Here is a 61,133-nt window from a genome sequence, read left to right as displayed (position 1 = left end):
GCGCCGCTTCGGGCTGCGGATACGAACCTCTCCACGTCACTTTGCCTTCGGACCGCTGCCTCTTCTTACCGGGACCTCCGTAAGAGGGCGCCGGGCTGTTCGGTTCCGCCCGCCCGCTGCTGCCGGACCGGGGCAGCGTCTCGGCCTTACCTCCGGTTTGGGCTGGACGGGGAGAGCTGGGCCGGGCCGGGCCGGGCCCGGTCGGGTCGGGTGGAACCGGTTCCCTGCGGGGCGGAAGGGCTGCTGGGAGAAGGGGAGTGCGTGATAGGGCGATATATCGCGATACGAGTGCGCGGGGCGGTGCTCCCTGCGGCCTGAGGACGAACCGGGGGTTCCGAGGTACGGGCGAGGCGGCCGGAAGGAAGCTTAGGGAGGTTCGGTTCGGTTCGGCTCGCGGTCTGCCGCAGGCTGCGAGGATGGGTCAGGAGCTGTCCTGAGGTAAAAGAACGGCGTGAGCTCCCGGCTCTGAAATTATTACATTTGTGTTGTTCTTTGTTTGGGTCTTAAAGATTACAGAATCACGGAAGTGTTTGGGTTGGAAAGACCGAATAATGATTAATTCAGAAAAGAAACTGGGGTTTATCGTGGTGGATTTTGATTCTAAAGTTGTCCAAACCAAGAAATCCCTGATATAATCTTTTTCAGTATAACGTAAGGATTTTAACATTACTCTCTTTCTTTTCTTTTCTCTTTTTCTTTTCTCTTTTTCTTTTCTCTTTTTCTTTTCTCTTTTTCTTTTCTCTTTTTCTTTTCTCTTTTTCTTTTCTCTTTTTCTTTTCTCTTTTTCTTTTCTCTTTTTCTTTCTCTTTTTCTTTTCTCTTTTTCTTTTCTCTTTTTCTTTTCTCTTTTTCTTTTCTCTTTTTCTTTTCTCTTTTTCTTTTCTCTTTTTCTTTTCTCTTTTTCTTTTCTCTTTTCTTTTCTCTTTTCTTTTCTCTTTTTCTTTTCTCTTTTTCTTTTCTCTTTTTCTTTTCTCTTTTTCTTTTCTCTTTTTCTTTTCTCTTTTTCTTTTCTCTTTTTCTTTTCTCTTTTCTCCTTTTCCTTTTCTTTTTCGCTTTCCTTTTCCCTTTTTCCCTTTTTCTTTTTATCTTTCCTTCCCTAACACCCAACCTAAACATTCCCTGGCACAGTTTGGGGCCACTTAATAGAATCCCAGGATGTTAGTGGTCCCAGAGATGCCAAGGCAGGATGCACCAGGGAAGGCAGGACAGTGCATCCAGGTGGGGTTTGGGAATCTCGAGAGGGAGTCTCCACAACCTCTTTACGCAGTGGTCATTTGTAACTTTAAAAGCCATGTAAACTTCCAACTAAAATTCAGAAAATCAAACCAGAGCACATGCCTGAAAAACCCTCCACTAATAATCAACTGTACAGTTCTTTCCTAGACGTAAGTACCAGGCAGGATTTTTGACAATGAGGAGCATTGCCAAAAGCCTTTGGAAGCAGGGGAGAGCTGCGTGGCTGAGCAGCAGCTCTGCCTCCTCTGGGAAGCAGCATCCTGGGAAGTTGGTCCTGGGAATAGAGACAAGCTGTGATGACACCGGGGCTGCTGTGGTGGATGATGCTGGCCGTGTGCTGGGAGAAGCACTGCACTGTCAGAGGGAAATCCATTTACAGTAAGAATAAGCTTTTCTCGGGGTTTTCACCTTAATAATGAGGTTTTTAGTTACTGGTGGTGCCATCTGTATAAAAGCCTTCTTGACAGAAAACTCATCAAGGAGCAGGTGAATGTAGAGAGCTGTCTCTTGGGCAACACCACCTTCTGCTGGAGATACTGCTTAGGGGTGAGGAAATAAAAAATGCTGTGTGTTTAGCAAGTTTCCTCCAGTATTTTCATTAAAAATGAGGCAGATTACTTACCTAGCTCGAGTTAAAGATTAAATCATTACTACTGTGAAAATCACCAAATGTCTCGGGTTTTTTTAGAGGCAAGTTAAGCAAATGGAGGCACTGTTTGCTAAGTACATGAACTGGCAAGTGGATTGAGGCATTGTGAATATTAAGTAACAGGCACTGTTTTGGAGCAGTGTTCAGATAGATGTAAGAGATAAATGTGTCCCAAAAAAGGGTCAGTTAAATGCTTTCCTGACCTCCCAGTCATATGCTCCTATGGTGTATAGATGTCTATGTGAGAATGTCCTCCTTAGTACAACCAGGGTTGTTAAAAATGACCAAGACTCAATATTCTGTTAATGGTTTAGCTTATTAATAAAACTGTAATTGATTAATCAGGTTAAAATTGCAGTGAGCAAAGCAGCGCTGCGTGCATGGGGAGTTTCTGCTCTGCTCACACACACCCCCTAAAACTCTAAAATTACCTTTTATTGATTACAATTCTATGAATATTCAAAAGGAGGTGGGGTTACACACACATTCATAGGGATTACATCATGTTATTATAATATCCATGATAGGTGGAGTCTGGGTGGAGTCCTCTTTTGGGGAGATATCCGGGGATTGTCAGGGGGTCTTTGGATGAAGTAAGAAGTCTTCCTCAAGCTTGATTTTGCTGACTTCACTATATTGTTACAGGGCAATATCAGACCCTAGCCATAACTTTCCCCTGATCTGTTGGCTGTGACATCTTTATGTTCTCCTTTTGCAGATGTTCACATTCCTTTGGTGCCTCGTTGGCCTTGGCAGTGCCTTCTTTTAAGAACAAGACTTACACTCCTAATCATCTTCGAGACAGAACTTAGTCTTGTTAGGGCCTTGTTTTGTTCACACTGAAACAGTGGAAAATTCCATGTCTTAACTGCTTTGTCTAGCCCTGTATTCACTTCTTTCTCAGTTTAATTCTGAATTTCACTGGTTAGGAGTACAAATTCATTAACATATATTACAACCAGTTATTACAAGGATGAATATAACAAGGCAGAGAGGTGTTTTGTTTTTTTTTATTCCTTTCTGGTTTTATTCCTTTTCTGTCTTTTTATTCCTTTCTGTCTGTTGTTTTTACTAGAGCAGGTGGAATAATTCCCCTGGTGGCACAGCAGCTTCACAGGGAAAACATCGAGCAAGTCGTGAAAGAGGCACTGAGAGTCAGTGGGGTTTCTGTCCATCAACTTGCAGCTGTTGCAACAACAGTGAAACCAGGACTTGCCCTGAGCCTCGAGGTGGGGCTGCAGTACAGCTCCAGCTTGGTGAGCAGGTACCAGAAGGCCTTCATCCCCATCCATCACATGGAGGCTCATGCACTGACCATCAGGCTGACACAGCCCGTGGACTTCCCCTTCCTGGTCCTTTTACTCTCTGGAGGCCACTGCATCTTGGCAGTAGCTCGAGGAGTTTCAGATTTCCTTCTGCTTGGACAGTCCATAGATATAGCCCCAGGTGACATGCTGGATAAGGTAATACTTTTTTCCATAAGTGAAGCTCTAATGTAGGGTTTTTTTTCTTTTTATTGCAGTTATATTACATAGTGGTAGTCTTATCAGCCCACAAACAGTAGTAATTTGAGCTTTGTTTAACTTTTAAAAATAATTCTTATATTTAATAATATTTTTATATGCCTAATTTATATATATATATATTTATATATTTATTTACATATATTTAAAATATTTAAGACACAAAGGTGTTATAAATCTGCACACACCATCTGTTTAAACATATGTAAATTAATTGTATTTTTAGCAAGTAGACAACATAACCAGAACTGGGGTTGGAAATTTCATTGACAACCATTATGCTACCTGGCTGTATGAATTTGAGAAGGTTGATGGAGATATTTTAAAAGATGGTGTCAGTTTCAAACCAATACATATTAATGAAAAAGTTTCTTAGCATTTTTCTTTGCACGTTTTGAAGCACCTCATTTGGCCTTTAGAATCTTTTCTGGGTCACTGAATTCAGCCTGTAAAACTGATCAATTCCCTAAGAGTTTTGTTCTCAAACTCAAGCAGAGTTTTTAAACAGCAGCTGTGCATATGAATTAAAGGAGTCAGAAAAGGGGATTGTTGAAAGTTGAAATCAGCTTTTTTTTTCTGGTTTTACCTGTCTGGTAATGCAGTGTGGCAGTCTGGGTGTGTTGCCTCTAGCATAATCCTGCAGATTTCATTGATCATCCTGTTTGCCCAAATTGCTCTAGAATTCCATTTCTTATTACTCCTGCAAAACCTGTAACAATGTCACAAATCCACAAGGTTCCATTTACCAGAACTCTTTTTTTTTGGAAGGTGAAGATCCTTCCTTGCACAAAGAGCATTACAAGATGACAGAGGTGTTAGACTTTGTTTCATAGTGTTTCTGGTCTCATTCTCCTGGGATTTAAACTACAAGTAATTTATCTTTTCATAAAGTAATTTATCATTACTCCCTCAAGCAACAAACAATCCAGCCAGCACAGGTCATCTTATTGTGCCCTGTCTGTCATTTCAGGTTAGATTGGGTTTTTTGATGCCTCCATGGACTCCAATGCAGTGATGCAGTTAGAGAAGGAATGAATTTAGCTCTCTTTTCCAAGTCTCTTGCTGATTGCCTCCCCAGGTAGCAAGACGCCTGTCTTTAAGAAAGCACCCAGAGTGCCATGGCATGGCTGGGGGGAAGGCAATTGAGCACTTGGCTCAGACTGGGAACCAGAACCAGCACCCCTTCAGACTCCCCCTGCAGCACTACCGGAACTGTGACTTTTCTTTTTCTGGACTTCAGAGCCTTGTCAATAAAGCTATTGAACAAAAAGAAAAAGAAGAAGGTATTTTTAAACAAAGTTGGATCTAAAGCTTGGGTTTGATGATACTGGGGGGATGACCTGTTTGATGGTACGTTTTTATAGGTATTCAAGAAGGTGAGATCCTGTCCTGTGTGGAGGATCTTGCTGCTGCTGTGCAGCACGCAGTGGCTCTTCATATTATCCAGCGGACGTACCGAGCCATCCTGTTCTGCAGAAAACATGGCATATTGCCATCAAAAAATGCAGCTTTGGTGGGTAGTTATTTATTTTCTTTTTATATTTCACTCGGTAACATCATTGCAGGATGCAGATGCTGTGTACTTGCTGCCCTAATAGAGGAGGAAGATGTCATTATGTGTGACAGCATTTCATTAATCGTGGTATATTCGTAGTCATAGATATTTACAGTTTGGTTTTGAGCTAGAGAGGTAGCTCTATTTTTAGATGATATTTTTAGATGGTATTTTCCATCTACATCTACATTTTTAGGTGGTATTTTCTTACCATCTAATGTGACCTCCCATAACAATGTAGGCTACATAATTTGACCTACTGCTCCCTAATAGGTGACAGCTGTTTTAGTTAGAAACTGCTTTACTCAGGAATATCTTTTAGCAAAATATTCTGACTTACCATATTCTTACATGTTTTAATCTTCAAATGCATTTTTATTGCTGTCTTGAGAACTTAAGCTGATAACTTTTGTAAATAGGATGTTAGTTCAGTGTGACCCATCAGTACTGTTTCAGTTAATGCCTTTTTTTTTTCTGGAAACTGCTGTCAGGTTGTATCAGGAGGAGTTGCAAGCAATCAGTATATCAGAAAAGGTCTACAGACTTTGGCAGATGTGAATGATTTTGCTTTCCTGTGTCCTCCTCCAAGACTGTGCACTGATAACGGCGTTATGATTGCATGGTAAGAGTTGGTTCTCTTTGTGTTTCTAGGGTGTCCTTTAAAGGCTGACACCAGTCACAAACTCCTGCTTTTGGTGGCTGAACCACACACACCTCTTCAGTTAGGACATGTTTCCACCTGATTGCTTTCTCATTTAGGAATGGCATTGAAAGGTTACGTGCAGGACTTGGTGTCTTACAGAGTGCTGAAGGCATCCGCTACGAACCGAAGTAAGTGACTCAGTTCAGTCCCAGTTCTCCAGGGGGTAGGGGAGGTGTAGACCAAAAATCCCAGCAGAAGCTGATGAGGAGCATCTTTGCAAGACTTTGCATCTTTGCCCCTGTGCTCAGCCCTGGTGAGGCCACAGCTTGAGTCCTGTGTCCAGTTCTGGGCCCCTCAGCCCCTCAGGAAGGAGCTTGAGGTGCTGGAGCAGGTCCAGAGAAGAGCAAGGAGGCTGTGAAGGGATCCAGCAGAATTCCTGTGAGGAAGGGCTGAGGGAGCTGGGGGTGTTGAGGCTGGAGAAGAGGAGGCTCAGGGGAGACCTCATCACTCTCTCCAACTCCCTGAAAGGAGGTTGGAGCCAGGGGGGGGTTGGGCTCTTTTCCCAGGCAACTCTCAGCAAGACAAGAGGGCAGGGTCTCAAGTTGTGCCAGGGGAGGTTTAGGTTGGAGATGAGAAAGAATTTCTTTCTGGAGAGGGTGATCAGGCATTGGAATGGGCTGCCCAGGGAAGTAGTGGATTCTCCGTGTCTGGAGATCTTTCCAAAGAGCCTGGATGTGGCACTGAGTGCCATGGGCTGGGAACTGCAGCGGGAGTGGATCAAGGGTTGGACTTGATGATCTCTGAGGTCCCTTCCAACCCAGCCCATTCTAGGATTCTAAGACACAGAAGCTTGGGAAATACAAATGCTGGTGTCTGGCACTTCTGTTTGGTTTGGATCAGAACCTTCAGTTACCAGGCATCCTGACAGCTCTGTGTTTTCTTCTTGCCAGTGTGGTGTGGGAAAGCTGGAGCAAGTTAAGCTGTAATGCACTGCCTTGAACTTCAGTCACTGGAGACATAAAATCCTCCCAGTCAAATTCTGTGTTCCTAATGAGCAATCCATGTGAAAAAAGAATTTGACAGCACCTGATACTTCTTTTTTAACTTTTTCCCCAGTGATAATACTGGGTTTTAAATTACTTTAGGTGAGACCTGTTCCATGGATTTTAGTGGATCCTAGACTTAAGGCTGAAAAAGTTCTAAGTTCATAAGTATGAGCTGGTCTTAAAATTGGAAATGTTTTTTTTTCAGATTTTTTTCCCTTTCTACTTCCAGGAAAAAGGGTTTTTTCACATGAAAAATGACAAGAATACTCCTCTTCAAAAATCACTTGCCTTATATAGCTCAGTGATTAAAATACTAAATTTTACTTGCCTTAGAATGTACATTCTTAAATATTCTTAAATATTATCCCATGTGAGTCTCCAGTATGTCTTGCCTTCATCAGTGAGATGTAAAATGAGTTAGCAGCTAAAATCAGAATCTAAGCCCCCAAAGATGGCTTAGAAATAACAGCTGTGTTTGCCTGAGCTGGGAATGGCTACAAATGCAAACATTTCCTTAGTGTAATGTTTCTAGGTACAGCTTCAGATGGACCATTTTGATGGTCATGCAGACAGACTTACAGTACAGGGAATCTGCAAGCAATACTGTGAGTCCCACACCCTGTGAAAAGACAAATAAAATAAAAATTGTGAGTCTGCAGATGTGTGTGACATGGCAATAAAATTACTTATGTTAAAAATACATAATCTTTGTTTTCTAGAGCTCCGCTTGGAATTGATATTTCAAAAAGAGTTGAAGAAGATGCCATCAAGCTGCCAAAACTGAAGAAGATAAGGTGGTTGGCATCTTAAAAAGAAACATAGTAAAGTAAATGCCACTATAACTTGTTCATTACTGTTTTATTTTATTTATTGTTACGTTTCCTGACAGTGACTGGACTGTGTTGACAAAAACTTGTCAGAAAAATAAATACTCTGTGGTATCCCAAAATGACTGCAGTTACTGTTCCACAAATGGCTGAGAGTTCTAGGTATTAATAACAAAAAAAAAGCAAAGTAAATTTATACAAATAAAAGTAAATTTATACAAATTAAAATACCTCCATTCTTAACACTTAGAATAAGGCTTCTATAGTTATAATCTGACATGTTATTTAACAGTGTAATATATGATGTTCATAATCTACATGTATAAAAAATAAATCAGAGCTTGCATGATTGAGAAGTTACAGAAAGTGAGGGTGAGAGAGGGCAGATTTTCAGTAATTTCAGGAGCACCCCAATTTCTGCTGGTGTTAAAGCCTGTCTTTACTTCTATAGAATTAATACTTTGAGGCACAGGACTAGTGCCTTTTCATTTTCTCCTTTAACACCTCAGTAAAATTAATCACCATGTAAGTGAGCTGTTAAGATCTAAGTTCCAAGGTTTGATATGAGTAAGAGATTTATCTGCCCTTGCCTTTTGTTAATCAGTGTGCTTTTACATTATTATTCAGTGCAATGGTATTTACTGGAACAAATACTTGAAATATTAAGCCTTTTAAGTATTATTTCAGTTTTCTAACTCATACTGCATTTTACAATTGCCTTTATTCAAATACCAGTAAGTGGAGGGGATTGGTGGAGCAGTTAAGACAACTGACTTGCTTGTCTTTAAAACTGTTTTAAAAGTTTGTTTTCGGGCACAATGTCACAAATTCACAAGGTTCCATGTACCAGTACTTACTTTTTTTGGAAGGTGAAGATCCTTCCTTGCACAAAGAGCATTAGAAGATGACAGAGGTGTTAGACTTTGTTTCATAGTGTTTCTGGTCTCATTTTCCTGGGATTTAAACTACAAGTAATTTATCTTTTCATAAAGTAACTTATCAAGCAATTATTGTGGAGACCTTTTGAAATATTCAAGTGGGAATATCTTGTAATAAGGAACTGGAAATGCTATCATGATGATTTGCTGGTCTAGCTCAGTGTATCAAATAAAAGAGACTGCAAAATTTAAAGATCTGTGCTGTCAGATGGCCTCATGGCCTTTGAACAGTGATTATAGAGCACAAGTGTCTTGACAGGTTTACTTCTTTGTTTCATTCTGTAGAGGATTTTTTAATTTGTGGCTGAAAATTGAAAGCACCAAGGGATGAATTCACAGCTCGTACACTTTAGAAAGCAGCTGCTAATGCTTCTGAAAAGCTGCTTAAAAGTAGCTGGTCTTGAGTATTTTTTTAAAAACCAAGCTGATGGTACACTTAAAAGCAAGCAAATACAAAACATCAGCTAGGAATAATGAGGTAGGTTTGTAGGGGGGGGAAGGATAGAACTTACATTATGGATACTTTGCAACTTGTCACTGTTTAACAACTGCTTACAAGAGACTTAGCTAAAAGCAAAAGTACAAGACAGAAAATCACCTTTATCCTGGCCCAAACCAGGACACAACTTTAGCAGAAAAAGTAGCAGAGCTAAAGGTGTAAAGGAAGAAGCAAGCCAGAGGAGCAAATGAAGGAGAATTCTGTGATGCTAGCAAGTAGGTAAACAACCAGAACAAACATTCTAAGAAAACTTCAAAGATTTATTGAATTTGCATACAGAATAAATGCAACATGTCAAGATGTAGCTTTATCATTCATCTACTGCCAGTAACTTCAATCTGTTGCATGTGTCAGATGCTTTCTCATTAGTGCTCTCTAATTTTGCAATCCGAGACCCAAACTGAACAGCTCTTTTTGGCAGAACAGCTGAGGCTGTGAGACCCAGCTCCTGGGCTGCAAGGCGCAGGATCAGTTTCTCACCGACTCCTCGCGGTAAAGTCAGGTCGGCTTTTTCTGAGATGGGCAGAGAATTGAGGAATGAAACCACCTCTTCGTCAAGAAAAGGAAACCTGAAGGAGATATACACGTGGGGAAAGACCCTTTAAAAACTTGATAGAATCATAGAACTGGCTGGGTTGGAAGGGACCTCAGAGCTCATCGAGTCCAACCCTTGATCCACTCCCCCCGTGGTTCCCAGCCCATGGCACTCAGTGCCACATCCAGGCTCTTTGGAAAGATCTCCAGACACGGAGAATCCACTACTTCCCTGGGCAGCCCATTCCAATGCCTGATCACCCTCTCCAGAAAGAAATTCTTTCTAATCTCCAACCTAAACCTCCCCTGGCACAACTTGAGACCCTTTGTGCCCTCTTGTCTTGCCCCCTGAGCTGAGAGGCCCAGAACTGGACAGAGGACTCGAGGTGTGGCCTCACCAGGGCTGAGCACAGGGGCAAAAAACCTAATCATATAAAAACAAGCATCAGAAATGTTTGGTATATACAAAACACATTATGAAGAAAGTCAGAAAATGCAATGAAAGAGCAAGGTAAATTTTAAAGTAACACTTCAATTTCTAAGTATTTAAAAATACTGTATGAAGCTACACTGTGAATTTGAAACAAAGATTTACACAACAAATTCTGATGGCATTCCCAATTCCAGGCATTCATAACTAATCGCAAGCCTGACCTCTCAAACTGCTAAACTGAAAACGTGCAAGTAAGAACAGATTTTTAAAAACACTACCTCAAAGACCACGTGAAAAGACCTTTCATGCACCTGGGGAACCTTTGCTATTGGACAACACCTGAGGATTTTGTTTTGCAAGTTGGTGGCAAGGAGGAAGTGAACGCATAAAAGGATTCCTTAGGTGTTCTGACTGAACAAGCAAGAAAATACAGTGAGTATTGATCATGCCTTTATTGTACAGACAGGAATAGGTGGCTTCTATGTTACGCTGTCATTCTCCAAAGTCACTCCCCAAAACCACAACACTTCACAGTCGTGCAGAGAACTATTCTACTTAAAATGAAAAAATCACCTGATTTTTACTCTCCTGACATCTACTGCTGCTGCTTAAAACTTCTAGATAGAAACGCAATGTTCAAATTGCTACATTTCCTTAAATAACTCTTTCACAGTACTCTGGACTACTTTTTGAAAACAAAACAAAAAATCCCACAAGACAGTAACGAAACTGCAACAGAACTCAATAAAATGCACAGAAGTGTCAAGGAACTTTCTGTTGAGAGTGTTAAAAGCAGAATCTAAGCAGAAAAATCAGCCTTGCCTCACGTTAAAATAATAATACCTGGCTTCTTTTCCGTGATCACCAATAATCCTGTCATCTCTGCCCAGGTTTCTGGAAGCAATGCGATCCAGCTCCATTTCAAGCTCCTTATTCAGACCCTCTAAGCCACATGTTTTGAAGCAAACACGGTGTCGAGAATACCCAGCAAGCTGTTCATCTGCTCCAATTCCTGTAAGCACAACCTAGGAAACCAAAAGAAATCTTTCTTAATACCTAAGCAAGCTTATATGTAGCAGACCTTATATCTTATATCTTATATATATCTTTTATCTTATATCAGAAGCCTAACTTTCACACATCTTCTAAACCTGTCACCATGGGATGTGCCTTATGTGTTTACAAAGCCTGAAACAGTTCCAAATAAAGTCACTGGAAACCTGAAGTAGGTTTACAATCAGACCTAGAAGTACAAAGATTTCTGACGCAAGGAAAAGACACTAAAATAATTTTGTGTGTTAATGTTGAAGAATGTCTTTGTTAGTTTCTCTGACAATAAAAAGCATTTGTTGGGCACCAGCCTTGATGAAAAAAAGGTTGCTATAGATTACAAGTGTTTTAATTACTCATCTGAATGTACATCTAGATGATTTTTTTTATTAATCTACCAGCTACTGGGTTAATAACTGCAGTACAAGGAATAACTATGTGCCAGATTGCTGTCTCTTCAATGATAAGCACATTAAAATATTTCAGGAGAAAACTCAGCAGCAATTCACAATACAAGTGGCAGTGTTTTTAATGTAAGTCAGAGGTGTTTTACTAATCTGACAGCAGTTGGTGCTCAACCAGTTTTTCACCTGTGCAGAGCAGTAACTGATGGTTGAATGAAACTTTGCTTAATGATTTATTAACACATGACCAATTTCAACATAATCAGAAGCCAAGGTGAATTTGTGTCATTTGCAAACCTGAGGTGCACATCCTGAAGTACATTAGTCAGCTAAACATACTGTGTTCTACAGCTGCAGTTTTTACACAAACTATTGGGTTTCTTGCAGGTTTTGCTGGTGGTGTTTTTTTGGAACATCTTTTCTGTCATTATTAATGATGATTTTCTCATGGCCTGACTAACAAGCTAATAATTTAATAGCCATTGGGATGCTAGCACAAAATAGTATTGCTTAATGCTTCATTAATCTTTATCTCTAAACTGGTTAACCTGTTCTGTTTGGATTGAACAGCAGTTACTCACTACTGGAGTTTAAACACCACAACTGATAGATGATTGCCAAAATTTTTTTCCTAGTGACACTTGCTTATTCAAGCTAATGAGAAGTCATACCGATTACAGGACAAAAGAACTGAGTGTAGTTTTAATTCCAGAATTACACAAAGTTTATCAGTGCAGAACTATACTCTACTCTGCCACTGAATTTCTGAAGCCTTGTGAATATTCCAGACCCTCCTGATTTCTGAAGCCACACAACTGTTTTTACATTCACAGGTCAAGCATCAGGCAGCAAACAACCAGTACCTTTGCAGGACTTTTATATGGTTTCAGTTCTCCTTGGTTACTAATTAAACCCTCTCCTCTGGAAGCAAACCAAATTGCACAGCCAATGCTGTCATCCAAGACTGTATCCAGTGGATAGATTAAGTGACTGATGCATTGTTGTCTCTTTTTTTTCAGTTCCTCTAGTGTAACATTAATTTCCACAAAGTTCCAGGTTCTTGAAGGATTAATGACTTCTAATTCTTTCAGTCCTGCCCTACCAGTGATTCTATCAGGAACATCAAAGCAGGACAAATGAGCACCAGTTGTAGCATCAAGATCTTTACAACTTTCCTGAGGACAAGGCAAACCAAGCTGTGCTTCCCAGGTAGTTTTTTTAGTGGTACCCTTTTGCTTAGCATGTTCTTTGACCATGAAAGCAACATTGAGAAGATCAATTGGTTCCCCTAAAGGCACATGTTTATCAGCAAGGGCTGCAATAACCATTGAATCAATGCCACCAGAAAAGAGCACGGCAATGTGTGCTTTCCTCTCAGACATGCTGGGTGTTTCTCTTCTTTTCTCATCTTCATCTCTAAAGAGAGATAAAACTCGTCTCTTCACTGCTTCACTTAAAACACCAATAAACTGATGGACCAGTTTTTTCCTGTGTTCTTCTGCAAGAAATCCTTGAAGAGTTTCTACAGAAACCATATGGATAGTGTTGGTAACATTAGTGCTTGGACATCCACCTGAAGCTTCAGAAATGGTTTTATTTAAGGGGATAACTGGTGCTGTGAGACATAGTTCTGATGCATTTATCACAAGAGGTATGTCTTTTGGTAAGTCTTTTGAAACTTGGTCCAGAACATGACTAAATATTGCTTCTGCTGCTTTCTCTGTGCAGCTGTACTTCCATGGAAACAATCTTAAAGACAAAGATTTAGTTGTTGCACAAGCTTTGAGATCAATTTTGAAAACTCCAGCTGCTGGGATTTCTTGCCACTGATGACCTGATTCAGAATGAACACTTACAGATGAGAGACAGAAAGCACTGCCAGGCTCTTTACTGAATTGCCAAAGCAAACTACGACGACCAAAATAATCTCTACCAAACCATAAACTGTGATGAGAAGCTTGATAATAAATAAAAGACCAGGGTCCCTGCAGCGATGAGAAGAGTGACAAGATGTCTGCTTCACTGCTGCATAATGCAAGATGTCGAAACATCACTTCAGTGTCATTCTCTACATCTGCTACCTGCACTCCACTGAAAATCTCTCCATTCCAAAGAAAAACATTGTTATTGGCATCTTCCAGAGGCTGAGGAGTCAGCGGTCCCCTCAAGTGAAGTACATGGCCAGAAAACAGACATTCATAAGAGAGATCAGACACGGTTTTTACCAACTGTTGGCTACTGTCAGGTCCTCTTCTCTGCAGATGGCAGAGTATGTCTTTGTTGAAGAAATCATAAATAGGATGCTGGCTGCACAAGGTAACAACACAACAAATACCACACATTGTGACTCTGAATTCAGATGACTATTTCTTGACTTTAGTCTTGTCAGAATTTTCCATCTCCTGATGGGCTTTCTTCAACTCATCTAAGGTATCTGTGCGAGATGAAAACAAATACACAAATGATCAGTTTCATACAGGTATGTGTAGACAGAAAAACAAAAGGTTTATGAGTAGGTACCTTTAAGAGAATATCTAAAAAATAGTAACTCCAGTCCCTTGTTCAATTAAAGAGATAAACACAAAATCCTATGTCATACAACTGCTACAGTACTGATGGAACACAAACATAGCCCACTCTAGGTTATTCCTCTTTAATTAAATAAAGATACAATTCTTGTTTTTCTTCCCAAAGTAAACCACTCTGCAAGTACAAGAATTAGGGGAATGGTCAGCTATTGCTTCTATAATCAGTATTACTTACACATTTATCATAAGAAAAGTAAACTGTCAAGTTAAATGTCAACACTATTTACTTAAATCAAAGGAAAGGAAACTAGAGCAGCAATTGTTCATTCCACAAAATAAATTTATACATCCCTAATGTTTGTTCAGTCAACACTATCATTCTGTCTCCTATCTTCATAATCCCATAGATACAGGCTTTCAACTCTCTAAATATTTCTAGCTTAGCCCTCAGTTTACCATGTCTTTTATTTTCTTCCTACTCATCCCATGTATGTTTTAAGACTTTTAAAATTACTAAGGGGCAAAGCACTACACAGCTTCCCAAAAGGCACTAAGAATAATGGCTCTTGTGGGGCAGTCACTCTTGCCCTTCCACCATCACGCCGTGGGCACACTTTTACATTTTTTGAACCCAAAAAAAGAAGCACGTGCCTGAAGTCAAATTTGCATTTGATGTACACTTTCCAGTTTTCATTTTAATATACCCATTGAATCACTGACAGCTACAATACAGCTTTTAAAGAGTTAACCATTTACACAGCAAACTTACTTTTGCATTGAGACAGTGTTTCTGTTCTGTCAACAAGGAAGAATATGTTGCTGTTGGGTTGCTGCCTATAAACTTTCTGTAAAACAAAACCAACAAGGCAGGAAGTCAAAACAACAAACTGGCAGTCACTCTGCAGTAGAAGCTGATACAGATCCTCAGGGATACCCCTTCACTTTTAAGCCACAAGGATGAGTTCTGCCCTGACAACACCAACATTCTGATGTCATACCATCAAAAACATTTTATGATCAGCCCATGACTGTTCTGCATTTCTCTTCTCCTCAAACATAGAGGGATCACATTCTATTTTAAAGCACATATGCATTAAAAGTAGGGATACTTCACTAAATTTTTTTATCAACTCAAACATCTTAATGAAGTAACTCAAATAAAAATAAAAAGGCAAAAAAACCCTCCAACAATGTATTGCATTATACTGCATAAGTGTGCATAAATCATTTGGAGAACAAATTATTCTGAGAACAGCAGAACACACCTGTACTAAAATCTGCATTAAAACAAATTCAAGACAGTGTGCTGCAACTTTGTTTCCCTCCTTGTCTCTATGCTTACTTCTCTGATGCTAAAATGAACTAGCCAAAAACAAATCTGTAAATACTTACCCGGTTCTTCTTTAAATTTGAAAGCTCATCGACTACAACCTTCTGTTCTTTAATCTGAAAGGGAAAAGACACACTTTGATTTAATTTTTAAAAATAAACCATTGTATTATAATCCTGGTGCTGAGCAGCCCTGCTGATATTTTAAGACAGCTGAACAGACCACTGAAGGCAAAGTGGAAGTAGAGATAAAAATGAAATACTAAATAACTACCCTAGAAATGTGTTATCTTGCATGGATTGATATTTCTCCTGCCCTCAAAAGAAAGCTCCACTGGGAAGCCAGAGTGCTTCTAGCTGTTTACAGTCAGAAATCACATTTTTCCCCTCACAAAAGAAAGAATGCAAAAACCTAATAAGACATCAAGTAACTTCAGAAAACAACATTTAGCATAATATCTACAATACACTTGATAATCAAAGGTATTCTCAAAATGAAACCAATAAAAAACCCAATGCCTCCTAAAACTGTTCTATGAGCCAGGGAAGCCTTTCTATTGCTTTTTGTTAGAAACAAACAATACTGTTTTGTCTGTTCTTCCTTTATGTCTCCTGGAAATGGTGCAACAGCAGAGAGTTCCCACAGAGGCAGGTCAACCAAACTGCATGTGGCATGCAGAAAACACAACTTTTCCAGCAGTTAGATCAGTATCTTGTATTTCCAAATCCACCAGACAAAACAAATGTCCTCTCCTCCGGACTAATGCAGCCACTTCAGTATTACAGAAATTACGACCTGCAACAGTGTTATGTCCTTGCTTTACACCTTCCTAGAATATCGAAACACCACTGGCTTTATACAACACAGCCACAGGGGAAGGAATATTTTGATGGAAAGCAGTTCCAGAGGACTTGACAGATTTCAAGCCAAGAAAGCTACTGGCACCACGGAAAAGGCAGCAGGTGAGTGCGGAGTGCCGGCCTCTGGGACTGAAACCCCGGGGAACTTCCTGAGATCCTAAGGTGAAGGAGATACTGCAGAGGAAAGGCTGCGACTCCCCCGACATTTCCAGTCAACTTGGAACCCCAAACAACAACAAATACGGATGTTATAGGACAGCTAACAGCGATGCCCACACCCACTCCACGGCAGCCGCTCTCCTCACAGCCCCGTACCCGAGGGGCCCGAATTCCTGACAGGATTCTCTCTCCGCTGCCTCACGCCGATCGCACTGAGCGTCACAGGCTCCACGGCCGCCACCTCCCCCGCGGCAGCAGGGCCTGGGTCGCGCCTCAGCCCACCCCACACACCCGAGGTATGACAGGGGCACACGCGAAGGGAAACGCGGCCTCAAGCCCCTCCCACGCTCCCAGCCGCCTAGCAGCAGGCCGCCTCCGCTCACCCTCCGGCTTAGCTCCTCCTTCTGGCGCTGCTTTGCGCTCTCCCCTTCCTCTTGCCGGGGCGGACAGCCTGACATCCCCCCTGCCGAGACCCGGGATCACACACCGGGCGGAGGCTGAGGCTGAGGGAGCGGCTGAGGCAGAGGCGGAGGCTGAAGCTGAGGCGGCGGCACCACCTGTGCGCGCGCCAGCCCCCAGCGGCCGGCGGGGCTCGGGGTGCGTGCGGACCAATCAGCTGCCGCCGCTGCGAGGCGTCACGGGTCACGCGCCGGCTGCCGTTAGGCGTCAGCGCGCGGGGTTGCCGTTGGCCGTAACGGCTGAGGGGAAGGGCGGGAATCCGCAGTGCCCCGCACGGTCCGGTCCGGTTCGTCACTGCCCTCATAACCCGGCTGATCCCTGCTGCTGGGGGCCCTGGTGGCAAAGCCAAGGTGAAAAAGCGGTGTGGAGAGAGGGCTGGAGCTGGGCTTTGTCAAGGGAGAAAACAAAAAAATGAGGGGGGTAAAAAAAAAAAAAAAAAAAGTGCTTTGCCTTGGTTCGGTGTCGTGGCGACTCTGGGTACTTTGCCCTGAAACACCTGTTCTGGAGGAGAGAGAAACTTAGGTAATATTGACGCATATTAAGATCGTATGGTGGTCCCTCCGTGCCCACCTTCCCCACCCCATCTTCTGTTCTGCTTAGTGAGAGCCCATCTGGAGTCCTGTGTCCAGGTCAGGGCTCCCCAGCTGAAAAGGGACAGAGATCCATCCCTAGAGACTCTAGAGAGAGTCCAAGAGAGGGTTACAAGGATGCTGAGGGGACTGGAACATCTGTCTTCTGAGGAGAGGCTTAGAGACTTGGGGCTTGGTTAGTATGGAGAAAACAGAGGGCATCTGACTACAGTTTATAAATCTCTGAAGGGTCAGTGTTCAGAAGGAGCCAGTGTTTTCAGTGGCACCCTGTGATAGGACACACACTGGAACACGGGAAGTTCCACCTCAACATGAAGAAAAACTGTTTTACTCTAAGGGTGAAGGAGCACTGGCACAGGGTGCCCTGAGACGTTGTAGAGTCTTCTGTGGGAACTTTGAAGACACATTTCTATGTGACCTGCCTTAAGTGATCCTGCTCTGGCAGGGGGTTGGAGTTCATAGAATCATGGAACTGGCTGGGTTGGAAGGGACCTCAGAGCTCATCAGGTCCAACCCTTGATCCACTCCCCCGTGGTTCCCAGCCCATGGCACTCAGTGCCACATCCAGGCTCTTTGGAAAGATCTCCAGACACGGAGAATCCACTACTTCCCTGGGCAGCCCATTCCAATGCCTGATCACCCTCTCCAGAAAGAAATTCTTTCTCATCTCCAACCTAAACCTCCCCTGGCACAACTTGAGACCCTGCCCTTAAGACTGTTGATGATCTCCAGGAGGTCTCTTCCAGCCCCTACCATTCTATGATGCTATGGTTTTCCTGTTTGGTAGGATGGTCTTAATATTCTTCTGTCACTTCCATTCCATTATAGATACATTACTGTGATGCATTGTCTTTGTTTTTAAATACATGAGGGGAGAAGCTAAGTGGCAGGATAATGATAGCACAGGGATAACACATGAGGATCATAAATAAGTTTAGGCTGAGAAATTGTAAAAGGAGCCAGTTAGTGTGAAAAGAAGGTTCCAAAAATATCCTAAAGTAGCACCAATCAGGTAAAAAATGATTTGAGTTTGATTTACTTGTGAAATCAGTTCCATGCTCTCATTGATGACTGAATTAATTGGTGAATAAACTGTGAATCACAGGAAATCAGAAATCTGCTGATTTTCATGGAAAACAGATTTTATTTGTTAATGAGCATTAGTGGATATCAGTGCAGAGTTTGAGACTTTTTCAAGGTACTTGATGTAGGAACATTACAGTTACTTTTTGGTCTTATGTTATCCCTTTCCATATTTTAAAATATTGTCCTTTAAATATTCTAAAGACTCAAAAGCCATTCCAAGCTTATAGACTGCTACCAATAGCTCACAGGTCCAAAACAGGCAGTCACTGATGGCAGAAAATATTTGAAATTGCCATCACATATTAGCAAAAACATACCCAAAGCAGCATCCTCAAGTAAAGAAGTTCAAGTTCTGACAGACTGGTAAATGCATGCTGGAAATGTTAGGATATCCTTCTGAAAACCACTAACAGCCTTGAAGACCATTTCCAGCTGCTGGCAGGCCATTTGTGTCAGATGATTTTATGGATGTGAGAGGTACAAGGTAGCACTGATAATGCCTTCGAGGCTTGGCAGTGCCAAGTTCCATGCCTTGCAGTGGGCTGGAGATCTGTGTGTACTCAGTTCTTCATCTAAACTGATGTCTGGTAACATGTTGGGCCACGATAACTTGATTGTGGCTTCAGACTTGAGTTATTTACTGAGTTCAGCTGTGACTGTCAGCTGAGGAAACTTCCACTTCAGAGCACTCCAGATCAGCAGCAAGGGCAATTGTAGCTCTAATGTTGGCCACAAGAGAGCAAGCCAAAACTGCTGGCTGGCTGGTGAATCCAGAGACAGTCAAAGACAGACTGGAGCCTGGGATATAAGCGAGATGAGGTCTCCAGAGGGGGAGAGCATGGTCACAGGGTATCTGCCAATTTCTGAAATTAATTGGGTGTGCTTTATGGTGATCCTTCTGATAATTTGATTGGGACATTAGGATTTGCAGGGAGTTAGTTTACACAACCAAGGATCTGGATCTGTGTACTGAGATTATGTAAAGTTGTGGCTTATTTCCTTAAGTATCTAGATTATTGATTGCAAAAGAACCCTTGCAAACTAATATTTCTGCTTTTAAAATCCTGTTACTGCAAACAAAATGTCTGAGCACTTTTATGAGCTTGAAGTACAGTCAGTTCTTTCAGTATTTACTCAAAATACAATGTTAAAGCAATCTGAAAACTCCTTTGCACAAAACCTCTGTATAGATGCATAAAATTTTCTCATTAAAAGCATGGCAGATTTTAAGGCTGTTGTGAACATAGCTGAGGATTTGTGTGGCTTCACTCAACCACTGTTTTTTACAATCTGATTGCATTCCTTAAAGCTTCTAAAAGTGATGGACCAAGTAGCTTGTCTGTAAAATACTTCTTTTTTTGTAAAGGACTTCTTTTGTCTTTTGATTTAAAGATAAGAGTGTTTCATATAGACTTTCCTGATTCACTCTGTGTTCTGCAGTGTACAAATGAAATAGCTCTAGTGAATAGGAGGTCTTCAGGTCTTGTGTTGCTGTAGCTAAGAATACAGTTTGACCTTTAATTGTCAATCTTTCCTTCCTTAGTGCAGAACATCTTGTTGTGTACTTTGCAAAGGTAGAACTAAAGATTTGATTTTGTCTCTTGTTTATGAACTCTCTCAGCAGCTCCTCACATGCTTTGAGTAATCAACACACAGGTTTACTATAGTAACTATCTAGTTTGAGCAGGGGATCAGATTTCTAGGCAGACATTTTGAGCAGTGAATATTCAAGGATCTTTAAAAATCAAGAGCTGTGTCTTATAACAAATATTTTGTTTGCAGGATGAAGCTGGAAGCATGGTGACTGGATGCCCTTGTGTTGATGCTGCTAAGGAACAGGGGGCTGAGTGGCTTTGGACTGCTTGTGACCACTGGATGGACTCATGCCTCGTTTGTATTGCCCTGGACTGGGGCACCTTGATGCAAAATCAAATCAAATCAGTGCTAACATTTCTCCTAATGAGAAAAGAAAAAAGGACTGTACCAAATACCTTGGGTGAAGAATCAGCCTGCCCACAGCAGTCTGCTTTTTGTAAGCTGAGCTAGGAAGCCTGGAGAGGACTAGAGGGATGATTACATGCTTGCTTCTGTTTCCTGTTGGGAGTGCCTCCCTGACAGTAAGTACTGTGTTTACTACTACATACAGCTGATATTTTCTTGAAGATAAAACACAGATATTAGATTGCTTTGAAGGAACAGGCAGGTCTGAGCAGGATGGGCTGAGAAGCAGCAGCATGCTTGTGCTACTTTAATATGTGTCTCCTGGAATCAAGGACTTGGTCACTTCAGCTGGGATGGGTTATGGTCCCCTATAGCATGTTCCTGTAGACACAAAATGGGCCTGCATACATTTGAGCTTGTGCAGACCAGAACATGTCTGTCTAGACTGTAGAAAGGGGTAAATGCCTGATAACTGCAAGGCTCTCTGAGGCAAGAGTGAAGGTAAGGCTGTTTGTTTGAAGACACCCACTTGGATTGGGATCTTACCTTTATTAATTTGTTAAATGTGTTGCTTTCAAGTACTTTTAGTTCCTTTGTTCTCATTTTCACAGATATTTGAACTTAGTGCTTCCTAATCCAACTACTTGGATACCAAGGAGAGAAAATACAGTTTTTCCAGCTTTTGAGAGGGTAGTTATTTGAAAGGAAACTCTTTTTTCAAATTCTAATGTGCCAGGGGCCATGCTATCACAGTTTGTTGGGCCTCACTCATTTTTATACTTGGATTTTTGTGTCTTAGGCTATGCTGAGGGCTTCCCACTTACCCATTGCCCTTCCTCCTCTTAGCCTTTCTCTGTTTGGAGCTTTGGTTCTCATCAGGCTTCATACATAGCAAAATAACCTGGGACTGAAGTAATCAACATCTTACTAGAGTTGTCAGTCTTGAGGGTTATACTTGTTCACCATCATCTAATGATGCATAGGATACTTTGTGCTCTGGCTGCTTTAAAAAGATCCTTAAAAGTCAAAAGTGCCTGACTGATATAGGTAAATACAGAGAGGAAATCTAAGCCACAGTTGTGCTAATTGGCAGCAGAAAGGACTTCTAGTTATGCAAAAGGACTATAACTACTGTAAGGTCCAAGAACCTTGTCTTTCAGATAGTATTATAGCTCCCAAAATGTTTCCTTCTATTCTCAGGCAGAACTATAAGAAGAAACCAGCAATGCAATTGTTGGTAGGCTTTGCATGTTAGTAGTATTTACTGTCTGTAAATAGTTACTTGAAATGCAGTAATGTTGACTGAGTTCTTGGTATCAGGGCTGAATTTCAAATATGACAGCTTGGAGGAGGGAAAACATGAGGGAGAAGCATTGTCAAATGATTCTTCATGTATTTTAACTGGTGGATATGTAGCAAAACATGGACTGTGGTTCAGAATTTAACACCCTACTTCAGGGAGTAGAAAACTTAAAAAAGGTCTTTCTGTCAGTGACACACATTGGCACATATGAGAGAGGTAGCCTAGATAAATGATACCATTCTGCAACATTGAACATGCAAGTAACAATTTTTAGAAATATTTCAACATTTCTGTAGTGTAAAATACCAGTATTTAGCATTTCTATAATCAAGACAGTAAGGTTGCTTTCTGAAAAAAAGGAAAAAAATAGCCCAAAACTAACATTAGCTATGCATTGGTTAAAATCTGAGCTTACACACTGTAAGTTCAGCTAATGCTGTAAGAGCAAACTTTTAAACCTTTTCAAAAGAATATGAGAGTATCAGTGAAACTGGCAGACATTCATTAGCAGTGGAAGGCAGAGATAAGACCACTGAATTTAGAATAAACAATCTTTGTCAAATGTTTCTTACAGTCTCAATAGGTTAGGGGCAGTTATGTCAGTATCAGTTTATATGGGCATAAACAAGGACCATTTGGAGTGGCCTGGCAGTAGTAGCATATGACATTAAACTATATAGTTACCATTTCTTGGTAGAATTGCAAGCAACATGAGCAAGATGTGACAACATTTGATTCTTTTCAGAACACAACAATAAAAAGAGGCATGACAATGAATTGTTATGAAGTCAGGTAAATTCCTAGAATTATTCCAATCCTGAAGAACGAAAGCTCTCAAAAGAATGGGAAGCTGGCAATGTTCTTGTACTCTCTTTGTATAATTTTAGCTTTCTCTGCTGGTTTCCATCCTCAGTGAAATGCTGAAAAATTATCATCAGGGGTATAATGAATTACAGTCCTTGATATGGAAGCTGAAAAAGGTACTTGAGGAACGTGTATTTTTCTGATGTTCACTATGTGTATGGATATGGCTCTTCCTTGTGATGCTCCAAAATAATCAATAGTATTAACTCAGTCATAAAACTCTGTCAGTGGACTTATATCAGAATTACAGGACCAAATTGGTACAATGACAATTCTGCTACTTCTGATACATGGCACTCCTTGGAAGCAGGGGGGAAAGGAGGTTAGAACATAAGATAACACACAAGTGGCTGCTTGGGGTCAGATCAAAGGTCCCTCTGACTCTATAGACTATCTCCATCTGTATTTGATAAATGAAGCCCAGGAAAAAACATGCAAAGAATAAACAAGAAAAAAAAACCCCAAAACATTAGCTTCAAACATTGATTACACTAAAAAAAGTTATCTGTGTAGCAGTTCTTTTGTTTTTTGAAATCATACTGCCTTCTTTAACAAGATGAGATGGATTTATCCCATGCTGTCTGGCAAGCAGGGAGGATAGGGTGTGTACTTTCTCAGAGAAATCAAGTGCAGTGTGTAACAAAACCTCCTGGGAACTTGTTTCTTGGTTGTTACAGCTGGACAGCTAAGCTTTGGTGTAGAATTTTTAAGGAATAAATGTTTATTTGCTTCTTTTAACTTATCACACTGGGAGAGGCAGTTTTATAGTGCAAGTGTATGGTAAAAAGTAAAAGCAAGCAAATTTTGTTTCAGTAATAATCTGCAAAGCAAGTTATATTGCAGTATGTGTGCTTATAGTATTCAGAAAGTAATAAGCAGTAATTAATCCCCAAAATGGCTGCTGAAGACTATTTTAATTTGTGCATAACTTTGGTTAAATTAGGGACTGATAAATTGATCTGCCCCATTCTCACTGTCCATGCATCAGCATTCAGCCCCTGGTTTATAGCTATGTAGAGTGCTCACTGTGCTACTTCCTCCTAAGCAAGCATTCAGGCTTCACTTTTTGTAGGCTGTGTGGTCAAAATCCTCTTGTGGAGAGTCCTTGAAGCTCTCAAGGCAATTCAAAATGTAAAGCAATCTGTAGGCATAAACAATATGGTTAAGATGTTGACAGTAGGACTGCAAGGATTCTTGAGGCATCTGTCCCCGTGGGGGAAAAAACCCACACCCAAGCCCCCAAACATACTTGTCACGGGCTGTGTCTGGCTTAATGGTGAGCTGAATTTAAGTGAATAGTGACAAAACTGTTAGAGAATTCATCCTGGATTCAGTTAAAGCAGAACAGGAAGGTTTGGCAAATATTAGCTGAAAAGCCTGTGTAGCCAGCCCTCATAAGTATCAGATTTACTCTCTTAGTTAAACAGCTACTGCAGAAATTACACCAAGATACCTGATGACCTCCTTCTAATTAATATTTTCTGTAATAATTCTTATACAAATCAGAATAGGATTACTACTTTTTTTTTTTTTAATTTTACTTTTTATCCAAAGTGTTAAAAAGAAGTTTTAAAATCAGTTAAATAAGTCAAATAGTTTTGCATGGGTTGTCTGCTAGTGAAATGGGTGAGACAGCTCCTTAACAGTAGTTACAGATTCCTTAAAAATATGTTTGGATAAGAAATGAAGACTCCAGCATGCAGTTACTGCCCATGTAACTTACACTTCCTTGTTTACTGTCTCCTTAGGCAAAGTGTTGCCAGGAGACTTTTCCACACTTATTTTCAGGCATGCACTAGACCAGACTCCTGCAGACTGTGTCCTTCCTCCTCTCTACCTTTATTTGTTTAATAAAAGCTGACATCTTGGAGAATACCTATTTGTATGACTGAGAAATTGGAAAATTTTGTTCATACATGATACTGGACAATAAAAAGCATTTCTTGTTCTGAGCAGTAATGGGAAAAGAGGTTTTAGTTTTCTATAAATAAAATTGTTAACTAATAGAAGTAATTTTCTCTTCTAAAATAAGAACTTGGAAATATGGTGTGTATCTTGTTTAAATAAAAAATAGTCCACAAAGGGCAATTCTGCTGCCTTCCTCTTGTAGGTAATTAGAATCAAATGACTGTTGATTACAAAGCAAGCTGAGCAGGACTTATCTGGTAAAGAGCTCTTTGGGTAGCAGTATAATTTCTGTAGGGAATATAAGCAACAGTCTTGAAAGTCTTGCTGCTGGAGGATTTCTGTTAACTGTAATGGAACTTCATGTCTCACTTGTATAAATGTAGTGGGTGAAGTTATGAGTACATAAATACAGTTTATATATATGCACATAATCATACTGTATTAGATAATAATAATGATAATGATAATGCTTGATATTCCAATTATTTTAGTAGCATATCCTTATATGTTAGAATTCTATGTTTCCTATATATCCATAGTGTCAAATAAGGAGTTTGCAGTTGAGCTCTACAAAAAGTAATTTTGAAGTTAGTGTCATACCTAGGAAACAGTGAAGCAGAGATAAAAATACTAGAAGTATAAATTAAAAAACAGAAATCATTAGTGGAAAATCATACAAGAATAATGTGGAAAAATTGGCAAGGTCTGAATCATCTTGAAGAAAGCAGTTCAGAAGTTGAGAAGGGTGTATTTAAAATTCTACATGAAGAAGAGATAGGAGATAAAGTAGAAGACATGGCTGCATCATGCATGTGGCTGATGAAGAAAGCTGAAGATTTGATTCTGTGACTGGGCAATTCACTTTCTTACCATTGCGAAGTTGTGAGTGTGTCTCATGTTCTGACACTGAGGACAAAGCTGGGGAATATTGATAGTCAAGGTTTAGATAGGGAAGTGAATTTGGGGAGTGGGGAAGGAGGTTTTGTAGTATTAAGCCTCTTCCTAGCAGAGCTTCTATTCACAGATTGCCCCATCTAATCTGCCTAAATCTCTGGCCCTGCATACAGCAACAATGAGGAAATACTTGCTAGATGATTGGCAAGATGATTGCTAACAGTGTTGACATTAATTATCTTTCTGATCTAACACTTCACTGGAATTATGTAGTTGACATGTGGGAGAATTTATTTACAATAGTATTAGTTAGAACTGGCAAGATGGTTGAATGAGACATCCATTGGTAGAGTTTGTTGCTGCTTTTAAATCTAATTTTGTAACAGAAAATGCATGAAGGGGCTGTGATACATTTAGAACCAAACCCACTCATGTTGCACACAGCTGGCGAGTGAAATGTAATGCCACAGAAATTCCTAGTCTAAAATGCTGATTTTTTTTTTAATTGACTAATTATATGAACACTACTGATATTTTTTGTCAAAGAGTGGAGTAGAACAAGGAGAACCAAACCTCATGCATGAGACTATAAGCAGGTGTCAGAAAGGAACTGATGTACAACTTTAATTCTCCTCCTGTGCTGTTGTGTGCAAATGCAGCACTGAATTGTGTATCTGCTGCTGAGTTGTACTGGCTGTGGGTCAGAGCAAGGCCAGAATGGCAGATACTTAAATGAATATGATAGATCTTATGCTCCAGTATCAAATGTTGCTTTTAAGAAGTAACAACAAAACGGCACAGTATCCTCCCTACACCTAACTATTGCTAGCTGTTAAGTAATCAACCAGTTTGACAAATGCCAGTATAGCCTGAGTTGTTTTCCTGTATGGGAAGATAAGGAGTTGACGATGATAGCTCATGGTTATCATCTTATATTTAGAGGGGTTTTATTACATTTGTTATCACAATTAATTAAAAATAACTGGATTCACTAAAGTTTTTGCATTTGTGTTTTAGCATAACAGTTTTTGTTTTGCTTTGGTTTTGTTTTTTCACTGTAGCATTTGCTGTGGTTTCTTCTGAGATACACAAAGGGAATTCTGCTTAGGCATTAATATGATTAACTTTCAATCACTTTCTAATAACTTCCTCTTTTAAAATAAGACTTCATAATATAGCTGTAGATAGGAAATAGGTCTCTTTGCAAGGGTTTATTATATGTCTGCCAATTTCTGAGTAGCAGAACAGATGGCAGTCATTTCCAAATAGTATTTACCTCATGCACAGAAAAATTATTTAGCAACATAACATTTCATTCTTAAAAATTTCTCTTCAAGCAGAGTCATGTGTACTTGGATCAAGTAGTTCTTACTGCCTATGGAGCAGCTTCTGTATCATCCCATAGCAGATTAAATATTATTGGTAATCTCAGCAGCTGAGGATGTTTCTGTTTCTTCCCATGTTACCGTGATTTTATGTTTGACTGTACCCTTAATGCTTCATATTTAAAGTTATCACACAGGCTTCCTGCTTGACTTGGGTGCTGTTGCTTCACGTATTTATTTACTTCATGTTTTGTTATAACTTGGCTTCTGAGAATTTTTAAAAATCCTCACCAGCTCTGCATTAGTATGAGGTAATCTCCGTTTCTCGGCCTAAATGATTGCGTAGTACCCTTATGCACAGCAGGGGAACAGCTGCAACATCCTGACTGAAAATGGTGAGTTTTGTCTGAGGAGTGTGCTGTAATTGGGCCAATGTTCAGCCCTTGAGCACAGTGTTGTCTCTGCAGATTTATCCAAAGAAGCCATCTTTAAACAGGAAAGATTATTAATTGGAGGAAATTTCCTGGAGACTCCAGCCAGATTTAGAGTGTTTTTTTGAAGGGCTCTTGATCTGCAGGAGCTTTATCTAGCAAGCTGTTTTCCTGCAAATAGAGACTTGATGAAAGACTGGAGTGCCACACCTCTGTACATGGGTGTGTACATTTATCATTGTTTTGTCTGGTTAACAAACCATCTTGCTGATTTTTGTTTCACTGAGGTGATGACCATCCTGACCCCTGTCTCAGAAGACACATATGCACACCTCAGGATGAATAAAAATCTGTATCAAGAAGTATCTTGCTGTTCTTTATTTCCCTAACTACTACTAACGCAGCTGTTGCTCTCACCAACTCCCCGCAGTTCTCAGGGTGCAAAATATACAGCCACTTTCTCCAGTTACTGTTAGTTACTGTTTTGTTGATTATTTTGGCAGGGGTGCTTGCACAGCTGCTTCTCTTTATTCATAAAACATCCTCGGGATGAAATCCTTTTACCAATAACAGTGAGAATGTTTTCAGCTTGTATTCAAGTCAGGTGGGAGCTCCTAAAATCACTGCACAGAGTCTTCTAGCCTACAGAATTTACATACAGGAACTGAGGCTGTTCATAACATGGCAGTGCTGAATGACATTAGACTGTAAACCATTAGTTTACAATCCTCTGAACAAAGGTTGGGTTTTGTTTGTTTTTTTTTTAAAGTTTGCAGCACAGAATCAGTTCCATGTTGCCAGTATCAATGAGGATGAAGCAGGAACAGATACAAGAAATATTTGGCAACTGGAAGCATTAATTAATTTCTTGGATGAGATAAAAGAAGATGCAGATGAGGATAGTGAAGCAGCGGAACAGGTTGGCTGGGGAGGTTTTGCAGTCTCCAGCCTTGGAGGTTTTAAGACTAGAGTAGATAATACTTTGAATAACCTGATCTTAGAGCTGACCTTGCTTGGAACAGGAAGTTAGACAAGAGACCTTCCAGAGGTCCTTTCCAACCTGAAAGGTCCTGTTATGCAAATCTTTGAGATCAAGAAGAGCTTGAATGTGTCTATCATCTCACAAGGCCCCTAAAACCTGCCCCAGGATGGCCTGATACTTACCTACAACATCTTCCTTTGACTGCTTTTCTTTCCAGTGAGGCTGCTTACATCTTCTGCTTGTGTCAGGTGTCCTTTATCTGCATGGAATCCTACCTAAAATCCATTTCCCATACCCACTGCTCAGCCCCAGTCTCCAGTACAAAGATTGCACTAACCAGTTGTCCCTAAGGTTGCAACAGAATTTCTGTTTAACTTCCCTAAGTTACACTGAAGTGTGAAGTGACAAGGGCAGTGTTTACCATATTCATTTTCAGAAAGCCTTTTGTTACTTTCTTTTGTGTATTCAACTACTCAATTTCCTGGCCACTTTCCCACTGATAATAGTACCATATGTGATCAGTTAACCTGTTTTCCTATCTTTCATGCTTTTTTCACACTGTTTGCAATAAAGTAAACTTCTTGACCTGGTCAAGCCACTTTCATCCTCTCACTCAAGCCATTCTTTAATTCCCATATTTTTCCTAATGATTAACCACATCTTGCATTTCAGATTGTACTAGTTGCACTTCCCCTCTTGTCTATTCAATAGAGCAGCATCCTTTGCTCCTGCAGTTGCACTCCTTGCTGTGCTGCTGCGCAGTCACTTCTGTAATGGCTGTACTTATTCTCACAGTGCTTGTGCAGATTGGCCACCAAAAAGCTGTTTCACATCAGAAAACCCGTGGCAAACACATTGGGAAAAGATGTGGTGGTGAGAAGGCTCTGAAGACCTTCAAGGAAGGTGAGGTGATGTCTGTCAGAACTTCTGCACTTCTTCACTGACTGGGTCTGTTCTTCAGAAGAGGAGGCTTAGGGGAGACCTTACTGTGATGTTCAGTACTTAAAGGGCAGCTACAAAGAAAATGGAGACTCCCTATTTACAGGGAGTCCCATGGACAAGACAAGTTGGACACAAGTTGCTCCTGGCAAGATTCTGTTTGAACACAAGAGGGAATTTTTTCACTCTGAGAACAGTCAAACATTGGAATGGTCTCTCAGGAGAAGTGGTAGATTTCCCCATTTTGGAAGTTTTAAGTCTCAGCTCCACATGAGTGCTGAGATAATATTAGAAGGGTTGGACCAGATGATCCTTGAGGTCCCTTTCAACCTGATGTTTTATGATTCTCTGACTACGTAAGGACATGGTTTCCTTCAGAGAACTATAGTAAGGTTAGACACACTGGGTAATAGCTGGTCAATAGTTTTCAGTGTGACAAGTCTAGTGTTGTTAGCTATATATATATATTTTATATATATATATATATATTTATAAATAAAATAGCTTCTATTGACAACATATCCAGTACAATATATGTATCTTGTAACCAAATAAGTGAGGAGAAATAGTGGTAGCCCCGGTACATAGCTTTGTTACCCAATGAGCACCCAGCCCTGTGGATGGTGTGTTAACATATGTTAGGTGTTAACACTTTGACTTTTCCTCCCAAAGAACAAATCATGACATGTGAATCCTTCAAACTGCTCACTTCCCACTGGGATTTTCAGAAGTTCTCAGCAACCTGCTACAAAGGAACTTTACTGGTACCAGTAGGGGAAGAGCTCAACTGAGTTTTAGTCCTTCTGAATTCCTCATATTTTAGTACAGTAGGTAACTGAACTACACATTTTTTCCTCTACAACCATTTCTCAATAAAGAAGCAAACACAATTAGCCCAGAGAACTGACCTAATTTTTATGATCTCTGATTTATAATGTCAGAACTAATAGGGTACTGGGTGCTAAACATTACTTGGCCATTGTTCCATTCAGTTAATAAACCATTATCAGCTCATAATGGTTGTTGTTCTAATATCACTCTACATACAATAACATCACTTTTTCCTTTCTCCTGTTCCCTGGCTTTATGGAGAGTTAAGCTTTATGTAATATGCAAGTGGTGAAACTAATGGTAACATCCTTTGAATGCTGCCTTCATTTTCAGATTTCAGAATACTTGAGTGACATCAATGAATTTAACCCCTTGGTAGCCCTGTTAAATATATAAAATAATCATCACTTCTCTAGATTAGGAAATTATAGAATATAATGCTGCCCCACTGCCTGTGACTTTTAATTTACTGTGCAGAATACTATTCAGCTACCAAGTTTAAAAGACTTTAGAAAATCTCTCTTTTTATAACCCAGGAAACTAAGACAAAATATGTACTTGTTTGACAATACACAAAAGATCTGTGATAGAACCAAAATAGACTTTGACTGGCGGATTGTCCCTCTGCAGCTATCAAGCTGCTGGTAAAGCCTAAAGGAAAATGTGACACAGAATTGATAGGTTTTTTCCTGAAGTTAGTTGCATGTGCAGTGTTCAGTATCAGTAGGTGTGCACCTTAAAGCTTTCCATGGGCTGACTGAGCACATACCCCAATTCCTAGGCAGGCTGTGTAGCCTCTGCTCAACTCAGGGCTGCCATAACTAGCTTGGTGTTAGAGACTGCACTGGAGGGACACCCTGTCCCTGTATCAGTGACAAAGCCAGAGACAGGGTGAATCCAAGATTACTCACTAGCAAGCTGCTGTATCATTTCATTTTGGTGTAAGGAAGGAGAAGGCAGGCAGTGAATTATCAGTGGTTCCATCCAATTTTCAGTTAAGCCACTCAAGCCACAAAAATACTGTTGTTTTCCATTCATATTCAGATATGACTGTTTAGATGTTATGTCACTTTCTGGAGCTTCTCAAGTGATGTTATACCTGGTGTTCTTGAAAACTACTGAGTGTATGTTGGGTTTTGGTGGTACAGCCTGTGTTTGTTTTTAAACTAGCTGTTATCTTGTTTGCTAAATTATTATTGGTGTCTTTTTTTACAAAACCTATGTGTGTGCTTGGCATTTGAAAATGATCTGGGAAAAGGAAAATGGGACAAGTCATTTGATTGGCTATTAGAACACACGTTCCTGCTTCTTACTTTGCAGACATGATAAATTTTTCACTCAGTTGTCCAACACTAAAAATGCATTATTCCATAAAAGCAACTTTTGTCTCAGCATTTTGGTCTTGTAGTGGTTTTCTTGTTCTCCTTAGACTGGAAAGTGGTTTACTCTCTGATTAGGTACAGGAAAAGCAGAAGTGGACTAATTACTTGATCGATATAGTATGTCTGCTATTTTATGTACCAATTCACACAGAATAACTGTTCTCTTTTCTGTATTATATGAGAATTCATTTAAATCAGTGGCAGTTCTTGACCCAAACACAGCAAATCTCAATTGGCAATGAACAAAATATATAGTTAAAAATATTTATTAAATCCATAGTTTGAATAGTTTACTAGCAAAATTTCTTTAGAGATGGCTCATGAATTTTCTCAACTGAGCTTTCCTGTGTTATCCAACAATACCAAATTAGGTCAAGTTGTTGTGCTTGTATAAATAATTGCAAATATAAAGCCTGACACACACAGCTTCAAGTAGGCTTATAGAGAAGAGAGGAACATCAAACAGGATAGGGATTACAGCTGACCTATGGCAGTTGCCATACAGTGGGTCACACACAATTGCAGTTGACCCATAAGGCATTAATGGACTAACAACTAATACAGTTTTGCCTTGCTGGGAGACCTCAGACTTGAGCAGAGCATTCATTAGGGAAGTAACCAGAATTTTACCAGCCCAGAATAGCAGCCTACTTCTGGTCTGATACAACCAAATAAACACAAAGCTGGCTAAGATGTTGTAGGCTTTTGACATGAGGTGAAATAATCAGGGACTCATAGAATGGTTTGGGTTGGAAAGGACCTTCACAGGTCATCTAGTCCAACCCTTTTGCAATGAGCAGGGACAAAAGTATCCTGTAATAAATATATCCTATAGTTTGTGGTGATTTTTAAAAAGCTATTTTAATGATATAAAAACCTAGCAAATACCTGATATCAGCAGTGTACTTCAGTGCTAAGGCACAAAGATAGACCTTAAAAATGATCCTAACATCGGAGAGCCAATGACCAATGCTAAATGTATCTGTCACTGTTTTATAACTTACCAGCTATTATTATTATTATTTGTATCTGAAAAAGTGTTTATCAGATGTTTCTCTAGATAGGTGATAAAAGACAGCCCTCTATACATCATTTAGTCTTGGAATCTAATCTGAATATCAGCTGGGCTCATGATTAAGTTTAGCTGATAAACAGTCTTACAGGTCTATTTTACTTGACTCAAACATTAGCTAAATACACAGTGTAATAGTCGCTGAAAAAAGGTAGAGGGGAGAGAAGACAGCAGTAACAAATGTGTTGACATTTTTTCCCTTTGCATGCTTTCTGAAGTATAGACTGTTTCTGCTGAAAAGGAATGAGCAAGTCAGTTCGATGCCCTTCTAACCATTACTGTGAATTTGGCCTTTCATCTTCAAAGTACTTTCCAAACCTTTATTAATTATCTTTACAACATTCCATGAGACCAGTAGATAAATATCGCCCAGCTCATGAGAAACTGAAACATAAAGGTGGAGTCATTTGTTGGCAGCCACATGGTGAGTCAGCAATGAATCTAAGATCAGAATCCAGAAGTCCACAGCACCCAGCCTGTTGGTCAGTCACTGGATTTAGTCTCTCTCTTAGTCCTGTTTTCCTGTGTGCCAAAGTAGGTCCCTTGCATTCTACTTCCTGCAGGCCCCACTGAAGATCACATCATGTCCACGTGTGCAGGTACAGTCTTGAGTTTTCTTTCTTCCCCTATCCTACTTAAGTAAATGTCCCTTCTACTTCTCCTAGGTCTTGTCTTTGACCTGTGTGTCCGTTGAAGTGAATGTATCTTCCATTTGTTAATTTGATCTCTCAGAGCATAACTGTATCATTTTACTTACTAAATGGCTGTACCTAACAAAGCTGAATCACAAGAATGAACCTCATCTCTTGAATTAATGAAATGCTTCTTTTGATAACTTCCTTTAAATCTCTAAGGTTAGGCACCTATACAAAATGTTAAGCAACTGGAGACATTTTATGCCTAACAGTTATTCCCACAGTCAGTTTCCATGTATTTAATTATCTAAGGTTAATAGTTGTGAAGAAAGCATGTTCTCCTAGACAAGTTGGAATCATTCTCACCTTGTTAGTGAGTAGCTCCTTCAGTTACTACTACAACCTGCTTTCATTCCAAAAGCACAAGCTTGTGTGTTGCAGAGTCCACATTTTCTCCTTCAGACTGCCTTCTACAAATCAGTCAGAACAATTCCCCATTAAGACTCCATCCAAGGAATTTAATGGCTTCAACCAACTGTCTTGGAGGAAGTTACATAAGGCCAAACGTACATCATCCAAACTGCAACTAAGTGACAGTGTTGTAAATGATTTGCTGTAATCTTTTCCCATGGAAAAGGCTGGACACAAAGACAGAAGAATAATTTGGGAAAACTGAATGTGGTCTTCAGTCCCCCTGAACCTCAGTTCTTCCACAGTGTAGTAGTAACACCTACTGCAGGTGTGCTGCTGAATCTCAGGGTAGAAATGTTGGCAGAGTACTCTGAGGATAACCTACAAACCAAGAACTTACTGTATTAACCAACATGTGCTCTCCTAAAGATTTAGCATGCAGCAGCCTCAGTCAGGTCTTTAGAGAGTAAGAATTTGATCTTTAATCTGTTTTTCTAAATTTAATGTCTTTTACCATCTGAGATGACAGAGGGTAACCTGTTTGCCACCAGGTAATGCACCAGAAGGGCACAAGTCTCTTACAGGACCTGTGCTGTAGTTGCTGTTTGGTTGTTTCAGACAAACAGGGGTCTCAAATGAGATGCCTATGTTTGGACAGTCTGTTTTGGCCTATGTAGCATGAAGTCACTGTGCAGGTTTTTTTTAGCTAAATTAATCACCATTTTGAAATTTGTTATGCACAACAGCATAAAAAAAATACTTGTTTTGCAACACGAGGTATGAAATTGATTACTGACAATAAGAATGTGGTCAAAACAGAAAGACTACAGAAGAAAGGAATTCACAAATGAAAAACCTGTGCTCTTCAGGATGGATGTGAATATTGTGTAAATAGACATTAGTTAGAGGTTTAATTGTGTCATGTTTTTCTTTAATAATTATATGTTACAACAACTCTTCTGTTTGTTCACAAGGTCAAATACATTACAACAATGCTTCTGACCATGTCTGACACCCAGAATTGCACCTTCACTTAAGAAACATCCTCTACCTGTTTATCCTATATAATTTCCCAACCACTGTAGAGCCCTATACTTAATTGACTTTGCCATGGACTCTTATCCTGAAAACACTTGGAAGCACGTGCATAATAAATACTTGCCTATTCCTCCTGAATACAGTAATGGGCAATTATGTGTTTTTGTAGGACTGAAGATATAATTAGTGAGCAGCCCATGGGTTTAGAAGAATACTTACTTGAAATGTAACTTGAAAAGCAACTTAAGTCAGTCTCTTTTGCAGTGAACCAAGAGTCCTGCCTCAGCTGCAGCTGACAGAGAATAAATCAACATCTTGTACTGAGACAATTTGAAATCCATTGATCTTTCTGGGGTTTTACTTTTTCCATGTTTGAACCCCTTCAGAGTAGTTCAAGACTATAGCTCATATACAGTTGTTCTCTGCAGTACCAGTAATATACAGGCTTTATTAGATTTCTTTTTTCTTCTCAGAGGTGCTTGAAAATATTTGCTCTTTTTCCTGACAGTGACATGGTAGGACAGGACTCTTCCTAACTCATATTTGACTCACATGTCAGGCTTCACATGATGTTGCTAACTTTCCCTATCAACTCACTTAATTTATTAATATGTAATCTCCTGATGTGCAAAATATTAAAGATGTGATTGTGTTTATTGTATTAATGCAGCCGTGACTTAAACTGAATTGACTCATGAGCACTGAAAACAGACTTACTTCTCATGAGCAGTTCTCTGTTATCTAGCTAATTGCAACCCTTCCCCAAATTCAAATCAATGTTGCCTGTTCAAAAAAGCTACATCAGGTTTGGACTGTTTTTTCTTCATTCTACACTGGCTCTATTAGGTGGATCTGTAACAGGATTTATTTATAGTTCCCCTGAAAGTTAGGTCCACAGCCTGCAGTTTGAGAAATTGAATGTGGAAGGTGATAAAGTTTCCTTGATCACAGAGTGATTTATGTTGGAAAGGACCTCTGGAGGTCATTTAAATGTTCACATTAGGTCCCTGAGCACGTTACTCAGGAACTTTTCCAGTTGTGTACCAGACACCCGCAGGGTAGGAATTGCCCAGCCTTTCTGGGTAATGTTTTTCAGTATTTGACCACCTTTGTGGTAGAAAAATATTCTTGTAGCTGTTGGAATTTTTTGTGTTCCAACTTGTGTCTGTTGCCTCTTGCCCTGTTACTGTGCAGCTCCAAAGGAGAGCCTGGCTTCATCTTCTCCATATCCTCTAAGAGTATGAAGATGTCTCCTGTGCTTTCTCTTCTCTAGTATGAACACATTCTGCTCCCTCAGCAGGATCCCTCCCTTTTTATGTGGTGTGCTCCAGCCCCCTGACCATCTTGGTGGCCCTTGGCTGAATTCACCCTGCTATGTCAATTTCTTGACCAGAGGAATCAGAAAGTGGTTGCAGTACTCCAGCTGCAGTCTCTCAGATGCCAAAGAGGGGAGATGATCAGTTCCCTGGGCCTGCTGACTACACTCTTGTTAAAACAGCTCAGGATGCAGTTGCCCACCTTTGCTGCAAGGACACACTCCTTCGTGTTCAACTCAAAGGTTCCCTTCATCCATGTCTTCAAAGCTGCTCATGCCACTATTGAATGTAGTTATTCCATCTCAGATAGAAGACTTTGCATTTACTTCTGTCAAAATTTTAGCTGAAGTCTTGATGATACCTGTGTTTCAGATTTTTAGTGGGCACTTACATTGAGACTTGATTTCCCTAATTATTTAAATATATCACAGTTTGGGCCATTAAGCATAATGGTTCCATGAACAATTGTACTTTAGCCAGCTGTCTGGGTTAGGATAAGGGGTCATTCCATCCATTTGGGAGTGCTAGCCATAATAATAGGGTGGAGAAGTATTATAGCAAGATAGCAGCAAGTTATCAGTCATATTTGTGTTTTCTTCTTAGGTTGATTTAAGCTAATGAGTAGATTTGTGCTTAAGATATTGGAGGGGAAAAAAAGAGCTCTGTAAATACTGTAAGCCACATTTTCAGCTCTGATAGAGCAGTGCTTGCACAAAGCTGAAACTGAGAGCCTAGATCACCATTGTGGCCAAAGATTGTATCTGTGAAAAACATCCTGAGGCAAAGGGCTTTGTACCTGGCCATGGAGCACAGCTACCTGAAATGCTGGAGCCAACAGATTCCACATAGTATTTTGGATACTGGGGAGGGGTCTCCCTGGCAGTACCTCCCTAGTGTGATCCAGGCCATGGCTTTCCTTAACAAAGTGCATTCCTTGGTATTACTTTAACTTTCACTTCAGATCAATTAGATAATTAATGTTACAATATTAATAAGAATGTTCTTGTTAGAGCCACTATAAAATAAATTGTAGAGCAACCTTACATTCTTCAGGTTTTCTTTTTAATTTTTCAATTACTTACTAATGCTAAACACCTTTTCAGGAAAAAAGCCTGAAGATGGACAAAGCTTTCTAGGGGAACTTAACTTGGCTGAAACAATAGTTGATGATTACTAGTGGTAGTGAAGTCATATACAGTTAGTGACAAGAAGGTATCAAGTCATGGGTAAACTACTAAATTTACTTAAGCTAAGGGTAGAATTTATGAGAATTGAAAGTTAAGTAATTGTGGAATGGCTAATTACTGGGTGGGTTATTACAAATAATCAATACAGTGCTAACACTAAAGGATTATATTAATGATATTGCAACAGGGGAAGAGACTGGCTTAGTAATTCTTAATAAGATATGACAGCTTAGTTAATCAATGTCTAAGAACAAGTACAGTCAGATGGTAGTACAAGGTTTTTCACATGCCTACAAATGCATGCCAGAGTCATCTCTGCAGGTTTTGCATAAATACAGATTTATTTGGCTTTAGCCTCAGTGCAGGGCCCTGTTCAAACATGGTGTTCCTGTACATGAGCCAGGGCTTCACCAACATGCATCCACCTACAAAACTGATAGCTGATGAGGTGTAATTTGTGTAGCTGCAGAACAGTTTGAAGGAATGGTTTCATTTGCTGACATACATTTATTTTGTCCTGTAATTCCAAGTTCTTCTTGAAGTTTCTGCTCTTCCTTCAAAAAAAAACAAAACACCCCAAAACAACACTTTAAATGTGTGGCTAATTTGACCATGAGTTCTCATCTCCCAAAACAAACATGTTTTTACAAAGACTGTTCTGGGAGACACCCAGAAACAGGCATTGATAGTGCAACTGAAGCTCTGTCAAGGGAGTTCCCTTTTCCTGCTGTGGGAACCCTGATACTACAGATTGTTCTGTTCAGACTAATAATGGGTCAGAAGAAGCTTCTGACCTATTCCCTGGGTCACTTCTGCTCCAGAAAGGCTTTCAACATTGCCTACAATCTAGGAATTCTTAAAATTATTATTCCATTTAAATTTCATTTATTATGGAAATGAAATGTTTTTATTAATATCTAATATATGAATTATGTTAATGTATTTTATTTATTATAATCATTCCATTATATATGGAAACTAAACATGTGCCTGAACTTAAAAATGTGGTTTTGAGTATTTTCTTGACATAGAATCAAAACAGAGTATATCAGAAAGAGGGACAGGGGTGTCAAAATCTGAGTATCCTGAAGAGGTCAACCATAATCTTTAACAGGAATTGTTCAAGAGAGGAATGCCTTTTATTTATAACAGATTTTCTTTCTTAAGGGGTAAAAATACCCTCTGACTTGCTTTTACATTTGATTTTGTTGTATGTATCAAAATTCCTGAACACTGAATTAAGAAATAAAGGCAAAATTCATCAGGTTTAGAAGGCTGTAAGGAAAATAAGAGATCCCAACACTTTCATGTTACACACTAAAATACAGACAGGAAACAAAATACTCTTTATTAAGCATCTTTGTATTTTTTAGTGCAGAACTATGACACCCCATAGGAGACAAACTGCCGTAAGTTCTAAAGAAGAAAACTAAACCAAATGAGCTCAGGTTGTAGATAGGCTGTTATCTTACTCTCCAGAGTCATTTCAGTCCCTTCCTCAATACAGAGTGTTCCAGTTCAAGACAATAATTCCCACTCTGGAGAATGAATGTTAAGTATGATATAGGGAGTCTGCAGAAATGCTACTGTTGGCATGAAATGCTACTGTTTGGGTGTGAAACCTCCACTTGTTCCTAGCAGATGGGGTATTTTCCTTTCTTTTAATTACTTGTTTCTCGTTTGGTACAAGATGCTTTTCTTATTTCTGTTTTTGGGTATTTGTGACTGGAAAAGGTGAGAGTAAAGGAGTCTTAATCACACAAGTTGTCACATATAACACAGGATTTTAGGCAAGTTGTTTTGTTCACTAGGCCACCACTTTTAATTGCAAACATCTTAGTTTGGTCATGGGAGCACAGACCTGGTTCAGGTCCCAGAGCTGGAGTTTTGTGTAAGGTAGGTAATTCTAGCCTCTTCAAATAAACCTCTGAATTTGATAGAACTTCTGGATGGTTTTCCTCAGAGTTTGTCACATGAGTCTAGCTAGGGTCATGCAAATGATTGTTCTGTGTTAAAATGAATGTAGTCTGACATGTAGCCCCAAGAGACAGGAAATGTCACTTCAAAGTCTGAAAAACAAATCCAATAGGAGCACAGAACTCTGGATCTTGGAGAAAGCAGGAGGGAGCTGACATTTCCTCAGTGAGGATTAGTATGTAAAGATACTCAGATTCACATGTAAGTGAAATAAACAATTCTGGAGTAAAAAGCATCTTTTTTGAAAGGAAGCAGGAATCCTGAGACACCTGTGAGACTTCTCTCCACTCCATCCCTGCCTCTTTCCCTGTGCAAGTGTGTTGCAAACTGGACTGAGCATCAGCTGGTAGGGAGAGGGTAGTTCTGATAGCTGAAGGTGGTGTAAGCAACAGAGCCACAGCTTTCTGTATGTAAACCAGAGCAGGGGGCAGTTCCATAAAGGTTTCTGTTCTTCACCCTCCAAAGGTGGCAGAATATATCTGTATATATTCTTTCCAATTTTGCTAGGCCTTGTGTAACCTGTGTAAAAAACCCACTGTGCTTACTAAGAGGGGCGTCTTGATGAGGTATGGTAACATCATGATAATTAAATTCATGAAACCTCTCAGCTGAGTGTAAGATCTGAGCTCATATGAGGTCTCTTACTATTATTCATGCTTCTTTGGTTAAACTGTGATGACATTTGTGGGTTTTATTTTGTAAAATTGCTATTACTTTAGATTCAGCAGCTCTTTTACAAGAGTAGTGCTTAAAGAAGCTGCCACTGATGTGGGCAGTCATTTAAAGCCAAACTATATCCCCTCCTGTTTTTCAAGACATGTCTTTCCTGAAAGTATATCTTTGAATATTCTTGTCATCATAGTTTTGTGCTTACCAATACTTAAAACATTTTTAGTTGTTTACATCTTGTAGTTGAATCATTGCCCGTGTTGCCAGACAGGTTACATGTACTGTGACTTGTTTCAGTTCTAGAGAGCTGTCTCATTAGAAACATAAAGAATGTTTCTATCTGTTGAATGAAATGATTTTTATATTTTAATATGAAACTTTAAAAATCTAAAAAATAATCCAGGAGCTGCATTTCTTCACTCAAATACTAACTAGACATTAGAATTGTGTTTTTAGTAAAGTATAAGGAATTAATCCACTGCTTTGCCAAGAAAGACTAGAACATAAAAACATTTCTTTTTAATTCCATTGCATCTCCACTGATGGGATGTACTGAATCAAGAGATTCCTACTGAGAATAAAATGCCTTTGTGACTGCTACAATTTCAGGAAATATAAATTCTGAAAGGGTTTCTTCACATGAAAAAAGAAACCAAACAAAAATAAAGTGAGCTATGTAACAATTTGGGAACTTAGTCGTAAAAGAAATTATGAAGATTCCCTGTAGGGAAAGCAGAGATGTAGGTAAGGAGAGGAAACATCAAGTTCTGAAGTAGGAGGCTAGGCCAGGCCTTGTGCTAGAAGAGGCTGTAAGGCTTGCCAGAAATGTGTGTTCAGAAGAGTGGTGGCAAGCCAGAGTTATCTGCATAGCAAGGTTGTCTTTCTGTTTTGGTCAACACTTGTCTCCAATTTGTCTTTTTTCTCTCTCCACTTCCATGCTGCCAGTGCCAATTAGTCAGAGCTGGGCTCAGATCCACAGCTGGTATCCTGCCCCATGGTGTAAACTATTGCTGTAAGACTGCTGCATCAGGGCTGTACCAAGTCAAACTGGTCACTCCTCTCATACAGCTTCCAGCTAGGAAACACCTCCCTAAGTGCATCTGAAATCTGTAAATATTGTGGTGAAAAGACTTGGGTGAACCAGCCAACTAGAGCTTCCTCTTTAAACATCTTCACAAGAGCTTCACAAAGCAATCTAATACAATTTGGATTTAAGGGAGTATTAATAAGGATATTGGGGACTTTTTTAGCAGCATCTTCGATGTAAAAATAGAAGTACTCAAGCTCATGTCTGAGGTTTAACATGGCTCTTGCAAGGGATATCCAGTTATTCCCTGTTTGACAGGGGACAAAACCTAAGCACAGACTTGAATAAGCCTCTGAGGAAAGATCCTGCAGCAAAGTGGTGGCAAACAAGGATAAAAACTATGGATTTCCCCTCCCTGCCAACTCCATTGCTTTTGAAAGTAGACAAGTGCTTCATAAATCAGCTATGGCCTTTTAGCTCTGTGTCTAGGATCTCTGGACATTCATCAGGCTCATTTTTACAAAAAGTGCTGTTTTTGCCTTCAGCTGTAACGAGTTCTGAATGGTACCTACTGTACCTACTGGTGCAGATTGACTACATCCCATATGCAGTGACAGTGATTGGGTTCACTGTGTATAGGCTGGACAGACTATACATACTTCTGTCTGAGGAATCTCAGAAGTATGGGAACTACTGCTTTTTAAATTTCAAAGGATGGTAGGTACATTTTCTTGCCCTTTTCTCATGTCTTAAATATCACCGAAAAACCCCAAGCCCTCATTACCCAGGAGGAAAAAATGATGAGGATGCTTAGTTCACCAATATAATCCAAGGCATGTGTGCAAAGAATTGCAAGCATTCCATCAGAAGTGGTGATTTAAACTATAATTTATCCAAATTGTTTTCTAGTAACAAGAAAGAAGTCTAACCAGCCTTGCTTTTCTGCTGAGTGTTCCTAATGTCACTGTCTGGAGAGAAGATCTCCTTAGGGTCCAGTTCTGCTGCTGCCATGTTATGTGTGGGACCTTGACAGACTAGATCAGGCCCAGGTCTCTCTGTTCCAGTAACCAAACCAGAACAGTGGCCAGGACCAGGGTCAGGGCTGGGAAAGATGCAAGGCAGATTTTTTTGCCTTATGTGGACCACTAAGGCATCTCTGTGCTACCTTACTGCCTAAGGTACAACTAAATCATCCCAGAGCCTTACTCCAGAAGAAACCAGAATTAATTCAGTGCCTCTCTGTGTAGAATACACCAAAATTGTCAGTAAAGGTGCAAGTGCTGGCAGTAAATAGATTTAAACCCAACTCAAGTTGTCTCCCTGGTCTCAAGTTGTGCCAGGGGAGGTTTAGGTTGGAGATGAGAAAGAATTTCTTTCTGGAGAGGGTGATCAGGCATTGGAATGGGCTGCCCAGGGAAGTAGTGGATTCTCCGTGTCTGGAGATCTTTCCAAAGAGCCTGGATGTGGCACTGAGTGCCATGGGCTGGGAACTGCAGCAGGAGTGGATCAAGGGTTGGACTTGGTGATCTCTGAGGTCCCTTCCAACCCAGCCAATTCTAGGATTCTATGATTCTAATTATTAGACAATTTTTATATACTGTAACTAATTTGTTTAATATTGAGTAATAATATTGAAAATGTTAAGTTTTAGGAAAAAAAATCTTTTTATCTATTAGTAGAGAAGCATACAGTTTAAGCAGTAAGTAAGGCTTAAGCAAGCCGTCAAGAAAAATTTGTTTACTTTTGATGCCAATCTGAGAAAAGATTTTGTGCATTTGCTTATATACCATAAGAAGAAACACTTAACTCACCTGGGATAACCAGTCCCATTAAAACAGTAATTTCAGGCTTCCTGTATTTGTATACATTTTTATTTCTGTATGACTTTTTTTCCAAGGTATCCTTTATATGAAGGATAAATCATGGTTCATGCCTAGAAAGTTATCTGATTAATATACTTTGAAATACTTTGAACAAGATCACAGAAGTGGCAAAACTGGTACAGATTATTGGTCTGTTACATCAGGCATTTGCTTCTGGAATGGCCTATATACTTGTGGGGGAAAAAACCCAAACCCAAACCAAAAGCAGTTTTACACATAGGAGGGAACTTTGCAGTATTACACAATGGAAAAAGTATTTCAGTCCTGGAAGCCAAGAGCAACCTTTGCATTTTCATATGTGGAAGGACAGACACTCTTAATTGTTTCCATAGTATCATGACTAAACTAGCTTGTTGTGCATTTTGACCTTCTGTTATGGAAATGCAGTTTTTGCTGGTGGTCAATACCAAAACTAGGTCATATGGGGTACAAAAAAAAAAAAAAAAAATAGCTTCCAGTAGGAGCTGAAATACTTGATCTGAAGCAGACAGCCTGAGCCAGAATCAGGTCGGTTAATTCTGCACCATCTTCAGGAGAGCAGAAGGTTGTTTCAGTTAAACAGCTTAAATTTTGTGGGTTTTTTGAAAGGTATGAACTGGGAGCACCATCATTTGCAGGTGTTCCAGCCATAGTTTTGTCATAGATGCTGCTCCTCCTCCAAGCCCAGCTTCCTGATGCAACTGAACATTCAACAATTTCACATGTTTGGAATAGGTCATTAAATAAAAAGGCAGCAGAAGAGAGCCAGCCAAGGAGCCTGTGGCCCACAAGGCAGAAGCACGTTATGACGGCTGTGAAGCACGGCTGCTTGGGGTACTCTGCAGGGCCCTCAGCCCTCCGAGAGCCGCCCTATCCCGGGCTCGGCCCTCCGGAGCGCGGGCGGTGTCGGAGCGGGGCCGGTGTCGGAGCGGGGCCGCCCCCGGGGCGGGGCGGACGGGGGCGGTGCCCGCAGCCGCGTACAAAGGGCGGTGCGCGGCGCAACCCTCGATCCGAAGCCTCTGCGCTTTCAGCAGCCGCGGCCCCGCAGAGCCAGCCGGGCGTCCTACGGCGCTCGGCCCCTCGGCGGCGGAGCAGCGTCCCCGGCCGCCCGCGGCCCATAAGGCTAAGGCTTTCCCACTTCAGCTACAGTGCTAGCTAAGTCGGGGAAGGCAACACGGAGCGAAGCCGCGGGTCCCCTCGCCTTTTATCGGCACCGGACTGTGGCAGCGCTGGGCTGAGCGGGCCGGCATGGCGCGGGGAGCGGAACGGGCGAGCGAGCGGCAGCGCTGCGGTCAGTGCGGGCGGCGGGAGCGGCCCCACCGCCTCTGCCGGGGGCCGGGTGCGGGGCGGGGGGCGAGCGGCCCCGCCGGGACTGCTGCGCAGTGCGGGCCGGGGGGCTCAGCCGCCCGCAAACGCGGTGTGTCCCGGGGGCGGCTTCGCTACGGAAAGGTTGTTGGGATTCTGGCGGCGGCAGGAGTACCCGATGTGTACCGAAATGCGGTGGATGTGCCCGAATCTCCTTTAGCATTTGTTTCTTATTTCTCATTTAGGATCTGTGGTTGCCTATTTTACGTCTGCAAAGTTTCTTCTTTATCTTGGACATGCACTGTCCACTTGGGTAAGTAAAATACTAGCCTGGTAGAAGTGAAGTAGTAGAAGCTGTGACTTATTGAACGTTATTGGTGCTTCCCTAAAAATCTTCACGAAATACCACACCACCAGAAAGACACAGGTCTTGTTACAACACCTTGCCTTTAAGAGTCTTCATAATCTTTACATGGTGTGTTGCAATAGATTCAGTCTCCATTAGTGCAGAGTAATGTAGTACTCAGTTGCTTGAGGGCCTCATTCTATACCTTTTTATGAACCTTAAGTAGGTTCAGAACCATTAAGACTTCTTAGAGTAAGTTCTGAGTGAAGTAGACTCAGGATGGTCTGCAGCAGGATGAGTAGATTGCAACATGTATTTGAAGGGCTTGCATACATACTACATTTAGTAAAGGGAAATTTTCAGTGTTTGCAATGGACCCATCACTGCCACTCTTAGCAGAGCTGTTGAGTGTTAGGGCAATGTCTCCTTTACTGTCAAAATGTTTGGCTTCTAAGATTCTTTCTTTCCTTAAGTAACTTACTACATCTGTTTTTACTTGCTTGCTTGATATTAAAAAAATGAATATGCACTGAAAATAGACAATCTGTTAACATTCTATATAATAAAATAAAGAATATATGCATCTTACAGTAGTATTAAGTCCCCATCCAACGGTGTCATTCAAAAAAGTGTAAAGCTTCCTCCCTCCTGAGATTCCATGTTTTGTCTTTACTGCTGGGTTTGGACTGATTTAATGTGTACTTTATAGAGCACTGGACAAACAGCTGATGCACAGTTACTATATTGCATGCCCAACTCTGGCAGCTCCTGGCTTTCGTTAACCTGAGAGGTTATATTCATGTTTCTGTTAATGGAAGAAGGCTTGGAGTGGTATCAAACACTTGTTTAGACTGATATTTTAGTATTTCTTCACGTTATTGAAGGAGCTGGATGGTGATGTTTCTGTTTGGCTCACTACTTTTCAGGGGCCAGGGTTATTACCTGCAACAGTTCTCAGCAGTGCCCACAAAGTGCCCAGCTGGCAATTTAGCCAGCCCTGCCTGCTCCTCCCCCAGCTCTGCTTCAAAGCTTGGCACTGAGGCTGCCCTTAGAATGCATGAGTAAAGGTGACAAAGCAGAGTTTGAAAGCAATGTCACACACCATAAGAAGTATTATAAGACTGCAAGATGTCTGTTCAGCTGTTTAATAATATTAATAGTATACTCATTGTTACACTTTGTTTTCTTTTGTGCTGAAAATCTTGACTCACAAAACCCCAACCAAACATGCTGAAGCAAGAGAAATAGTTTGGGTTTTTATGTAACTGGGGGCAGGACTATACCTTTCGTATCTCCTGAGCTTTAGGGTTCCTGTAGTCTTGAATTTTTTTGCAAACAAGAACATTAAACAAGCACTTTAATCTTCAGAACTCAAAGTAATACATAATCTTGGTTTTAAAATGGTGGTGTCCACACTACAAAACCTGATAGAAACATGATTTGGGTGTAATTAGGAGAGCTAATTAGGTTTCTGTGTTACTAAGGCATTCCCAAATGCAGAGAGAAGCTGTAAATGATTAAACTTGTCACATCTCCACAGACGTTCAGATTTGAACAAAGTCTGGTCTGTCTTAGGCTCTTGTTCAGTATAGCAGTTGAATGTGTGCTTGGCCTCAGTGAATGAAGAACAGTCCTCTTCTTAGCCTTCCTTAAATGGGCTGGACTGCATTGCTTGACTGCAGTTTCAGACCTTATGCTGTTGTCTTTGTTTCTAATTCTCTGCTGTGTATCGCTTGGCAGTAAAGAACAGAATGGGTTCACCCTCTTGGTGCCAGGCCTAATGCCACAAGTCGGCAACTACCTGGTCTTTATCTGTGCCAGTCAGACCTCAGGAGGACTGTTGGTGGCTTCGGTTCTGGAACCATCCCTAAAAGAGGTGCAGTTAGTTATTTAAGAGTTGAAATACCCATATCTTGAGACATTTTAAAGTGGCATTAGATACATCCAATAAAGACTTTGTCTGTTTCTGAAGGCAGTATTTAGTGTTTAATTTTCAGTAAGTCTTGGTTTGAAATTACATACCTGCTTCAAAACTCTGTAATTCACTGATACAGTTCTCCTGTGACACTCAGTTATCTTTGCTTCCACTCTATGGCTTTTAGTTCTTGAAAGAAACTCATGCTTTCTAGGTTGGAACAGCTTTAGTTATCCCAAAAATGATCTGTGTGAATTGGCTACATCCAAATGCTCTGGGTAAGTGTGTTGGATAAGGTTGAACAGAGCTCATAGGCTCCTTCAGTAAGTTGTGTAACAAAATCATTGTCTCACTGGAGTCAAAGGAATCCTCATGGGACTTTCAGGTGACATCAGGGGTGTAATTCTTGACAGTAGTTGCTGGCACTGACTTCACCATATACACACTTTTTAAAGGAAATGCTTTTTTCATCTTGTCAGAATTCAAACACCTTTACCTAAAGGAAGAAACCCACTCTGAATTTCTGTCACAATTTTAATGTGAAAATACTCTTTTGGCTTATTTTTCTAGCTTAATAAGCAGTTACTTGAGCTAATAAAAACTTAATTTGTCCACCTACATGTACTTTGAGTTAAATTCACTAAAGAGGTATCTCATCCCTGTGTTTTCATTGCTAGAATACTTTCTATGTACTTCTACTAACCATGGAATAAAAGTGGAATATGTTTTTATATATTTTCTACTCTGGAGTTTGAAAATTGTTTTATTATATACAAGAGTGCACATCTAAGCTGAAAATTGTTATGTGTGCATCTTCTCATTTGTTTTAGTTAGAAAAGGTCCAAAATACCCAGAGTTTTTCCATTAGCAAGTGAAGTTTTTCATCCCACATGATTGGAGTGTAATTTGTTTTCTGCCTATGGTTAAGGAACCAATGTTTATGCATTACAGTGTTTGAAGATCCCTCCTTCACAAGCTTCAGCAATATTAACAGGGGAATTCTTGTTCTGTGGCTATACAACACTGAAGACTTTAATCAAATTTTGCAGTAACTCTGACCCTCCCAAGCAGTATATTTTATATGCATCTCATGCATGCAGTGCTCTATGATATATTAGTTTTGGCAAACATAGCTTTTTTAAAAGTGCTTTTAAATTACACCTCCACCAGTCCTTTAGAATATTTAAGGTCCTTAGCAATTTGCACTCTTTGTATCATGTATAAATGCTTGTCTGAGATAAGGCAGGAGAAGAAAACAGTTTCATGTGTGGTTTATAAAATGGTAACATCAGGACTTGTGCTAAGCAAACCATGTGCCCTAGAATAGCATAAATGATTTCTAGTCATCTGCTTTGGTTTTGATTACATAAAGCATTTTCTGTACTTCATTTCTTGCAGTATGTTAAAAAATTGAGATGTGACTCCCATCATGTGACAACATAAAAACCTCTCCTTTCATTAGCAAGCCACAGGTCTGTTTGGTAGCAAAACTAAATGTTTTAAACAGTATGAAAGTTACTTCACTTGGACATGTTTTTTAGCATTTTGGGCTTCTTTCTTTTTCACTTGTAGTAAGTGATAGCAGAACATGAAAACGTAGCACTAGGTTAAGCTAGCAGTAAGCTGAATAGTTTGAACTAGCAATGAGTTTGCAATTGTTTGCAACAATCAATGCTAAGATTGAGCAATCTTATGCCAGTGCTTAACACTACTGAAAAGTGCAAAAGTCCTTTGACTTCAGAAGCTTCAGTTAGCATTTAGGACACCACCTTCCTTGATTTACCCATGTCTGTCCTAGATTACACTTCCTTTGGCTTCGCTGGCTCTTGTCTTTTAAAGGAGTATTTAAGCTTTGATCATCTAAGAGCAAACTGCTGTCTGGAAAAATTATTTAAATAGTATTAATAATAAATCAATCTCTTGCTAATATTTGGTCTGTGCTGTAAAATCTCTGTAAGGTTTTTGAGGCTTGTTGGATTTGGCTGGCAATGTGTTTCTGTTATGTGATATTTGATAATATCTGGGGGGGTTTGCCATGGTATTACAAAGTGTAATGATGCATTTGATTAGGACAGATGATTTTAGTGATGCTGGGATAAAATCAGTGGTGACAGGATCTAGTTATCAAAAAAACCCCAAACCAACTTCCAGAATTAAATAACAAAAACCCAATGCAAAAAATCCCCACACCCCAGCCCTGTGTGTGTAACAAACCTTTATTTAATACAGGCTTTTGTCAGGGCATTAGTCTACACCTTGTCTGCTTGCAAAATGTAAATACTAATGCTGTGTGTGTACTCTCTGTTAATCTTAAAGGGAGATCGTATGTGGCATTTTGCTGTGTCTGTGTTCCTGGTTGAACTTTATGGGAACAGCTTACTCCTGACTGCAGTCTATGGACTGGTTGTGGCGGGATCAGTTCTTCTCCTGGGAGCCCTTATTGGAGACTGGGTGGACAAGAACTCCAGGCTCAAAGGTTAGATGCCTAGAGCAGATTATTTCTTTAAGGATGGACAAAATTAATGTGGCAAGATAAAGCTGACAGACTTCAACTCCTCAAGTCAAATATAAGAACAGGGTTTGCTCAGGTGTGTTTTTGTTTGCTTTTTTTTAAAGAAGGGTGTTGTTTCAGAGTGGGAATGATTATCCAAAGGTAGTGTCAAAGACAGGAAAAAAATTGTTTCACATCATGGTATGTCCACTACTTGGGCTAAACCTGTATGATACCTAGAGAGGCATGGATATACAAAAGATAAGAAGCACAAAACAGATAAAGATTACAGACCATATTCTTTACAGTCTACTACTAACATACACTCACGTTATTTGTTGTCTTCTGTCTAGATACAGACATCTTCCTCTGAAGTAGAAACATTTGTATTATCTGTATTTTAAATATGTATCCTCTAGTTTGTTTTATAAATAACATGGCATCAGTCCCATGGCACACTGGAGATGAATGTTAGGGACTCAAGCTAACTCTTGTTTTTAACCCCTTAAAAATAATATCAGCATTTAATCAGGTTTGGGTTTTGACTGAGAAGATTTATTTGGACTGTAAATTGCTAAGAACTATAAAATGACATCAAGCATTGATTTGTTTCTCTAGCAATAAGAGATTCAAAATCTGATACTAAGTATACATTTGCTGCTTATATTAGGGGGGAGAATAGGAAAATTATTTAAAGAATCCGTGCATGTTTCTTAATTATAACCTTCTTAAGCTTATGGTTAGCTCATTGTTATGTTTGTAACTGTTGCTTTTTGTTTCAATTGAAAACAGTGGCCCAGACATCCTTGGTTGTACAGAATACATCTGTCATCCTGTGTGGTATTATCCTGATGATTATCTTCCTGTTTAAGACACAACTTTTGACCTTATACCATGGATGGCTTCTTGTGAGTGCTTAACCTTGTTATTAAGGAATTAACTCACAAAGAAACTTTGGGGAGCTTGGGAGGTGGATTAATGTTTCTTTGTCTTGTGGGTCTAGGTGTGTAAACAGAGATGACTGTGTTTTCTGTCATGAATTTCAAAGAGTTGGTCTTGTTTTGTGTGGAAAATAACACTAAATGTACAGTTTCATATGTAAAGGTCTTTTCTGGTTGTCCAGGGGAGGAGTGGATCTCTTTCTTCAACAAGTTTCTCATGCTGTGACTCTCTCCCCCTGTTTCTCCAGACGATGTGCTATATCCTGGTTATCACCATAGCAAATATTGCCAATTTGGCCAGCACTGCCACAGCCATCACAATTCAGAGGGACTGGATTGTTGTGGTTGCAGGGGAAGACAGAAGCAAACTGGCAGGTGAAAAATGTTGTCTTTTTAATAATTTAAATGTATTTATTTACTTACTTTCAAGCTCAGTTTTTAGATGAGAGTTTTACAGAGCTCAGCACATAAATTTGAGTTTCAGATATGAGAAAAGAGCAGATAGAAAGGGCAGCCTTTACTTGCTTCTTCCCCGCTTTGGACTACACTTGCTGAGATAGGAAATCACTGCTGTGATTAAAATTTGGGTTAGGCATCCCTAGACTTGTTTTGTTCTTTTAGTCCCACTGCAGCTTTGTCAAGAAAACTTTATTCTTTCTGAATAAATAAACACCACACTCTTAAATCAAATAACCAATGCGTAATAGAAGAGCTATTTAACTTCCAGACACTTAAAGCCAAGTGTTGCAATACTTTATTTTTAGGTCCCTGAAATGAAACAGAAAACTATTGCGTAACTGGGCTCCTCACAGAGGGATCAAAGAAAGAAGTAAATGAGAGTGAAGTCCAGAACAGTATGCAGGCAGATGAGGAAAATGTTAGTAGGAAATGCTGTACATGCAGATGCATTAGAGGTTTAACTCGGAGCTGTGAATGCTTCTTCAGTTGGAAATGAAAACTCTGTACTCCTTTGACACGTGATACCTCTGATATTAGACTATAGACGTAACCTTTTTTTGCCTAGTGAGTATTTTTCCTTTTTATTGTTGTTCTTTTTGCTCTTTCTTGCACAGTGACATGGCATTACTAGGTGAGAGAATGAGTTCCCATTCAAAATCTGCTGCAGCTTGTTGGTCATGACACTAGTTGGATGTGAGAGATTGTTTGGCATCCTCCCCAAGGACACACTGAAGTTGATTCTCCTTTGCTGGGGGTGGCTTGTAGCCACAGGGCCATTCACACCAAGGGATGTATGACTGAGTTTTGGTTGTGCTGCTGCTCTAATTGTAACAGGCAGTGTGGGAAGCAGCATGCTTTGTAATGAACTTGGGCAAGCTATGTGGGCTCTGAATCCCTTCTCTAAGAGGACTTAAGCCTTCCCAGATAGAGGAACTGATACTGACATGCAAACAAGGCACATAGGAGCTTAACATTGCCAAGACGTTCACAGCTCACTAAAGTAACTCTGGGACAAAAGCTCTCAGTGTGACACTTGTGTGCCAGACTTCGTGCCGAGACAGCATTTCAGATTCTGGACCCTAATTTTGTATGAAGCAGCTTAAATTGCCCCAGAAGTTTAGTTTATGTGCCAGAGTCCTTGTAGGGATTTGAATCCTGTATTGTAGATTTATTTTTAATGTTTATCTGCAATGAAGGCATCTCATTTTCCCGTGGCTAGATGCAATAAAAGTGTCTTAGATGTTTTCATTTCCCAGTAAACAAGTTTTCCACCCAAGACATTTATTTTAACCTTGCAGTGCCTTTCTAGGTCATGCCTTTTGTAGAGCAGGTTAACTTTGTGAGTCACAAGGAGAAAAATATCATTTATGCATAAAAGGGTTAAGTTCTAATGGTTCTCATTAACATTTCTTCCTGTGTCAGATTTTATTTACCACGTCATCTCTTCAATCCCTGTGCTACTTAATACACATGAGATAAGGTAGAGACCACACCTGCAGAGAACTGCTGCATGGGAGGCAGTCCTGCTTCTGCACTGCTTCATGATCTCAGGGAGAATTCCATGACCACCTATAAATTGCACCCCAAAAAATCAGGCAAGGTGAAACTCAAACTCTGATGCACCTTGATTTAAAAACAAAAAAACTCCATGAAATAAGCACCTCAGTTCAATAAATCTGTCTTATTCAGCCTGGTTTTTAAATGTGTTGAATCATAGTGTAACTCAGAGACTGCTGAAATTCCTTAACTTATAAAATTAAACACCAGCAAGGACTTTATACCATTCTGTCCATCTTTGTGCTGTTAACCCTTCCTCAAAAATGAGCCCTAGGTGAGTAAGTTAGTAAAACAGGCAAATAAAAAATTACCTTGGCTTCCCCTTCTTCATTGGCTTTGATGAATTTTTCCATTCACTCTTACTTTACCTTTCCTGAGGAAATACTAGCCCTATCCAAATAACTGAAAACAAAGCTTAGTTCTTGGAATTTGCAAAGCCAAATATTATACAGGTGTTAGTTAACCATCAGTCAGGTAGTTGACAGTGACTTGGAGTTCTAGTAGAGTAACAAATATTTCTTTGAGTGGCAAGGAGCAGTTCTCTGTAGGTTCAAAAACCAGTTTCACTTGTCCTTCCTTTAGAGCAGAACTCTAAAATGGGTCTGATAAGTACTTCTAAGCAGGCTGAAGCCTTGATGCACAAAACCCATGTGTCTGGCAACTTCTAAGTGTGGAGCAATGGTCCCATTAATTGGAAACCTCCAGGAGCTCAGAGGGTATAATGCCACTGTAGTGGATAAGACTGGGGAGGATGAGACACCCCCTCCCAGCAAATGGAAGATGAATTCATGCTAAGAATGGGTTGCTTGTTTTGATCATGAACATCAAAGTGTGGAACTGAAAGGAGTGAGGACTTTGCTCAGTGACTTCTGAGAGTGCCTCCAACTGCTGTCAATCATTGTAACTTGATAAGGAAATTTAAAGCCAATTTCAAAGGTCTGCTGCTATCATGGTGGGTACTGTGGTCACCCATTATTAGAAGTAAGTGCAGGAGATTAAGAAATACATGGGCCAGTATTGGGAGATAGTTGTTAAAATTATCTTTACATGAAAGGATTTCATCATATGTCTGATGCTGAGCATGCTGGGTTTGAATGTTACAGAGAGGTGCTTAGGAGTCTGTAATGTCACCAGGATGTGAGGGTAATCTCCTCCTGGAATCACAGCTGGGGCAGGACTTCTTAGCTTGATGTGTATTCATGTGCAATCTTCAATTATGTTAGTGACTGTTTCATTGGAAGTGTTCAGCAGTTACTTCATACCATCAAATCCTTTCTGACAGATATGAATGCCACAATAAGAAGAATTGATCAGTTGACCAATATCTTGGCCCCAATGGCAGTTGGTCAGATAATGACATTTGGCTCCCCGATGATTGGCTGTGGATTCATTTCTGGCTGGAACCTGGTGTCAATGTGTGTGGAATATCTGCTGCTCTGGAAGGTTTATCAGAAAACCCCAACTCTGGCTCTCAAATCTGCAAAAGTCGAAGAATCGGAACTGAAACAGCTGAACGTAAAGAAAGGTATTAAACCCCCAAAAGGAACTGTTCAGATCCACAGTACATCCACTCTCTTAGTCAAACTGGTGATTTTTGTCTTCTACAGACACTGCTTTGACACTGTGTAGCTTTCTGCTCATAGCTTGAGGGTTTTAGGCTTTGGATATAGATACCTGGGACTCTTAAGTGACAGTATTATGTGTAGGTATTAGAAGAACACCATAAAATGCAGCCTAAGAGTGAATTCTTTCCTTCTTAGATAATCTGTTAAGATGAAGTCTGGCCTGTGTACTTAGGCTTAATGCTGAGGAATGCTCCTGTCCATCTATACCACAGCTGACAAATCCTTCTGCTCTGTAATGCCTATGAGCAAAACAGCCTCTGTGGGGCTCCTTCTTGCTAACTCATCTCTGTTTACTCATAGTACTAACAGGCTTTCAGGAGGTTGTAGAATTTGTGGTAGTATTTCTAGTCTGGAATGTTTGAGTGAGTTCCACATCCTGCAGGAAATGATGGAGGGGGAAAAAAAATAAATCTACTTTAACGTACCCTTCCAAGCTGAAAAACTAGGATTTGCAGTGTAGATGGCTGTGACTATAAGCAGCTGTAAAACTGGTACTAACATTATTTTAAGTAGTTTTAATTTCTGATATTAAGACTGTTTCAGAAGCAGATTTTTTGTTATGAAGCATTTGAAACATCAGATACTAGACTAAAAAACATAAGCCTTATTTTGTTGATTTTCAACATAGCTTCAGCTTACAGTAGTATTCACATACTGCTAGGGGCTCCTAGCCACAATATGCTGTGGAGTTTTTGACCGAAAAAATATAAAGAACTTCTGTTTTTTATTTAAAAGCAGTCTGTTTTTCAATATATTGACAGATAGAAGCCTGCTATTAGAAGTGCTGAAGAGATGTATCTGTTCCCAGCCACAAGATCCATTGTGGTGGTGGTTGGTCCAGTAAGCTGTTGGACTAGGCAGCCTAGGACAGGCAGCAAGATAAAGAGCATAGAAAGCTCTTTGGCTTTGGAACTGGCTCTTGAATGCTTTTAAAGAATGAGACATTTAGCAAGTGTTAGAATGTAGGAAACATGTCTTTATTTTTCTGTTGCAGTATGGTGATTTCAGTAGAGAACTTGCATGTCTAAAAGTTGCAGGGATACTTCATTTGTCTCACTGGCTGCATGTGGAATTTGTTTCAGACTTGACTGTATAAAAATACTGTTCAGGCATCCAAACATTTGTAACATTTCTATCTGCATTACTAATCTAAATGCTGCTGTGGGTTTCCTTGGCTTGTTGTTTGTGACTGGTGGAGGTGCCTTCCTCTTAGAGCGAAAATGGAACTGTAGAAAATTGTGGGCTGAGATTTTTGAGTGAAGTATTGAAAGCTTTTGGCTTTGGTAGGCTTCAGGCTTTGGTTCTTCTTCTGGGATGTGAAATATTGGCAGATGTTTTAAATATTCCCTACTTTCAGTGGTTACTGCATTTAAACATCCAAAGCTATGCTGAAAGGCCACCTAATGGCATTCATTAAGCTGATAACTTCCTTATGGAAACAGAACATTCAGTCAAGTCTGTTAGAAAGAAGCAGGGCATGCTTTCTTTTATCACAGTTCAATTAAATAATTTTAAATGGATGGGGATAAACTTTAATTGATCTGCCTGTACCTATGAGATTTAAGGATACTTTAAACCATTTAAGTTACTGGAGGAAGATGGATTGCAGAACTTAACTGATACGCTCGGTGCAGCAGTGAATTTATTACCTCAAACAATCGTCTGGCAGTTTACACTCCTCATTTTGCAGGCAGGAGGGTATCTAACAGTTCCATTTCTGTTTGCAGAGGGTGAGATGAAGCCTGCTGAAGGAGTGCAGTTAATTGTTGAGAAGGATGTAACTGGCTTTGAGCCCCAAGAGGAGAAGGAAGTCGGCTGCACTGCCCGGATTGCTGAACCTTTCATCACGTTTCGTGATGGATGGGTTGCGTACTACAACCAGCCAGTGTTTCTTGCAGGCATGGGTCTGGCATTTCTGTATATGACTGTTCTGGGCTTTGATTGTATTACTACAGGCTATGCATACACTCAGGGTTTGAGTGGCTCTGTGCTAAGCCTCCTGATGGGTGCCTCGGCAGTCACTGGAATCATGGGAACAGTAGCTTTCACTTGGCTTCGTCGCAAATGTGGCCTGGTCCGCACGGGCCTGATTTCTGGAGTGGCTCAGTTTGCTTGTCTGGTCTTATGTGTCATCTCTGTATTCATGCCTGGAAGTCCTATGGATTTGACCGTTTCCCCCTTTGCTGACATCAGTGCCAGACTGTTTGAAACTGAACCCTTACCTACTATAGCATCTCCAGAAGTTAACCCTGAAGTGGTTCTTGCAACTGGAATGCTCAACTTGTTAAACGGGTCTGCTCCTCCTGCTATCAGTGACCCAGAGATGAGTCCTGAGCCTGTGCCTTTACTCTCTGTTAGTCTCCTGTTTGCAGGAGTCATTGCTGCTAGAGTTGGTAAGTATTATGTCTCTGCTAAAATCTGATCTATTGACTGCTTTTAATTGGAAAAATTACAGTGCCTGTCAACAAAATACAAACTTGAGTTTAGAACTGCAGGCTACAGTTGGCATGTTGTATCACCTGTGTAAGGCTTAATTCATTATGCTTCACATAAAAATGCAGTGATCTGGGCAAGAGTATCACCAGGGCAAGGGTCTGCAGTACTAATTTCTTACATACAATCTATCACTAATAGGAGAAAAGTTACCACATTTGGGAATGGATGTAACTCTTTTGCAGTGCTCATCTCTAAATCATCTTCCTTCACAATCAAACAAAACCATTTGTTCTATAGGAACTGGAACTAAGCACACCTGCCATAAAATCATTCAAATGTAGCAGTTTACTGGACCAATCCATGAATGAAATTAATTGTCTAACCTTTGAACTTGTGACCACCAAAGGAGTTTAGAACAGAAACTTTGATTTGGATGACAGCTGTCTATTTTGAGGGATTTCTGGTCTAGTGCTAATATCTGCCAACAGAAGAGGAAGTCAAATACATACTTGTAAGGAACAGTGATTCTCATCTGTAGAACTATTATACTCTTGATTCCTACAGCTTTTGCTGAACTTGGAGGCATAATATACTTGATTCATGTGTACCAAGTTTGTTTGCAAGATAAACTTTAAAATGTAATAATTAGTGGACTAAAACAGGATAGATGCTAATGTCAGTGGAGACTCTTGTACATTATTCTGTATTCTGCATAGTTTAAAATGTTTTCATTTGATTGCAAATAATCTTGTGCAAAACTTTGCTGGTTTGCTAGCTACATTTGCTATTTAAAAAAGGAACAGGTGAGCAGAACACTGTTAAACTGATTGATATGTTGAAGCAAGTTGTGACTGGCAAGTTAATGTGTTGAGCTGTCTGTGTTATTTCAGGAAATACCAATAAGAGGAAAGTAAATTGATCTTAACTGTCAGTGTGAAATCTGGTGTAGTCTGACAGGAGGCTAGATTGTCCTGTGCATTTTTAGTAGAAGTGTTTGAAAGTATGAACTGAATTAGATCAGTAGTGAAAGCTTACCCTGAGAAGCCCAGTGGTAAGACTAACTCTTTCTTCTCTCCATAGGCCTTTGGTCCTTTGATTTGACTGTCACACAGTTGCTTCAAGAAAACGTAGTAGAATCTGAAAGAGGCATCATAAACGGTGTCCAAAACTCCATGAATTATCTTCTTGACTTGCTGCACTTCATCATGGTCATCTTGGCCCCAAACCCTGAAGCTTTTGGCTTATTGGTGCTTATTTCTGTGTCTTTTGTTGCAATGGGCCACATAATGTACTTCAGATTTGCCCAGAAAAGCTTGGGAAAACAACTCTTTATTTGTTGCACTCCAGATCCCAAAGCAGTCTCTGACAGTTCACCACCTGGTAACACATCTACTGTCTGAAAGGATCCACTTCTTTTACTAACTTGCTACACAAATATCATGGTTAAACACATATACTGCCTTTTGTGAGCCTAGCTAAGGTGTTTCTCTAGAGTTGAATGTATAACAAGTTTTTGAGGAGGGTGTCCCAAGAGAGTTAAAATTCATCTTACAGTGACCCTGTAAAAATGTTTCACGTTTGGCAGAGGACAAGGTAGTTGTCCATCACTGTCCCCCCAGTGATACTTTGCAGTTACATGTACTCAGTTTCTTCCTGAATTCTGAATAATTCTTGTGCTCACCCAGCAAAATGAGGGGTTTTAGTTGCTTCAGAATCATGTGATAAGAGTATTGGTTTTATGGTGTTTTTCTCTGTATTTCCCTTACTATGAACAGTTCTGCTCCCCTCTCTTCTCAGATTGGCACAACCAGCCTTGCTGGATTCCTGAAGTGAACTCGAGTTCTGATATTTTCTCAAAATACTTTTTCAGTATTCTGTCTGTTTTGGTTTAACTTTAAAGAAACACCTTTGTGTAGGTTTTTTGCATGTTTCCTTCCAAATTAAGAGAGTGCTAGGTACAAGACATTGTATTACACTTTTGTTGCACTTTGTTAGGTAATAGGTAGCCTCATTTTAGCAGAAGCTATTGATGTAACATTCTGAAGCATGGCTTTAATTGCAAACTGCAGGTCTGCTCAGGTCTGTAGCAGAAAGTGCTAAGGTCAGGAGTACTGGTACACAAGGGTGAAGTCTAGGGCTATCTTAGTTTTTGCCTTGGAGTATAAGCAGCTTTAGTTTCTTTTCAGATGCTATTGTTTTCAGACACCCTATTAAAGCCTGATATATTGGAAAATTATTAATATTCTGGGCAGGAAAAGTAAAAAAGTGGATTACTTGCATTTATGTTTTATATATTTGTGAATTTCTGACTTAGTTTGTTCTCAAATACCACTGAAACAATGAGATGTTTTACCATGTGGCCCTCTAAAGCAACTTCAGAGCAATGCAGAATTATCCCTCCGATTTTCAAGAAGTTCTTGCTTTGTGTATTTTATTTTTTTTTTTACCCTGCATGTGTACTAACACAGTATGTCCACAGTCACTAACTCTGTGTGCACTTTAGCAGAAACTGCTCTATGCACTTTGTTTTCTCAGTAGAGTTGACCCTGGTGGTGTTCTGAGGTTTCTTGTGGCATAACAGTTCGACTTCTAAACATAAACCTTCAAATGTTTGTTTGCCAAATAAGCAGTATGCAAAAAACACACATCAGCATCTTGTGAAAAGTATTCTCTTTAATTTTTAAGATTTCTTTTTTATTTTTAGGTACTGTCCTTAACAGTCATCTGTGTTGCCAGACTTCAGCCCTGGAATGTGAGCATGTGAACTCCAGTGACATTAAAGGCACCACACCAGGGCTGAATCCAGGCCTTTCAGCTGAAAATTTGTAATGATTACATTATAGATCAAGCTAAATAGAATGTAAAAAAACGTGTAGTGGCATTTGTCTTGGATACAAAATATTGTAAGAGGAGGAAAGTGAATGGGAAGCCAACTTACAAGCAATACACTTGTAGCCCTCAGTGTTCAGTAACTGGATGTAACAATTTTTTCTCCTCTAATGGACCAAACCTGCTCTGTTACTGAAAGTTTCTCAGGGATGTTTTCACTAGGTTTATAAGTGTTTCTACTTCGACCAAGCTTTTGGGCTTTGTTTTGATATAAAAAGTAAAATATGTTAGAGTAGTTTTAAAAATTGGGGCTCAGTCCTGAATGTAACTTCTTAAGGAAAAGGGAATTTAAGTCAGAAGACAAACTAAACTTACCTAGACCTGTCAAATATGCCCACAGGATCACCTATGCAGTGTGTGATAAGTACACCAGTAAATAAAATACCTTTGATTTGCCAAATGTTTTCTCATGTGTATCTAATCTGAATTCTGACCAGTTTTGAATGTTGCTGAATATAAGTGAAGGTAGCCCAAATGCCAGGGAGTGTCTCAGTACTGCACTTAGGTGAACATCTGGATGCCACTATCTGTGTTGGCCTCACTGGCTGCCAGGGAGACACAGCTGAAAATGCAGCTTCTTGTGGGCTGTTGATAGCCTGGAGAACCCAGTGTGCCTAAACCACACACCCCAGAGAGGCTGTGTTCCTGAAGAATACAAAGAATTCAAAGAAAAAAGAAAAAAAAAGAAAGAATTCAAACACAACAAATAGAGCAAGGAGCATACTATGTTCCTGTCTCTTCCCAAAGTTGTTCTTTTGTTTTTTGTTTTGGTTTGTTTGGTTTTGGTTGGTTTTTTTTTAAGAGCAATGAAGCCTTACTTGAGTCAAGTAACAGTGTGTTTCCTAAATATTTTATTAGATAGTGCAGTCTCAAGTCCAAAAATAGTATTGTTAGGGGACTGGACCTTTCTGTATTTTACACATACTATTGCTAGGATTCATGTGTGCAGGTAGCTAGAAGGCAAGATAATTTTAAAAGAGAAGAAAGGTGGATGCTAGCAAAGAGGTCCTCATGGGAAGTCTTCTATGTATTGGATGTCAAAGAAATGTATGCTGCTTGAGCACAGCCCAGTTGTGTGTAAGGTTGAGATGTACACAGACACCTGTACTGATTAGTGCTTTGAAGCAATGTGGAGCCTGAAGCCTTACTTAGCAGGACTTTCATGAAGTAAGAATTTCTGGCCTTGTATTTATTTATTTTTTAAAAAAATGTGTCCAATTTGGATGAAAACTGCCCTTAAAATGTACGCACTAAAAAAAATCAATCCTACCAGAATAGCATATTTTATTATACAACTTTATGCTGGACATAGTATTGATTTTATGTATTACTGTTGTAAAAGCTGATTAATAAATTTGCATAAAAATGTATCTGTCCTGTATTATTCAGTTTGTGGGCAACTCAGCATGCTATATTTAGCATGGAGCCTGCAGATGAAGGTTTTCCTCAGTGATGGGATCAGAATGCCCATGAAGCACAAGCAAGTAGAACTCAGGGGGAAGCCTTTCAGTAACCCTATACCTCTTGTCTTTCATGAGCTGATTTTTATTTAGCATCTACCATGGTAACTTCAGATGTACCTGAAGGTGAGTTTGTGGTCTTAGAACCTCGGGTGAACCCCAGTGTGGGTGATAGAGCTGTTCTGGTGTTGGCTTGCTGAGCAACAAAGTAAATGATCCTATTTTCCCAATCATCTCTTCACTACATCAGGTTTGGGATTATGGCCTTCTGTAGCAGCAACACTAGGCAGAAGTGATCACAAATACATGCAGTACTTTTAATATTCTAGGTTTAGACCTGAAGTGCTTCAATTGAGGGGTTTGTACAGGAATCTTTTCTTGTTGCATGTATTTAGGATATGCTTGCATGATGAATCCATCTTTGGAAGGATGCTCTGCTACTTCATGAGGATTTCCCTGAGCTGATTCCTCGTTGAACTAAAGGTTTTCCTACAAAAATACCTTTATGGGTTATCTCCACTTACGTTATTACCATGTTATGCCTCTGTGGGAATTAGATTAGTAGTAATAATAAGTTATTGCCATGTGGGAGTTAGAATGTGGCTTTGTTGCATGGAGCACTTTAGCACTAAGGTGAGGTGCTTCTTTAATAGGAGCTACCAAAATACCAACACTGAAGTCAGGTAACTGATTTTCATCTTTAGGAATGTTGACCTCCTGCACCACCACTTGAAAAGTTAAGAAAAGGGTTAGAATACTGGCTTGAAAATGGAATGACACTGATCCACCCCTCTAGGAACACAGAAAAAGAATCGTGTAGAATACTTCATGGAAAAAGAACCTTTGACTGAAGAGGCTCTTCACAATTTACCATTTGATGGTGTCACTGTCTTCCTTTACTCACATTCACATTATGGGAAGTTCTGAGTTTTCTAACACTGGGGAATTCAGTGCTCAGCAACCAAAGGTAGAATGACTGAAGATAGCTACCACTGTTTACTTCTTTGTTGCACTACTTTGCTCACTAGGTGGTTGAGATACCAACCCTGTCTGTGGAAGGCAACTTATATTGCCTATAACTTATTGCCCATTCTATTATTTTATCTGGAATTATTAATTATTTTTATTTTCAAAAAGGTTTTCTTAAACTGACTGCTGATGATACAGGGATTGAAAACTCAATTTTGGTAAAGGAAAAAGAATAGAGTGAACTCAGACCTTTAAATTTAAGCATTTTCTATTTCTTTAAGGAGAAAACTGTCTCTCAGAAGTTCCAGAAGAGTAAGTAGGTTAATTTCTAGTAAAGTTACTACAGTTAGCCACCTGTCCTGTCTTCTATGGAATACGTGGTCCCAGGTTAGCAGAAC

The 61,133-nt window shown here is 40.0% G+C and overlaps 4 protein-coding genes and 1 long non-coding RNA gene across 8 annotated transcripts; 3 read left to right on the top strand and 2 right to left on the bottom strand.

The window, feature by feature from the left end:
- Nucleotides 1-1,061: 1,061 nt before the first annotated feature.
- Nucleotides 1,062-7,493, top strand: OSGEPL1 (O-sialoglycoprotein endopeptidase like 1). Of its 3 annotated transcripts, none has more exons than XM_008496944.2 (8): nt 1,062-1,217; nt 1,372-1,613; nt 2,960-3,347; nt 4,486-4,690; nt 4,772-4,920; nt 5,454-5,584; nt 5,722-5,793; nt 7,371-7,493. In XM_008496944.2, exons 1-8 carry the CDS (start codon nt 1,155-1,157, stop codon nt 7,459-7,461), a joined length of 1,341 nt encoding a protein of 446 aa, XP_008495166.2. In that variant the 5' UTR covers nt 1,062-1,154; the 3' UTR covers nt 7,462-7,493. The 3 variants fall into 3 exon arrangements, with proteins under 3 accessions (XP_008495166.2, XP_030310205.1, XP_030310206.1); XM_030454345.1 differs by lacking the exon at nt 7,371-7,493 and adding an exon at nt 6,857-7,266; XM_030454346.1 differs by lacking the exon at nt 1,062-1,217 and having other exon boundaries at nt 1,443-1,613; nt 2,965-3,347.
- A 1,661-nt stretch (nt 7,494-9,154) lies between these two features.
- ASNSD1 (asparagine synthetase domain containing 1) lies at nt 9,155-16,794 on the bottom strand. The gene is made up of 6 exons (XM_030454343.1): nt 16,597-16,794; nt 15,257-15,310; nt 14,634-14,709; nt 12,200-13,770; nt 10,726-10,907; nt 9,155-9,484 (listed from the first exon to the last, which is right to left on the bottom strand). The coding sequence occupies exons 4-6, from the start codon at nt 13,676-13,678 to the stop codon at nt 9,226-9,228; spliced, it is 1,920 nt and encodes a 639-aa protein (XP_030310203.1). The 5' UTR covers nt 13,679-13,770; nt 14,634-14,709; nt 15,257-15,310; nt 16,597-16,794; the 3' UTR covers nt 9,155-9,225.
- Nucleotides 10,726-16,792, bottom strand: ASDURF (ASNSD1 upstream reading frame). The gene is made up of 5 exons (XM_030454347.1): nt 16,597-16,792; nt 15,257-15,310; nt 14,634-14,709; nt 12,200-13,770; nt 10,726-10,907 (listed from the first exon to the last, which is right to left on the bottom strand). Exons 1-4 carry the CDS (start codon nt 16,669-16,671, stop codon nt 13,700-13,702), a joined length of 276 nt encoding a protein of 91 aa, XP_030310207.1. The 5' UTR covers nt 16,672-16,792; the 3' UTR covers nt 10,726-10,907; nt 12,200-13,699.
- A 15,965-nt stretch (nt 16,795-32,759) lies between the features above and the next one.
- LOC115598607 lies at nt 32,760-35,726 on the top strand. Its single transcript, XR_003987770.1, has 2 exons — nt 32,760-32,819; nt 35,605-35,726. It is a non-coding gene; the product is annotated as an uncharacterized LOC115598607 (long non-coding RNA).
- Nucleotides 35,727-43,358: 7,632 nt separating this feature from the next.
- SLC40A1 (solute carrier family 40 member 1) lies at nt 43,359-58,706 on the top strand. Of its 2 annotated transcripts, none has more exons than XM_030453889.1 (8): nt 43,359-43,633; nt 43,893-43,960; nt 48,225-48,384; nt 49,192-49,307; nt 49,589-49,715; nt 52,639-52,881; nt 54,709-55,374; nt 56,498-58,706. In XM_030453889.1, the coding sequence occupies exons 1-8, from the start codon at nt 43,591-43,593 to the stop codon at nt 56,815-56,817; spliced, it is 1,743 nt and encodes a 580-aa protein (XP_030309749.1). In that variant the 5' UTR covers nt 43,359-43,590; the 3' UTR covers nt 56,818-58,706. The 2 variants fall into 2 exon arrangements, with proteins under 2 accessions (XP_030309749.1, XP_030309750.1); XM_030453890.1 differs by lacking the exon at nt 43,359-43,633 and adding an exon at nt 47,307-47,380 and having other exon boundaries at nt 43,892-43,960.
- The last annotated feature ends 2,427 nt before the right edge of the window (nt 58,707-61,133 follow it).

This window comes from Calypte anna, chromosome 7, assembly GCF_003957555.1.
Source record: "Calypte anna isolate BGI_N300 chromosome 7, bCalAnn1_v1.p, whole genome shotgun sequence".
In the NCBI taxonomy this organism is placed as follows: domain Eukaryota; kingdom Metazoa; phylum Chordata; class Aves; order Apodiformes; family Trochilidae; genus Calypte; species Calypte anna.
The sequence above is the reverse complement of the archived record's forward strand: the minus strand, read 5'-3'. Positions and strand labels throughout refer to the sequence as shown.

Excerpts from the sequence above, each read along its gene's own strand:
- OSGEPL1 (XM_008496944.2), top strand. The coding sequence starts at position 1,155 with ATGTTAGTGGTCCCAGAGATGCCAAGGCAGGATGCACCAGGGAAGGCA. Across the intron at positions 4,691-4,771 it reads ACAAAAAGAAAAAGAAGAAG|GTATTCAAGAAGGTGAGATC; the intron begins GTATTTTTAAAC and ends ACGTTTTTATAG. Across the intron at positions 5,585-5,721 it reads AACGGCGTTATGATTGCATG|GAATGGCATTGAAAGGTTAC; the intron begins GTAAGAGTTGGT and ends TTTCTCATTTAG.
- ASNSD1 (XM_030454343.1), bottom strand. The coding sequence starts at position 13,678 with ATGTGTGGTATTTGTTGTGTTGTTACCTTGTGCAGCCAGCATCCTATT. Across the intron at positions 10,908-12,199 it reads CATATAAAAGTCCTGCAAAG|GTTGTGCTTACAGGAATTGG; the intron begins GTACTGGTTGTT and ends TTGGTTTCCTAG. Across the intron at positions 9,485-10,725 it reads GATCACGGAAAAGAAGCCAG|GTTTCCTTTTCTTGACGAAG; the intron begins GTATTATTATTT and ends TATCTCCTTCAG.
- ASDURF (XM_030454347.1), bottom strand. The coding sequence starts at position 16,671 with ATGTCAGGCTGTCCGCCCCGGCAAGAGGAAGGGGAGAGCGCAAAGCAG. Across the intron at positions 15,311-16,596 it reads AGGAGGAGCTAAGCCGGAGG|ATTAAAGAACAGAAGGTTGT; the intron begins GTGAGCGGAGGC and ends TTTCCCTTTCAG. Across the intron at positions 13,771-14,633 it reads AACACTGTCTCAATGCAAAA|ATACCTTAGATGAGTTGAAG; the intron begins GTAAGTTTGCTG and ends CATCTCGCACAG.
- SLC40A1 (XM_030453889.1), top strand. The coding sequence starts at position 43,591 with ATGGCGCGGGGAGCGGAACGGGCGAGCGAGCGGCAGCGCTGCG. Across the intron at positions 43,634-43,892 it reads GAGCGAGCGGCAGCGCTGCG|GATCTGTGGTTGCCTATTTT; the intron begins GTCAGTGCGGGC and ends TTTCTCATTTAG. Across the intron at positions 49,716-52,638 it reads AGACAGAAGCAAACTGGCAG|ATATGAATGCCACAATAAGA; the intron begins GTGAAAAATGTT and ends CCTTTCTGACAG.